Source organism: Arctopsyche grandis, chromosome 2 (genome assembly GCF_051622035.1).
Source record: "Arctopsyche grandis isolate Sample6627 chromosome 2, ASM5162203v2, whole genome shotgun sequence".
NCBI lineage: Eukaryota > Metazoa > Arthropoda > Insecta > Trichoptera > Hydropsychidae > Arctopsyche > Arctopsyche grandis.
In genome coordinates, this window is record NC_135356.1 from 29,632,864 (window position 1) to 29,694,588 (window position 61,725).

Genomic DNA, 61,725 nt, shown 5'->3' on the forward strand with positions numbered 1-61,725 from the left:
AGTTCAGGATAAGTTCTTTCAGGTGATAAATGTTTGTTTAAAACGGATTGAATTTATGACCCGAAAGAGTTTACCTTGCAATTTGGTGGATTGCAGTCGTAAACATGCCGTTCGTGTAGAATCTAAAGTACATCTAATCGTTCGAGATCACTATAATAGAGGAATTTTTTCCATGGGTGCTGCAAATCGTGCAAATAAGTTTATATAATTTTAAGTAAACATCATCAATTATGGTTTGATTTTTTTTTGGTTCAATTTATTTTTTAGTCGACTTCTAGTTTCCTGAAGTTTCCTGTGATGCCTCGCAGAGGGTCTCCGGATGCTGAGCATGATAGGTTGGCATCGGTCCTCAAAGCTGACACGGCTCCCTCTCGGGCGGCTTCACTGAATAGCTCCAGACGAACGCTCATCTTGTCGTTCAACAATAAGATGTCCCTTGAATTGAGCAGTTCCACTTTCCAAAGTTCTGAAATTATATAAATCGTACATATATGTGATCGGTTTTTACAAATAGTATATGTATGTATATTTAATATAACTTTTATCACTGTTTAAGTGAGTTGTGAAGAGGCGGTAAGAAAGTCACGTTTGGATAGCTAGCTGTCATCGCTTCGATCTGACACAAGATTTGGATGTAATTTCTTATGATTTCGTTAATGATTTAAGTCCTCTAGTTTCATGTCGGAGATATTAATGTTAAAGTTCAATGTTAGCTAACCGTATGTCGGTAAAATATCGAAGCGATTTAAACAGTGGAAGTGGTTCAAAATCAGATCACACATTATTGACAGAAATGTTACTGAACTGACAGAGTGAAGGTAAAAAAAACCAATGTTTCTTTTTAACACTTGAAATGTTTGTTCCGTCTCTTTCACACTCATTGTAGAATATATAATATACACTACAGGGTGGGTGTAGTCACCACTGTCAAGAAAGTGTCACTTTTACCGTGATCAATCTTTGATTTTTAGCGTTTTAAATACAATATTGATATCAAACGAAATTATGGATCTAAAATGCGCTACAGGTGAAATTTCAAATATCAAAATTTGTAATTTTTATCAGTATAAATGGCGTCACATACAATTTTTAAATAACTATTAAGACGGAAAATAATTTCCGAGGAAGGGTGTAAATAAATTAAAATTGATGAATTAAGTAAAATTAAATATTAATTATATCTCAGTGGAAATTTTCGAAGCGTTTGAATATTAACTATGTTTTTGGAACGGAACAATATTTTTTTTTTATAAAATAATGTAAATTTTTATTCGATAAGTCGTTTTTAATATTGAATTTAGCTAACCGACGATATTTTCAACAGTTGTTACTGCTATGTATTGTTATTAAGGGCTATTATTTAGTTTTCAAACTACATAATATAAATGATTATCTTATGTAAATAAATATTTGACAGAATTTTGTATTTTATGCATTATAAATAAATAAAATTTCAATAAAGATGAGTAAATGCGGATATAAATTTCAAATAAAATTAAATGCTTTTGTTTTAATTGAATATTCTACTTTAGAGTGTGAAGAAATAAGAATATTTTTATGAAAATTTCAAACTTAGTGTATAAAATAGTTTGTAAAAAAATCTATAGATGGCAGTAGTATTTTTTCTGATAACATTTACGTAATATTTTCTTCAATGACGGTCAACTGTCTAAAGTTGACTTATGATTCGAATTTAAATTTTATATATATAAATCGTTTAAAGATAATAATTTAATTAAACTCTCACTTATCATCTCCTCCATGGGCATCGTTCCTCCGTATTCTTTGGGCAGAACACTAGTTTCGATTTGGACATCTTTGAAATTCGTATACAACTTGACACGTTTCTTTATCTTTTCAGATATTAATGCCATGCCGAAATCGAGCGCGAATTTAATAGTTGGATGCACGTTCATGCCGTGAATCTCTTTGTGTCTCATCGGTATGGTTTTCTATAAAGGAAAAAAGTGGAATATATTCACGATAGTAAGTGCATGTCAACTAAATAATACATCAAATGTCAACGAAGCGATCATTGAAGTGGTTCCAGATTATAAATAGTCGTCGACTCATTTACATTTTGGCGACTGGCTAAATTTAGCACATTCACTTTCGCTCCGACGATGTGAATGACTCAAAAGAAAAATAATATGATACCTCGTTTTGAATGGACCGTATTATGTAACGTGGAATACATATTATCTTAATATTTTATTTATAAAGGTCAATGTTGCAGTTTTATTTAATATGGTTACTAATATACATATATTCTGTCAGTAGAGGACAGGATTCAAAAAAATATTTCATTGTTCGTATATGAACCTAGAATTGATAGGTCACACGTTCAAAACGAAAGTTTGTTTATGTCAATAAGCAACATTCACACTTTTATGTGTTTCAGTGACAGAAATTCAAGGTCTCAAAAAGAAAATAATTATTAAAACTATATATTATATTTGCTATGTCCACCTCTCCGTTTTTGACAATTCTCACGGCTTCTCTAGGTGTGAAAAGAGTCAGATGAGGGAAGCTGACTCCTCCTCCATCAGCATAATGGACAAAACCCCTCACTTGGTTCTCTTCGTCTTCCATTAGTGTTTCGTAGCAGACGCCATGGATTCGGCACATGTCCTGGTTGGTATACTTGTAGGGGTCGAAAACTCCTAGAAGATTTATTTATTCTACATATAAGTCAATTCTAATCGTAAAAAATAAAAATAAAATCAAACATTTCAGGAAATTCAGCAGTACACATTTTTGATTTGTATTTATGTTTGACAAATTCATACCACAGTCACTTCCTATGATCAGCGAGTCATACAGGCCATAGCAGAGCTTCTCAAGTTTCTCGTTATGTACAAATCTTTTACTTCACAAAGGCATGTTTAAAAAAAATGTGTGTAAATTGCATACTGGCAGAAACATACAGTTAGCATTAGGTACATATCCAAAAGACCTTATTGTTCAAAGTAGTATTTTACAGATTGTAATAAATCAGAGGGAACAAGTGAACATATAAATGATAGCTTTTCATAATTCACTCCAGTTAAATGTCAATATACAAAAAAGTCATATAAACGCAGTCACAAAGACGTAATATCTCATAAAGTAATTTTACAAGGTCCAAATGAAAATATTGTGTGTGTGACTAAGAACAATTTTGTATTTATAATCGCGCTATGTAAAATTTTTTCTTACTTGTATGATATAATTTTTTTCAGAACAATATTTTATATCAATCTGTATTTAGATTGTGTTATTTTTGTGTAGAAAACTTGATTATTATATTCGTATTATTATTGTTCGATTGATTGGTCATTGTTCTGCAAATTTCATTAAGCTTGGCCTGGAATGAGCCGGGCACTTGAAGCTAATTAAATATTAACATAAGTAAGTTACCCGGTCGGTAAATGATGACTCGTCTTCCAATGGAATCCCTGAAGGGACTGGCGAAGCAATATCTGAAATCATGAACAGGTTTAGAACCGGTGAAGTGGAATCATTCAATATACACATATTTTCGTTAAATTATAATTGTCTATAATTAGAACCAGATATATGCTTCATTTAGGAATGTTAAAGTAAATTACATCCATTACTCGAGAATGTAAATAAATTTTATTATTTTTAAATAATAAATAAATACACAGGTATTTTAACGTATCTTAACTGATTTTTTTTTGTTTGAAGACATTTTAACGGTTGCTTTCCATTGCTTTCTGGATACAACAATTTGCTGGACAGAATTAATGTTTAACGTTGCCAAAATTGCTAAATTCTGACGAAATACGATAAATCTGGGTTTATTATCATCCAAATCTTGCCAACAGCTATAGGAATACTTTGCGTACACGTTTGAGTCAAGTAGATTCGGATTGTGTTTCCATATTTTGTAACTTAATGAATATTTTAAAGGTAAACATTCACATAGATATTTGTCAGCAGAAAAGTCTCGAGCAATATATTGTATAATATAATATTATAGTTATTTCCAAGTGACTAGCAAATTATCTGACATTAACATATGTAGATCATACATATCTAGCATCTAACAATTCTTCTGTCTTAAATTCTTCTGACAACTTGTCTAACAACATATGAGGCTTTTGTTTCCAACAGAATACAATCTGTCAGATGATCCTGATTGGAAAGGTCGCTCTTTTTCAAGGTTTTCAAAAATAAAGTAAATAGATTTGTATCCCAATATATCTTAATATCTCTTCTAGAATCTGTGGTAGCATTTTAGCTACGACAAATTTTGTAGTCAGAGACCCTACCCGAGTTGTAAAGGTCACTGTTTTTCCTTACAATACTTTTTAACAATGAATTTTGAGATCAAAACGATATACACATAAAGGCGATGATTAGTTTCTTTGTCAATCGTATATAACAAAATGATATTTTGGTCTACTAAAGATTGTCAGAAAATAAATTGAATTTTTTTACTTAATTTGCATATCTATCGCCTTTAGAAAATATGATTTGAATACAATTTGGTAACTATCTACTATATTTTGCCAACATCGCGCCTCTAGCCACGACAAATGTGTGACACTATGACAAATTTCTCCGTGAATGTCCACTTTAATGTCTTTAGTTTTGTATAATATTTCCAATTTTGATTTGATACTGACCCAAGTTCGATCAGTTCCAATATGGCCGGTATTTTGAAGTCCAACTGGTTGAAAGCGATGCCGAATGACTGACGCAAAAGTAGGTATCTTTCGATGGACTCTTGCGCCATCGGAACACTGAATTTTTTCGTCCTCAAAAAGCGCAAAAGGAAGCTGGAATCTGGAAATAGAAGTTGTCTTAGTCGATGTGACAGAATTAGAAATGACCGAATGTATTTTTATTTTGTGCAGTGGATAAATAGAATGTGCATTCGTCGAGGAACGTCGTGAAAGTCGGTCAAAAACACTATTAGGTACGTGTATTATAAACAACCGAAAACCAGTGTTTGAATTGCGAAAGCCCATCCGTATTGATAATATAATGCATATATACATATGTATGTATGTTATATAAGTTACATATATGACATGAGCATAATGCAACGACGATAAATTATAAATTTCAACACGATCATTAGCAAGATGGCTTTTGTCACGGGTAATTACTTTTTTTATTAAGTTTTATTAGTCTAAAACTTTAAGCGAACGTCAAAAACCATACAGATTCTGATGAAAAATAATTTTTTTTTGACATATGTATGTATCTCGTAGAAATGATTTGCATACATATGTGGTAGTATTATATATTAAATGATGTTTAATAATTAATTAAATTATTATAAATGTATAGGAGAGAGGTCGTGGGTTCAAGTCCCGGCCAAATACGCTGCTAGCGAGATCTTGTGGTTATTAAAGCACAGACCGTCTGTCTTATGCTAGATTTTTCAAATTTTTCTAGCTTAATTGTTGTGATGGATCCAATAAATTGTAAAAAATGTGTAAAAAAGAGTATATTTTTGACATTTAAAATTCGCTAGATAATTAATTATACGCATTTTAAATAAATAAAAAATGACAATGAATAGAAAAAATATCTAACTATTGGTGCTAATATGAATTTTTGGCACAACGATACTAGATTTTGAATGAAAGACTTCAAAAGCTAAAAATTTGTAAAAATTGCGCATTTTTTAAGCGTTCATTGTCATATTCGAATTCAGTAGGTTGAATTTGGTAAATATTGATTAGTCTCCAATCCGGTAATTTATTTTTTGCTCAGTGCAAACAATATATGAACGATATATTTGAAAGTGGCATAAATCCGCTTTTCGTCAATTCAAGAAATATTTCGCAAAACATTTAAATATAATTTATTACGTTTAACAATATTTAAAAATACTAGTGGCTTGTAATACGTTTATTCTGCTTTTCCGAGATTCTGAACAATTTCTGAATTAAGTCAAACAGAATAAATACATATTATATGCTCATATATAAATACATATTATTTTGTTCAATGTTATGTAAATAAATAATACAGTAACGTTCGGATGAGCTTAAATAAAAAAAATGCGGTTATTATAATAACTATTTTTAAATGGTTTATTATAACACTTTTGTATTATTCTGTTACAGTAAGGATTATTAAATTTTACACCGAAGTGGATTTGATTCTAATATATTATATGTACATATATGTAACTTCAACATATTGCTTTTCGTACAAGAAAGTGGATTCTATTTGCGTATTTCGTTTATAATGTCACATTTTGGCTCATATTTACGTACATACATATGTATATACGTAGAGGTATGTATGTAAAAAGCACATAAATATTAAGTAATTTAAATTGAAATATGAATTTAAATTTACTATATTGCTATTATGTATAAAACGTACTGGAAAACGGTCCTCATAAATATGGTGATTCTTCTAAGGCCACACTTTGCATATTAAATATAATAAAAAAATACCATTACGTAAAATTCGATCGGAATTGACAAGGTTTCGACTATGCAGTCTAAATATGAATCAAATTTAAAATATAATTTAGAACTACTGGTTTGGGCACTCGCTTAGAAAAAGGGTCACAATTAAATTGGAAAGTTGAAGTAATCAAGTAAGCGTATCGTGTTAATTTTCACTTCCGGTCACACTCACCCATTCTGATGGCGGCAATTCGAGGATTTTGAATGGCCCATTCTCTGAGGGACTTCAGGGCTTGTTCCCTTCCCACTACAGTCTCTCTAAGCTCCTGCTCGGCGATGATTTGGACCTCAGGCGAAAGAGGACACACATACTCGTCGGCTTCGGTGATGAAACGTTTCTTGATTCTGGCGGCCATCTCTCACAAACTGGAACAAAGATGGCGGCCATCTTAACGAAACGTAACAACAGAGACGCTTTCGCAAACACAAATGCAAGGAAACAATCGCAAACAAACACATTTAATATATATATAATAAAATCAGAATGCAGATCTTTTCCGCGTTGCAAAACAGATTAGCGAAAATGGAACGATGATCTTTCGCGGTCGCAGATCACGATGTATACATGTGTGTGTGTGTGTGTGTGTGTGTGTGTAGGAAATGGTTTAAATTTGAATACGCAATTATATCTAAGGACAGTTGAAATTTCGACAGGAGTCTGTATAATGTGTATGTAATGAGCCGTGTTACAACTACCGTTGTTGATTCGATGACAGTGACCTACTGGGGCTACGTGTTATTCAACTGCCGGAACACTCACCTCAAAACGCATGGACACCGTGTTTCAAAACTAACGACTTGTTTAAATACTAAATATGATGCTGTGAATCAATGTCTAAGTGATGCTTTTTGTTTTGAACCGTTTCAAATTCGCTTCGATCGCGTTTTAAGCATAACTTTTGGAGTGCAGTCAAAGAAGTATGACGTCAAATTGTCAATGTGAGAAGTTTTTAAGTAGTATTTTTAAAGATAACTAATAATAGTTATAAAGTAAAGAAGTTAAATTATAGTGTGATGATTTTTGCAAGAAAAAAAATCGACAATGATGATGATCGACGATAGTTTTGGAGCACGGTGTGGAGGCGAGCACGCGGTGACCCACATATTATATACAAGAGTGAAAGTGCTTCGCGGATAAGTCTTTCGGCGGTCAAAGATATTGCATCAGAGCTGAGACGAGTTATGTCATACGAACAGCCTGCAAGGAAAGGTTATGCAACTTGCACATTGAGCAATGCATTGTAAACGCGCGCATTATTGCCGCATGCAACTATCATACAACACTTACCGGAAAGTGGCGCACGTCCTACACTTCCTTCTGAAAATTAAATTCAATTTTAATACACATATTATTGTATGTATATATATATATATATATATATATATATATATATATATATATATATATATATATATATATATATATATATAATCGTGATCATATAGTTTAATGAAACATGTCTCATTTTCGAATGGTAGGAAGAAGAAGACAAGTATGCTTTTTCAGAATGTTCAAGTTTTGTATGTTGTCACGAAATAGTATGCTAAATTAGGTGTTTCTTATTGAAAATTTTGGATTGTCATTATAGATAAACAAACGAATATAAGCTAAACAAATAAATATAGTAGTAGACTAGCCGAATAGCCCGGCGTTGCTCAGATGGGTTGATGTTGGAATAGTTGGAAACTTCTACATTGAAAACTGTACGATCGTAGTAAGAGTGTCATTGATTTGGTGGTTTAGAATTAAAACTGTAAATTTCCAAATTAGATAAAGAAACAAACATTCATCTTTCTACGTCTGGTAATCTAGCCGATTTGCCCGGCGTTGCTTGGGCGCGTGAAAGTTGGAATAGGGAAAATTTTACTTTAAAAAGTGTACGGTCGTAGTAATAGTGTTATTAATTTGGTGGTTTTAAGTTGAAAAATGAAAACTTTCATAGCAGATAAACAAACAAGCATTCGTATTTATAAGTATGGTAGACTAGCCGAATTGCCCGGCGTTGCTCAGACGGGTGAAAGTTGGATAAGAAGGAAAATTTCAAGTTAAAAACTGTACAGTGTTATTAATTTGTTGGATTAAAATTGAAAACTGTAGATTTACATGATGTAATAAATAAAAAATATTCATCTTTATATATTCAGTAAGGTAATAGAATTGCTTGGCGTTTCTCAGGCGGGAGAAAATTGAAAAATAGTAAGAAGATGTGGTTAAAAGGAATAAAATTAATTGACAACTGTATAGGATAGTAAGGATATAAAATTTATATCTTTATTATTTAATAATATATGTAGATAAATATGAATATAGTAAAGAATAAATAAATAAAGAAACCTTAATTTTTATATAGTAGACGAATACATTAGGAAGAATCAAAGAAAAAAAAAAGTTGGACTTTCGTTTGAGTTATGATTTTAGGCAAATTTTCCGTTTCCTTTCTGTATATTTGTTGTCTCTTTAGTCAAAAATAATATTCTTATTTGATTTCAAAAATCATTCTATATCTATGTATCTATTTAAAGCCTATTTGTATGAGTAAGTGCAACGATGTATTGATTAGTTATTTGGCAAAATGGAAAATAGTTTTTATAAATATTAAGTATTTATGATTTGCAGAATATATTTATGATTTCTTATGGTTAAGCGTAGGACTGAGATACTCTAGCTATGTAAGAAGAATGTTGAAAACAAAACGTTTAACTGAGGTTCAATCCATAACTGAATGTTTTTTATATACGAAAAGCAAGAATAGAATGATAAAGCTTTCATCTAAAATTATTGTTTTAATTAAGATGACTTTTTATAATTTTTAATAAAATATTAACGATTTTAATTCAGTGAAACATTGAAAAATATGAAAGTCTTTGAAAAATTCCCTTGAAATTTTAATACAAACAGTACAAACTCAAGCTTAAAACATTTTGTGAATATATTTTCGTTTACGTCGGATTTATTTTTTAAGTCGGATGCTCATCAAACATATTTTCACATTTAACGAAAACACACCATTCGGATTTTGATATTACCAAGCGAAATAAATTAAACTGTCACAAAAAAGACATTGAGAAACGCCTTTATTTGTCATGCCTAATTCCCAAGAGGAAAAAGGTCGTCAAGTTTGCAAATACAAACACACTTTACACGACCAACATTGTATGTATATGTTCATACATATGTTGTCATAGCTTAGGGCAAGAAAAATAGTATTGACATTGAATCTTCAGATCGTGTTAATTTAATCATTATCGACGACGAAGAAAGACCAAACCCAATTCAAATGAAAAACACGGCACACATAACCGGTATAGACAGTAATTAACCGAAATTGTGCAACATTGTCAAAATGAGGTATGCGAAAAAAACCGACCGGTCTTAATGTGTCCATTTTTACGTAAGCATTGTGCAATATGTGCAATTTTGTCTTACTTTTGGATAGCTAGATAATTACCGGTATGTGAAGATACAAAATTTAATGACTTTTTCATAATTATCATGATGAGTATGTACAAATATATATGTATATATAATATATGTATATAATTTGATATGAGGAAAATGAAAGTGGGATCAATTTAACTATTTTCCAATCGAAAGAAGAGTTATATGTATGTATGTATATGCTTATGTATGTCGCCATCGTGAAATGGAAACACAGAAAAAAAAATAAGTGTGTCAAAATTATGTATGCGAATATATTGTTTTCGTTTGTATTATGAAATTCTTGACCCGATAACACGTTTTCGACCCTAAATATGGATGAGGAAATGATGATTTGAATCATGAGAGGATTTCTTGTAGTGATTTTAACCTTTTTAGAACGAGTTTTGTGAATATAATAATGAATTAATCAAGATTGAAAAATATGCTTTTAGGATTGTATGTGATGTTTTTTTTTAAACATAAAGTAAAAAAATAAAAATAAATGAATACATTTTTAACTAAAGAGATTTAAGTAAAAGTGAAGTATTTTAAAAATTTTGACTCATTTATATTAAATTAAATTAATTCATTAGAATTTTTTTCATATAAAAACAAAATAAAGCTCGTGACTCGTTTATATAATTTAATCATTTTTGATTTCCAAATTAAAAAAAAGCTCCAATTGTAATAAAAAATGCATTGAATTAAGTACAATTAGCTCATAGTATAGACTTGTATATAATATTACAAGCTAATTACTAATTAAAATATGAAAATAATAATGACAGTTAATTATAATAATACAAAAAAGGGTTGTCATTTAAAAAAATAAAAGTAAACTTTCAATAGAATCAGTGAGAATTTAACTTAAAATTTCACACAATATTTTACTGAATGAATAATATTTCATAAATCCATGTATGATTCGCAGTAAAAGGAAAACTTTTTTAATCGCCCTTTATATTGTATCACGTTAACCGCCCTTTTAAGTCATCGTTTTAAAAATTGAACACAACCAGACCTAGAACGGTTCCTAAAGACAACATCAAATCACAATTTCCGCGAATTTACCAGGTTTACAAGGGAGGATACGACACGGAAGGGTCGAAAATGCGGTTCACTTTTCGACACGAGATGGTACACGAAAACGGAAACTGCATCGCGATTATCACTAGAATATTATGGCCAACCTTGGAGTCGAGTGCACTTGTCTTGTAGCAATGTCAACGTGAGAATGGAGCAAGCAAGTATGCAGTTTTCCCAGCAAGTGAGCCAGAAACGAGCTGTGGAAAGTGGTGGTGGATGTTGACTTTGTCGCGGTGGTTCTGAGACTGTACATCAGTGCCGTTGTGGTTCTGGTATATATATACACACACATATATATATATATATGTATGCAATATGCAGATATGGTCCCCACCTCGGATGATACAAATGCCCCACCAACTGTGACATTATCATAACGACCATTGTTCAACGGCCGAACCCCCCCGAAAATGCTTCACTTAAGCACGTGCTCGTATCACATAATACCCATTTATAATTGTAACCAAATTTCATTTGATTTTTCACTTGCGATGTAATACTAATGCGTAATACATGTGCTGTGACTGCTTGTGCCTACCGCTGAAACGTTTCGTTGGAGGGCTGAATACATTACACGGACCCTTCATCTCACTTTCAGAGTCAAAAAACGCTTATTTATATATATATATATATATATATATATATATATATATATATATATATATATATATATATATATATATATATATATATATATATATATATATATATATGTATATATATATATATATATATATATATATATATATATATATATGTATATATATATATATATATATATATATATATATATATATATATATATATATATATATATATATATATAAATCAATGTTTGTCTGTCTGTCTGTCTCGAATAGGCTCCTAAGCTAAGGAACCGATTACGATGGAACTTTCAGGATTTGTTGTATGCATGTCCGAGAAGATTACTGTGAAAAAAAAACGGGATAAAATCTCTTAATAATAATATTCGTAATTACGACTTTATCGTCGCGAAAATATGAAGCACAATTGTGTTAAAGAAATGTTTACGTTGGTAACTAACTTGCGCGCACTCATACCAACCTTACATTACGTACCACTCATAACAATCCTACATACATATAAAAATCAATGTTTGTCTGTCTGTCACGTATGCGTTCCTATACTTTACTATAATTTAATTTGAATGTTAAGAGGGCTGGACAGCAGCGCCTTGTCCATACAAACGTACTATACTTCTCCCTTCCTCAATTATGGCACTAGAGAAATTATTTTTTAATATGCTATGCATATCTACCATTGGGGTGCATCTATCGTTTTATTTTTTTGATTAATTATTTTTTATAGGAGCTAGGAGCCGCCAAACATCTATAAAATCGCCTCTTTTTTACACCCACGAAACGAGTCCAGCGTGCTTATTTAACGGTCGATTTAAAAAAAAAATACGCCAATAGATGCACAGAAAGTATCTTTCTCATATCGATGATGAAATTTTTTTAAAAATTGGTCCAGTTTTGGAGAAGAAAATAGGAGAATACAAAACCTCGATTTTGTAAGTTTAAAATACGTTTTATCTGGTCGAAGCGCAACTGTCGCATTCACTCAATATATATATTGATATATATTGTCGTATTCACTCAATATATATATTGATATATATTGTCGTATTCACTCAATATATATATCGAAGAAAGGAACGGTAACAAAATTAAGGTTCGGGTGTACAGCCCTCGTAAGTATTAATTTGAAACTGGAACATTCACTTATCGCAACGCATCGAGAAACGGGAACGGGAACGGTAATAGCATGCGTTGTTGTACGATGGAACAATGGAACTTTCAGGATTTATTGTATGCATGTCCAGGAAGCTTACTGTGAAAAAAATCGGCCAAAAACAGGAATGGAAACGGGAATAACGGGAATGAGTGGCATTGCAACGCAATAATTTCAAATGTTTTCGCGTCGCGACATGTGTTATTAAAGATTAAAACGTGTCAAATATTTTAAGTTTTTTTTTCTGTAATATGACGGTTATAATATTAATATTGGTAATTGGTGATTGCTTCAAGAATTCCATTTACCTCTTATTTTCCGATGATATGAACATTCTCAAAACTATTGAGTCGATTACGAATATGTCATTTTTACAAGAAGATCTAGACAGACTTACTGACTATTGCCTATGTAATAAATTAGATCTTAATGTTTCCAAGTGTGCCATAATGACTTTCTCGCGTAAAAAAAACGTTCTTAATTCTGTCTACTATCTAAACAATCAAATTATTCCACGAGTTGATTCTTTTAAAGATTTAGGTGTTATACACGATTCTAGAATGCTTTTTGATATGCATGTTGATCAAATCGCTGCAAAGGCAGCTAAAGCATTAGGTTTTATTATCCGATGCTCTAAGGAATTTAGATCAATTAAAACCATCAAAATTTTATACTGTGCACTAGTTAGAAGCCATCTTGAGTATGCCTTCCCTTGGAACCATCATTACGTTATTTATATTGATCGTATTGAAGCTATTCAAAAACGTTTTCTTAGGTATATAAACTCTTATATCGTCAGAGTGTGCAATGTTTACAATGGCTTAGATGAGAATATTGACTTATTTCATGATAGTTCAATACTATTAGGAACTTATTTGCAAGATTGTTTTTTTTTAACCCGTTCTTTTTTTTGTTTTGTTTTTTTACCTTAATCCTTTTTGCTTAATTTTCTACTGTTACTCACCATAATCTACTATTATTTACAAATTTGTCATTATTTTCTTTTTGTATTGTTATTTATTTTTTTCTTTTTTATTGGTCTTCATAGCAAGTTCCATTTTTCATTTTTATGCTATTTGAAGAAACTTTTAATTGGCTTATGTTTAGCTATTTATTTTATTATCTTTGTTTTAGCTGTAAGTTTCTCTCTGTTTATTAAAAAAATAAATAATATAAGATTGTTCACAACAAGTGGATGTTCTATTAGTATGTAAAATTTTTAGTACATTTTTCAAAACAAGACTAGGCTCGAGCTTCTTTTACTAGTTTTTCATATGTTAAAAAAGGCTAGCACTCCTGATCTATGCTATGGCACTATGCTATGGCTATGGCACTCATGATAAATATTACCCTTTGTAGTGTATTCGGTGATATTTTATCCTTGTATTGACTTATGTATATGTACGTAGATTTGACAGTGATTCCCATATTTGAAGAAATGTGGGAAGGTAATCATATTCACAAGAACTGCACTGTAAATAACACTGTAAATAACAATAAGATCATTTTTAGTCAATACAAATATTTTCAATGATTAATAAAAGAGTATCTGCATATATCTTATACATTGAATCTAAGGCAAGATATTGAGGTTAAAATTTTATGGTTAAATCAATGCCATTTTGAGGTGGAGTTTCTATTTAAGGAAAAAAGTCGGTTATCCAATTGTATGAAGTATACATACATACTAATTTATGTGTACTAGGTATGTGTGAACTTGTATTTTTTTTTTAGAAAAACAATATAATTAACATCATAAATATAATTTTGACATCATAATATAAAATCTTCATGCTTAGTTACTCATTTGAGTATCTAGATATTTGTATTTATATCATAAGAACTATCTATGTATGTAAGTTATATAAGCTTAACAGCAAGTTTGACGTAAAAAAAAATCGTAAACGAAAACTGTAAATGAATGTGTATGTTATTGATGAATGTAACAATTAATATTGTTTGGAATTTATATAAAAGTGAATTGAATTTAGTGATTTGTGGATAATCATTTTCCGTCTACTAATTGAGCGGTAATTGAATATACCGTCGCTAAGTGAAAACGAATGCTTAATTAAATTTTTCGTTGAATAGTGAATGTTTTCAGATATTCAATCCAACGTACGTACTTATATTTTTATATTGCAATTAGGGATTGCAATTTGCTGTAAAATTTGCATAAACCGGTAAATGGTATTTACCGGTAAATTAAAAAAAAAATCGTGGCTTTATTCGTGGATTAGATACTCTATAGTCGATCTGATGTAGTGTGACTTACGAGAACTGAGCATGCTGTCGCATTCGTGCAATGTGTTGTAACATTGTAAGGACGTAAAATATTTTTTTTTATTTCTGTTTTAAATTATTTATACATTTATGTAAATATTTCAAAATACAAAACACGAAATCAAAAAAGTTGTATTTTTGGACCAAAATGCAATGCAAAACTGAAACGAAATGTAATTGGCCATCGCGGGTCGAGTGGGGGGTGAATATATGTGTGTGATTACTTTTCCTAAAAACGTTGAACTAAATTTAATCATAAAGAATTTTAAATAAATCTCAGGTGAATAATTATCTCAAGTGAATAAAACTCTCAGGTGAATAATAATTACGTAATATTAAATAAATAATTTTTTTATTTTTTACCAATTATATTTATTTCTTTAAAGATTAGGCAATTTGAAAATTTCAATCATAATCGAAACAACAGTCTGATCAAATTTATTTCGATTTGGTTCGGTTTCCAGTGAATTTGATAACTTGAAATTGCAACATTTAATACTGAAAATAAACAAATTACAGACAACCTTATCCACAATACGTGATTTGCATTGATTTTAATATAATATTATGCAATTATATGGCTGTATATGCACTTATTTACCATTGCGGAAATCTTGGCGGTTTACCGGTAAACCGGTATTCCGGTATTGCAATCTGTACGGCGATGCTCGGGTCTGAGCTCTTATTTTCTATGAGTCGGTGTTTAGTACTATAATTTAGATCAAATTTAGTAGTTCTAGGAAAACAAATAAACATTCATCTTTATATGTAGTTGGATTGCACGGCGTCGCTCGAGCGTGTTTAAGTTGAAATAAGCAATAGGAACTTTTTCTAACATGGATTCATTTTTTTTAAGTAATATTATGCAATTACATATATGCCTGAATAAGAGTTTAAGATAATTAATGTGAAGATAAAGATGTGGAAGTCCTGACGATTTACCGGTATATACCGGTATTGCATCCCTAATTGGAATGAAGCAAAAACTCAAATATAAATTTTTCAAATAAAGTCATATTTGATTGAGAGGTTCATAAGTAAATACTCATACGTAAATACTTGCCATTTATTATTGTGTTATTTTGATATTTTATAAACTTGAAAAAATTGCATAGAGTTTAATTGATCTGATATGTTTAAATGACATACATACACCAAATATTTAAAATCAGTTTTCTTTATCGAAAACTATGTGAAATGTATTCGGAGAAAAATTTCCATTAAAAATTCCGTGTACTTCCAAAATTAATCGAATTAAAAAATTGAATAGATTCGACCAGAGTCTTCTTTGACTAATCGACTTTTATTATTACGATAGGAGTTTTTTTTTTTTGTAAAATTATTTTTATATAACTTCCTCGTGTGCATTTTACATAATTTTGATTTCGGTTAACCTGACCTAGTTCTATGCAATGACTCACCTACAATATTGTATTTTTATTATTACTTTTTGGATTTGTGATCGTCACTCAAAATTTTATATACATACATATGTATGTATGTATCTACTTACATATACATACATATTATGGCATACAATTGTTATTATAAAATGTTAATTGCTAACCGCCTGTCGTTTTCTCTTTATTTTGCATTATGTCCATTGATAAAGAGTGGATATTTTGATAATATTTCGTCCAATTAGTTTGACTAAGTTTCTCAATATAATTTAATTTATGTCTTGAATATTTGGTTTTACACGCTTTTAATCAGCTTCCCTCTATTAGTTCTGTGACATTCCCAATAAATTGTGATCTGATTTTGAACCACTTCCACTCTATAGGTCGCTTTGATATCTTACCATACATACTATGGCAAGATATCTTGATATCAAGATATCATATATGATCTTTTTCGAATGGCTCCTATTCCATGAGCTATTCGACTTCTTAATGAAATCGTTGCTGCCGAGACTGAATGTGATATTTTCCACCTTAGTGAGCGTAAATTGTCGGAAATTACTCTAACCCATTTATCTGGTAGTCTGCGCTCATCATTGTTTTCATGATTGATTGTGATTTATGAGTGAAATTTTGATTAAATCTCTTCCATTTGGGCCTTACAGGGATGTTTTGTATTTGTAGTTGTTTCTTACATATTTTTTGGAACTGGCTGTAGGTGCAAGGCATTCCTTATGCTATATTTTTTATTTGATATTTTTACTTTATCTGTTATTATTAAATGCTATTTTTTATGTTTATGTATGGATGTATATATGTTTATGTTAAAATGTATTTTTTTATGTATAATTGATGAGTATATTATTTTCGCTATGTATTAATTTATGTTTAATTGTTATTTTGTTTTTTTTGTGTTATATTTTTTGACCATTGTGGCGCTTTAGGAATTCCTGTTATGCCACAATGGTCTGTTTAGAATAAAATAAATAAATACTAAAATTCAAGTAAGTAATGTTTCCGACATGATAAATAATAGCCAGCAGTATTGCTTTGTGGTTGCGGTTATGTTTAGCACCGAAAAGTTACCGGGTTCGATCCCGTGCTGTTCTTTAATGCCGTTGGTCTGACTTGGATATTTGTGACTCCAAGTCGATCGTTTCCAATCAGAGTTTGCCAATTTTTCTGATTTCATTGTTGAAACGGTTCCTCCATCAAATTGGCATAAACCACCCAACCCGCTATGTCACAAATATCTGAATTTGATTTATGTACAATATGTAAAAATGTATTAACAAGGCTAAATTCATAGATGACTTTATGGAGTAATTAATTAATTGATAATTTCTTCTTCTTTAGCCTCTCGAAATACAGCGATTTATTTAATAAAAAATGCTGCAATGTTTGTAATTAATTGTCTAAGAAGGCGCATTGGGGCTTACCTGCTAGGCCTTCCTGGTATATATGTATCTATGTAAAAATAAAATATAATAAAATTAAGTTGGAGAAGATTAGATTTTTAAATGCTTTTTATTATTACTAAATTATGTTCACAATACATCTTATACATATCTATTTTAATAGCTACTGATCTACTGATCATTTTCTATTTTACAATGTTAATTTGATTTTTTTAATAATCATAGTATTATATTATTCTAATGTTAATGTACAGCATAATAGGAAAAAGAGCTGAAAAACCTATTTACAATTAGAGAAGATTAACCATCAACGGACTCGTTAAAATAAACATCGGAATCTGGTGTCAGATCGGAGCGATATCTCACTTTTCATAAGCTTCTTTCTGTCACCCATTTGCAACTCATTGAAACAGTGTTAAAGCTACTTATTCCACTCTTATGTATGTTATAAATACTATGATGAGTTAAATTGTATTCTAAGTTGATTGGTAAATGTCCATTTTGGCTTTTTAAATCACCCCTTTTGTTGCCGGTTGTCAACGATCATGAGTATTTCATAACTTTGCAGATTTGATTTTGACCTAGTTTTTTTCGCAAGTGATAAAATGCTTCCTCTTTAGTAAAATTAATCAATAAATACTTAATAAGCCTCGAGGGGTCGTAAAATCACTGGACCAATGGCATGTAAAGCACACGTTTTTATAAAGTGGACTGTAAGTGCAGTAAAATTCACCGTTGAATATTTAACATTGACATTTGACCGTTGATTATGCAAACCGTTTCTGTGACGCTTTCTGTTTTGAATTGAGCTCATTTTCACACGATATTTTTTTATCTCAAATTATTCGGAACATTCAAGATGAGGAGTTAGAATCGGAAAATTTAAGGAAATTCTCTTAGGATAATGGCAAAGGCTTATACTATCGATATGTTCTTTATTTCTATTGTAATGAAATTATCTTTCTTAAAAATATGTATATCTCTTTATTTCCGTTAAAAGCAATCTCGTAAAATTGTATAATATCAATTAACCAAATAATCATAAGGTAAGGTTTAAGTTGGTTGGGTATGGTTAAGGTGATCATATTCTGGTCATTAGAAATTGAGACACAAAGATTGTTATTGTAAATATTACTTTCAACCAATTTACTTATTACAAGATATACCTATACATTTTAGAATATGACAGCAGATTCAATAATAAATTGAATAAAATTTTTCATAATAATAGCATGATCTTACATACGTATAGTTTCCCTATCTACATATGCATATTAATTAGGATATTAATTCGAGAATTTATTTTTATATCACACAATAGATTTTCGTTAAGAAAGCATAAATTTGAAAGTAAATCACGCCATAGTTTTTGTATATGAAATAAAGTACATGGATATTCTTTATTTTGCATTTTCTCATTGGAAAAAAAGGTTAAAATTAATAACCACGATGTATTACTTACAATTATTTCATAACACACACATCTACGTATGTATGTATGTATATGAAATATCAACGAAAGACTTTATGGTGTTTTCTTTCAATTATGTACATTCATGTATGTATGTACCTACATATAATGTGTATGTTACAGTTGAAAACTCCCAAGTGTCTTCCAGTTACAGTTATACAAGTATATCTTCCAGTTGTAATATATTGCATCTAAATTACTAAATTATTTTCACAATACATCTTATATCAATTTTAATAGCTACTGATCTACTGATCATTTTCTATTTTAAAATTTTAATTTAATTTTGTTAGTAATCATAGTATTATACTATTCTAATGTTAATGTACAGCATAATAAGAAAAAGAGCTCAAAAACCTATTTACAATTCTTATAAATGCTCATAATACATCTAAATACATAATATTAATTGAAGACCTCTTTAATTAATTGAAGATTAATTGAAGATCTCTAAAGTCGGTGACCTAAAAGCAGATTGTGTTTAGGTAATCTGTGTTGTATTCCATCTAAACTGTTACCAACTACCGTTATAGTTGAAGTATATTTTAAGTTGTAATGTATTTTGACTAGTTGGACTATAATTCCGTCTAACCCACGTCAGTTGATTCATATGGCGAATTACATTCCAACTGGTCAAAATATATTACAACTGAAAATACAATTCAAATATAAGTACAAGGGTACAAGGTAAGATGGAGAGCTTACGTTTTCGTGAAAACGTCCTTCGACTAGTAAATTAAGTTGGAAAGTCACATTTTGGTTTCGAACACATCCTTAGAGTTATCGTAATACCTACATATTCGTAATACCTAACAAATATTAAGACATTATTGAAAGTGTATTTGCGCTTGTAGAGATATAATTCAATAGTTGAATGGTTTTCGAATATGAATTACCTAAAACGCCAGTTGAAATATATTACAACTAAAAAAACACTTTGACTGTAACATATACATACATAATTATTTTATTTTTAACATATTAGCCAAAGTGCCATTACAGAGAGCTCCAACGCGTCACTGTGGCCAGTCATTCAATTATAACAATATAATAATAATATAATATAACATAACATAACATCATCATAATAATAATATTTCATCATAATAATAATAATAACATAATAATATTTATATTTGGTAAAAACAACTAATGGCGTTCCCCAACAACCATTCAACCAGATTAGCATCTTACATATAAAACACTAAAGTTTGTTTGTTCGTATATACATATGTATGTACCTACGTATTTTTCGTCAACAGTCTATTGTTCTGACCTCATCGAACAAATAATTCGCTTTTTTCTCATTCATAGGATTTGAAGTTTCCGGGGGCGTAGGCCGATAGTGGAGCCCTAGGGGGTGCATACCCTGGGGGTGTACATATGATTTGTATAAGAGACTTACTCTGTACATATGTTTATTTGTTCGTGACGGTCAATTTAATAAAAAAAACAAATGAGTATTCAAATAAATTTAATAAAATGTTTATTATTAGATTAGTCATGTTTAAGCGGTTTATATTACAAATACCGAGCGAAGCTGGGTAATAAAGCTAGTAATTTATATTGAAGAGGTCAATATAAACTAACAGCTTTATTCAGTAGCAACCCGGTTGAGCAGATATATCGCCCTATATATAGGAGATGTTGCCAACATATTTGTGTGAGCCACAGGAGGAACAAACAAATCAAGATTCCTCAGGTCCCTGAATTTACTAGATGCATAAAACCTAAATTCATTACGAATCTGAGGATTGTGTACTATCCCATTTAGTAGCTTAAAAAACTGCCTTCCCAGAAACATAACACGGCGAGACTCCAATGAGTACATATGTACGTTACTGGTGAAAAACAGCGTGATTTCCCATTTTTATTGGTCTATACTGGTAAGGATTAATAGGTGAGATCATCCTTGGTATTTTCTAAGTAAATGGTTTGGCATTACGAATTGGGTTTCAAGAGAAATCCGATCCGAAAAATGGTTTAAGATCTTTGCACACGTTAATGTACAACATTTACGTACATAATGTCATAGGGTTTGCGATTTTGAGACCTTGTGCAATCCCCAAAAGTGGGAAATGAGTCTCGGCAGTGAGTGAGTTGTGTGTGGAAATCGTCTTGGTACATAAATGCCGTTTGGCATATGCCGTTTTTGTGGATTGCGGGTGTAACGTGTCCGCTATTGCCAAACTGTTGTATAATACATGCGTTTGGGCAACCGACTTGTCTGTCCGGCCCAAATCGGGGCCACAGCTTCTCAAGTCGAGAGTATGTACATATGTAAGATCTGACTGGGAACCTCCCCAATCATATTTCTCGTATGCCTGAGTGGATTTCAATCGGATTCTGGATACTTTTTACTTATTTTACTTACCTCTGAGTCTTACTTTCACTTACAATTACTATTAACCTTTTGAGTGGTGAGTTAATTTGAACATCAGAAACGTCTCAGGAGTGAGTTTTTTTTTTCTGAATCAACTGACTTGAAAAATCTGAGCGAACACTTTTATTTTGTGGGAAGTTGTAAAATTGACACATTTCGCTCGATTATATGATTGATTTATTGCCCGGCGGCGGCTTTGGAAAAAGTTCTACTTGCATCCTGGACTAAATTCTCTCGAAAATAAATGTATAATTTTACGCTAAATTATTTTTATGAGGGTCAAATGAAATAAATTTAGTCAAAGGTTTCAATGTTATTCGTTCGGAACATATTTTATAGTTTTTACATGTGGAAAATATTATTTTAGCAAAAAAATTGTCATCATATTCAGTCATCGAAATTTAAATGGCTTTCACGCCTCGTTGAATTTATTCGAATACTAAAAAATATATACACAAGAGTAAAAGAGAACTCTCAGCTATACATGAAAAAAAACTTGATGCAAATATATCAAACAACGAGAGTGGTAGAATATTTTGAGTGATTGAACGTGTCAAAACGTACGGGTACGGCGGTACGCCGTGGAGCCCATTTTACTACGGACGTACCGGTACGTTCATACTCCTCAAAGGGAAGGAACAATTTTGCCTCTTATCCGATCGTTTTCATACTTTGCCATTTTGGTAATTTTGGTCATCAATATAAGTGGAAGAAAAAAATCGTATTATGGTGCGTACGCACCAAGCCAACGAACGGCCCACAGGCCAACTTTTAAAACCAGCAGCGTACAAAATATCGAAATAAAAATTAAATTAAATATCAAAATTGAAGATTGAAACTGAAACATTTACTAATCGAAACGCATCGAGAAACGGAAACGGGAACGGGAATTGCATGCGTTATTGTACGATGGAACGATGGAACTTTCAGGATTTATTGTATGTATGTCCGGGAAGCTTACTGTGACAAAAATCGGCCAAAAACAGGAACGGAAACGAGATAAACGGGAATGAGTGTCATTGCAACGCAATAATTTCAAATGTTTTTAGGGTAAAATAAACAAATAATTGGATAATTTCAAATGTGTTCGCTGCCTGCGTTTTCCCGACAAATGAAAACGGGAAACAAAATAACACGATTTTCGTAAAAAAAAAACACGACCTTCGCGAAAATTGGGTGACTTCACGAAAAATGGTGACTTTGAATTATCATCAGTTGAAACTAATCATAGTCGACTTATTAAAACTGCAACTACATAATATTACAGCTGTTTTTCAGAAGGGGGAGGGGGCGAAAAATTGCCCAGTTTATGGTTTTTATAATGCTTTGAAACTAAATATTTTTTTGTTCCAAAGGTTTTTATAATGGTTTTTATAATGCTTTGGCATTAGGGATTCCTGTTATGCCACAATGGTCTAAACTTAAATAAATAAATAGATAATCTTATATATAAAACCGAAACGGCGTCTGTAATTCTTTTCTGATTGGCTGGATTGGTCAAAGACGATGTGGTTGGTCAGTCGATAATTAATATTATTTTTACTTTATCTATGTACGTAGTAACAATAGATGAAGTTTTGTGATCATGCGAAAATTCGAACTAGAGATTTTGACTGATTCGAACTCAGAATCGATCACCGATCACATTTTTATGATCTAGAAAAAATGTGTGTCTGTGTATTTTAGAGATTTTTTGAACACCGTCAGTCGTATCAAGCTGAAACTTAGTATTAGTTACTGAAATTTTTATCGAAATTTTAATTTAAACTGAATCGAACTGAATTTTTTTACATGTAATAGAAATTATAAATTTTATTACCTAATATACATATTTAACTGAACCGGAAGTAGTACTTTTAGTATAGAGAATCGAAGTTTTTTATGTTATTCTCAGAAACCTTTTAGTTTATTGAACTGAAATTTCATATCTATCAGTTTAAGATTAATAACAAGTTATGTATATCGGAGTATTTCATCGGGTAAAAGTCGAGTTAATTCAGGGCACGGCAATAGTATAAGCATCGCAAATAGTAGCCAATCACTGGAAGGAGTGGGTCGACCAAGCCTCGCTTCCGAGCCTAGAGGTTCCGTCCTGTCGAGAATTCCGACTTTTACCAAAAAAATTCGGGTGTGACCAACCCATGACTTTATCTATGCATTTGAGGAATATAAGCAGGTTACAAAAGAAAAAGAACTAATGACTATGATAGCGATACAAATTGAGCGCAAATGTATGGAAACTTGCACAAAACAAAAGTTCTCGAATTTTCGCATGATCACAAAACTTCATCTATTGTTACAACGTACATAGAAAAAGTAAAACGCACTGCGTAGTTCACAGTAATACGAAAGTAAAACTTATTTAACAACAATATCACATACAATGTAGTGAGCAGATAAGAAACGGGATAGGTTTGTGAGATTATTATGGGGTATTCATTGTTGTCTCACTAGTTTCAGCATTGCAAATTTTCATCAATACAATTCACCATTTCGTCCGTGAATAAGTCATTGTTTGACAACAATCACAGTATCAGCTGATTTAATTTCAATGACGCAAGTTTGGCAGCAATTGTATATTTAATAGTTTGTTCGAATATTGCGTTCTTTGTATGAAATTTACCCGCTCGTGTATCCCTTGTTCGAGTTAGGTCAAGGGGACACGACACGACAGAGACCCCAGGATTCATATTGCATCCTACATACATATCTATTTGTGGTTATGACAATAAAGGCACTTAAAAACTTCGATCATATCGGGAAATTTACATGAAAATGTCGTTTTATGATAATTTTCGTGTACGACAAAAAAATGAAGATTTAATTTTTACTTTATCTATGTATGTACGTAGTTTCTTTTTGTAGACGAATGTGCACATACTTATTTAAAACGTGAATAAATTTGAACACTTATGTTCGAACCGACTTACGTAAAATGTGCATGCTATCGTATTCACCCCCCTCCCCCCCCATTGGACCCGCAATGATCAATTACATACATTTCATTTCAGTTTCGCATTGCATTTTGGTCAACAAATGCAACATTTTTCGTGCGTATAGCGATCGGTAGACTTTGACTTTTATTTTGTGTTACTTTTGAGTTCGTGTTTCGTATTTTGAAATATTTACATAAATAAAATTTTAATATATAATGCGTAAGTTATTGATATCATTAATTTACTTATGGAATGTGTATATATTTTATATTAATGGAAATTAAAATAAAATGTCAACGTCATGTTATGGACAGCAAAGCTAACAATAATATTATTAAAGACCTTGCATTGAATGGTATTGTAATAATATTATATAATAAATATATAAAATTGAATGTCTATATGTCTGTCTGTCTCGTATAGGCTCCTAAACTACTCAACCGATTACGATGAAACTTTCACTATTTGTTGTATGCATGTCCGGGAAGATTACTGTGAAAAAAAAACGGGGAAAAATCTCTTAATAACAATGTTCGTGATTACGATTTTACCGACGTGACTGTATGAAACGCCATTGTGTAGTCTAGGAAATGTGTTTGTTAGTAACCACGATACCAGTTGGTTTGAAGAGACTTTCGGTTTTGAAGAGACCTTAGTAGAGCTCCAACTATCACTTGAAACGGGAACAGGAACGGGAACGGGAACGCAACGCGAACGGAAACGGGAATTGTATGCCTTATTCTGGCATTGCAACGCATGCCGGGTTCAGCTAGTTTATCAATAAGTTTTCCACCAACAAACAAAGCTGGGCCGCAGGTTGACGCTTACACATTTTTCTCATTTTTCAACCTTAATTTTAATGTAGTTTCTTCCTCCGAAACAAACTTTCTAACCAATACAGGCTTAATATATGTATGTACACAGATCAAACAGTGATAGTTTTATTTTTAGTTATAATTATTGAGTCTGTTTCCAGTTCAGAATATTCGAAGTATTTTAAATATACAGTTTAGGGTTGAAGCAATTAGACCAGATGTCTCCAAAATTTTTGGGCTAAGGGCCAAGTTTATTTTTTTAAAGCACTGCACACTTCGTATACGATTTTTATTCAATTGACCTCAAATAGGAATTTAAACAATTTTAAAGAAGAAAATGACAATGATCGGTAACGTGACATTTTCTTTCAAAATTGGTTTTGTGGCATTTTTATTTTTATTCGGTTAGTGAAAATTCACTTCTCTGCTTGTTAAATTTAATTGTTTTGTTTATTATTACATATATATATATATATATATATATATATATATATATATATATATATATATATATATATATATATATATATATATATATATATATATATATATATATATTATATGTACATATTAGGGTTTCTGATTTTTTCAATTTCCGGGACGCTGATGGAGTTTGATATCGTTCTTGGGATTTCGGGGACATTTAATTTTTTTTAATTATTCAAATTTATTTACAAAATCTTAAAAAAAATCAAACAATATATCTAAAAATGGGATATATAAAAGTAAATTTATTTGATATAGCTTCTTAAGAATAAATAATTAAATGAGAATCCGAATTCTCGAATTCTAGATTTGGTACAAATATTCCCAGGAATGAAAAAACTCTTTCCAATTTCGGTTGAAGTTGGTTTTATAGTTAAAAGGGACAGAAATATATTTTTGAAATTATCTCCTATTTGTTCAATTTTCTCCTCTCAGCAATTTGTTTTTGATAACTCCTTATTCAATTTTTCATTCACTGTCTTCAACAGAATCTTAAAGAGTCTGTTCCACTGTGAAATCGTCAATACAACAAGAATATACTCGCTTTTTTATTTATTGTTTTTCATTTTACTTTTAGTTTAATTTAAACCTAGTGATAAATTGATTTTTAATTCTTAGTGCTTTTTATTTTCTTCCTTATTTTTTTTCTTTAAATATTTTCGGTAGCGTGTGAGTGTTTGTTAAATAAAATGATATGTGTTTTTATATACAATTTAAAAAAAAATGTGAATTATTTATGAATTATCTAGCCACATTGTCATTTTGGGAGTAACCTGTGAAGACACTGTGGTATATGTTTATTTAAAGTGCTAGTTTTGATTTTTCTAATATTTTAATTGTATCCGCTCCACTCTGTAAATGACTCCGACCTTGACTTTGACTTTGACTCGTGTGAATCCTGCTCCGTCGTCCGGTTTTCCAACCAATGAGTGCAGTGGCGTGCGTGATGTTTGTTTGATAAATGAAAATGTTTTCACACTACTTAAATACAGTTCTATCCAACAATCTACTTTCTCTGTACATATTTTTGTAGAATGTATTTTTTTATAACGGTTTTCCTAGATCAATTTTTATATCATAAATTCGTGAATAAATAAGAACAAACCAATGGAAATTTAAAATACGAAAATTTGTTTTACGTAGCCGTGAAAATTCTTCTGAATTTACATATAATATTAGAATATACAAGTCCCTTACAATCAGAGCTATGGAGCTGGAGTCGGAGATGTAAAAAAATAACGGAACCCAACTCCTTTTTACTAGTTATAATTTCCTTTAATTAACATTAATACGGTATGTGTCAACTAGAGTCTCCAATTTAATTGAAGTAAATCAACTAATAAATGTAAAATTAATTATTTTTTTATAAAAATCATGAAATTAAATTAAATTACAAATAAAATCATTGAATTGCACTTTTTTGATATGCAGTAACCAAAGTGATTTTTTCTTCCATCTCATACTCATTTTTTTATTTTAATTTTACTCATTTTTTAAATTAAATTGATTTAAATTTATTATATTGATTTTTTTGTACTTACTTTTTATTTATACTTAATTCATTATCAATAATTAAAAAAATTGGGTTAAATGTCAATTTTTAGTAATTTTTTAAATTCCTTTATTACTTTATCTATGTTTTTTTTCGCTATTATTTCTATGTACTACTAACAATTTTATACGTTGCCAATAAAAGTCTATCTTACTGAAATCATTCAAATTGGAGTCGGAGTCTGGAGTCAGAGTCTGGAGTCGGAGTCTGGAGTCGGAGTCTGGAGTCGGAGTCTGGAGTCGGAGTCTGGAGTCGGAGTCTGGAGTCGGAGTCTGGAGTCGGAGTCTGGAGTCGGAGTCTGGAGTCGGAGTCTGGAGTCGGAGTCTGGAGTCGGAGTCTGGAGTCGGAGTCTGGAGTCGGAGTCTGGAGTCGGAGTCTGGAATCGGAGTCTGGAGTCGGAATCTGGTGTCGGAGTCGGAGTCGAATCATAACAAAAAGCCAGAGTAGGAGTCGGTGAATTTTGACTCCATTTAAAAGGCTCATGGAAAAAGCAATCAGTATACATCGGGTAGGCATTGGGGTAGAGGGTTTTGCTATTGGTAACTCCTTAGAAAATCCATTTTTACAAGCTTTTTTTGCTCTTTTGCTTTGAAAATTGGTCTTTTGTTATTTGCCAATTTGTTTGGAACCGTTTCAACAATGAAATCAGACAAATCGGCAAACCCTGATATAGGAAACGATCGACCTCGAGTCACATACTTACATACTATATCCAAGTTCTGGATAGCAACATCGGGCCAAGGATTGAATCCATGACAGCATTATACACTAACCATTGAGCTATATTGCTATGTTACTTATAGTCGATCCGATGTACCCTAGCTACAGCTCTGATGGCACCCTAAATTAGAACGTAGGTGGGTTTCGGAAGCGGTTGGAAACTTGTATAGGTTTTTTTCCAACTTCAAACTGCCTGATGATCTTAATCTGTAAATCTTCAACTAAAATTTAGTTTTTTTTTTTACTAGCCTCTTCTTATTTAATATGATAAAGAAACTATTTTTAGAACGGTAAACGCTTATAAAAAATGAAATTCCGAGATCTATCACTTCCTGGGTGAATTTAAGATGGGCATAGTAATTAACATAGGTATAACTGGGCCGTCCTATGTTGCAGCCGGTTAACCGGTCCACGTGAGCGTCGTTCTTTTTTTTTATTAAAATATCAGGAAGTGAGTATTACGGAGTCGGAGGTCTCGTAACACAGTTTCGGTGAAAATTTCGGACATTGGATAAGTAAGTCCACACACGTGGATTTCGTAGGTAATAACGATGCTCGTGCACGTAACCGAGTGTGGTCTATGACCGGAAAAAGAGGAACATCGGTTCCCGCGCAGAGTGAGCCAACACCCGGAAATGAGACACCGGTTCACTTTGCTCGACCATTATGACTCGTTACGTTACATGAAAATGGGGACACAATTCGTGCTGAAGGTCCAGCTTTAACTGGTACAGTTACATATACATATGTATATGTACATAGATTCAAATATCATTTCTTTAAAACACAGCGCCCAAATATATTTTTTAGAAAACATGGAAATTTTTGATTTTTTATTAATAATAAGGCTCATATTTTAGGGTTTGATGTTTTTTTAACAAACATACACATGCCGGATGAAGGCCTCTTCAACATGCTTCCATTCGTCTTTATTAACTCTCATCCATCTCACCCCGCGCATTTTCCAAATTTCGTCTACCCATCTTCCTTGTGGTCTTCATTTTACCCTTTCGCATTCTCTCGGGTATCATTCAAGCACTTCTTTTGTCCACCTATTCTAGCTATGTGGCAAGCCCATTGCCATTTCAGTCTCTTTACTCTATTCACTATGTCCAGTACCTTTGTCATTCTTCTCACCCACGTGTTCCGCTTCCTGTCTTTCCTCGTTATGCCGAACATACAGCGTTCCATAGTTATTTGAGTACTTCCGAATAAATTATTTTCAATCGAGGTCAACCCAGGGCTTGGACTTGGGATCCTCTTGGTGGTTAGCATTGACGCAACCACCAAGATATGCTGCTGGCTAAATATATGTATACGATTTTTAGAATTATAAGTTACTATAGTCGATATAGGACGTAATATAATTTCTTGATTTTTAATTAAATTCTTTCTTATTTAACTATATAATATTATTACAATTACAATCTAATTCAAAGCACGGTCCATAGCTCTTTGAATGCATTAGACTTTGTGTGGTATCTTGGCGTCCAGTGTCCAAGTTTCACATCCATACGTCATCGCTAGCAAAACGCATTGATCGAAGATCTTTTTCTTTAGTCAGAGTAGCATTTTTTTTATTTAAAAACAACATTCATTCGTGCAAATGCACTCCATCATAATTTCATACATCTCTTTATCTCTTCATATTTGCTACCGGACATGTCAATTATTTGACCTAAATATAAATAATTATTTACTACTTCTACTGGTTTATCATTTAATGAGATGCTATCAGGCATGCAATAACTATTGAACATTAGTTTGGTCTTGTCTACGTTAATTTTTAATCCAACTTTCCTACTTTCCCTGTCCAGCTGTGTTAGTCTGTTAAGTAGGTCAGCTGGATCGCGAGCTATTAAAACTATATCGTTTGCGAACCGAAGATGATTCAAAAAGCGACCGATATTGAAAGCGTAAAAGAGAGATTTTTACAGTTTTGTATTTAACATTGTAAGAAAAAAGGCAAAAAGTGGGGAGAGGGCGGGTAGTCATAAGTAAAAAAAAAGTAATTCTAATTATGTTCATATATACATACATATGTACATCAAACGAATTATTTTGTTATTATCTTAATATTCTAACAAAATAGGAAAAAAATCGGTCCATATTTCAAGGTTTTTTTACAACATCACAAAACTTTATATATGATATAATACTTTATATATTTTATACTTTATATATAATAATTTATATATAATAATAATTATATATATAAAAAATGAATCGTATGAAGTGTTATATTAAAGAATCGTTATACTAAATTCGTCGATATAAGACAAAAAATTCCGATATATTATATTTTTTCAATAAAAATTGAAATATACTCACAATTAAAGTCACGTGGGCGCATCACAAAAAAACAAGTTTTTGCTAAAGCCTAATTTGAGGCTTCATACTTAATACTTCACAAAATTATGAAATAATACTTTTTTTGTAGAAGTTTCCGATTCAAATCAAAATAATGAAAATATTTTTTTCAAAGGGATCAAAAAAGCCGAAACATAACGTATAGTTATAAGATCGGATGGTTTTAGCTTGTAGCATTCAACTAAAAAATCAACAACTTTTACAAATTTAATGCAACTGTCGAACCAAAAATCAGCTGGATACTTTATCTAGTTAAAAAACATTCATATATAAATACAGTAGCGGTCAATGAACGGTGTCCACCTCGAAAAAAATCAACATTTGTATTGTATCATCCATTTTCTAATTCCAATTTAATAAAAATGATTATTATTTTTTACAATCGAACCCATCAAAGCCCACATAACCTATATTAAGTTAAATCTGAACCATTTCAAGAGCGAAATGCAACAATCCAATATGAATTTAAAAAAACATTTTAAATTACTGAATTGAGCACACGGATATTTCCGATTAATTTGACAATTCGCTACACGTTGGCACAAATTATAAAATTCAACGCAGTAATCTTTCCATACAATGATCAAAAAGTTTGTATCAATTATTTAGCGATTAAGTGGACGTGTTGAAATATCTACTCACTTGCGAATACTTTTCCTCGTATGGAGCAATCTTTCCACTATTTATACACAACGTATCCGTTTTTTATGCCGATAACTGAATCATACGAATCATAAATATACATATGTACGTACATACATTGTGTTATGTCACTTATTAGTTATTAGTTCTCAATTTTTCAAATAGGTCGCAGAATGTACTTCTCAGATCGATTGTTGCATCACACAATAGCGTATTACATATTTTAAGCAGTCGTAGTGTGATTATAAATGTCAATTTATTTTCACATTACACTGTTCGACACGAAAAATGGTTCAGAGACGAGATATGACTTTTTTTTAGATCTATGCCCAGTAAACATGAATCTGGTAATAAAAAATATTGATTGGCTCGAGATTCGGAGATGTGTTTTTTAAATTGCGCGATTTTTCTATATCTTGGTGTTGTTCGGTCAATGTCTCAAAATCTGTCAATTTCCTGTTAAAAATGAATATTGGAATCTATAGTCGGGTATTTTACCTTTCATTTGTAGTAATTTTCAGCTTTCATATCTCTTTAATTAGTTGTCCAGTTCAAATCAAAAGTCAAAATTACGTATTATCACTTGGGATTTTTTCCCACTGTTAATACTATTTTATATTGAGTATTTTCTATTGAAACATGTTTATTGGGATATTATTCTGGCCACACTATTTTTTATTTTCGTTTAAAATGATTGATTGGAAATGTGCTGAATTTGAAATCGGTAAAACTGCCAACTAAAAACTTGTACTATTACACGAATCTGAATTGAATTAATAGGGATAATATATTAAATTGTCTTTATATGAGAATTAAATAAAATTCCACATAGAAAAATCATATTTCAACTCTGAACCAAAAAAAAAGTCGTCATTTGTTGAACAGTGCTATTATGTATTTCAGAACGTCTGGTTATGTATTTTAATTTTTATCGTATTTCTCGCAATAATCAGAAACGGTGAATATTTCATAAAAAGCAGTCAGCCGATTAATATGAGTTCCGAGTTATGTACGACATCGTTTTTTTTATTATTTACCGTCTTGTATACGACTCAGTATACTTTCGATTATCCGTGCTACTAATAGGAAATGGGGACACGGATAATTGAAAAACTATTGATCATATCTTATATACATACATATATTGTATGTACATACATATAACATAAAATAAATAAATAACCTATCGAAAATGTTTTCTTTAGGTAACAAAATTTTTGGTCATTTTTTAATTCGGTCAGTTGAGGATTATATTGTATTAATCAAATCGTTCATTTTAATAAAGAAAGAAAATAATTTACGTATTTTCAGTTTCAAAAAGCATTTCATTATGGGTAATAGTACAAAGTATGTAGTACTAGCCAATTGTCAAAATCAACTGACCGTTAAATTTGAGCTGTATATGTATAACAAGAATGTTATTATAATTATTATATTATTATAATTAAATAAATAAATAAAAAAATGTATAAATTACTATATTATTATAATTATAATCAATAGACCCGTTTATACTGACCATTTATTATACCTACATATAAAAACTTTTCTTTTTCTTTTAAATTAGCCATGAATTCTTTTTTTTTTGAATTCTCAGGTTCGTTAGAATTTAATAAATTTATTTTCGACATTTGGAGCATAGCTAGCTTTACTATTGATCAAGATTGAGTTTTGTATATAATTATCATCATCATTTACAGCCACTCACCATCTCTCCATTACGCTTTCATTCGTCTCTGTTTTGCTCTCATCGATCTCACCCTACATATGTAATTTCTCATTACTTCTACCCATCTTCCCTGTGGCCTTCTTTCATTCTTTAAAATTCTCTCGGGTACCATTCTAACACTTCCTTTTTATATTTGGTCCTTTCTTCTAGCTACGTGACCATTGCCATTTAAATCACTTCACTCTTTCTACTATATCACACACTTATTCCGTTTCCTATTTTCATCTTAATGTTGAAAATAAAGCATTCGATACTTCTTTGAGCACATTGGACTTTGTGTAGCATCTTGGCATTCAATATTCAAGTTTCACATCCATAGGTCACATAAATATATTAATACAAAATAAATCCCTAAAAATAATTTATAATATACCCATATATACTAATTTGAAAAAACTGCATGCCATATATAATATAATATTCCGTTTGTTACAAACATTACTAACAAACTAACCAGTAGATTATATGAAAGAATCACTAATAACCATACTAACACACTTGTGAAAATGTCTATATCCTTCAGATTTAAACACAAATTACCAAAATACAATCTGCTTTAGGTCATCGACTTTAGAGAGTCTTTAATTAATATTATGTATTAGATGTATTATGAGCATTTATAAGAATTGTAAATAGGTTTTTGAGCTCTTTTTCCTATTATGCTCTACATTAACATTAGAATAATATAATACTATGATTACTAACCAAATTAAATTAAAATTGTAAAATAGAAAATGATCGGTAGATCAGTAGCTATTAAAATAGATAGAAGATGTATTGTGAACATAATTTCGTAATAATAAAAAGCATTTAAAACCAAAAAAAAAAACATTAATATATTATAATTGGTCAATGGTTTGAATTACTGATCTTCTATTCTAATATGTGGCGAATAAAAGCATTCAAAAATGCATTTATTTTATCACAAAAAAAAAAAAAAAAAAAAAAAATTCATGCATATTTAATCTACACCCGGATAATCGAGAGAGCAAGGTGTATTCGTGGGAATATTCATAGTATACGTATTCATAGTATAAGCGAACTTTCACTGATATTGTATTATCTGTATCGTCATCCGTATAGTTTGTTCCATTTTTTTTTTTTTTCTTCATTTTTTGTATTCATATTGCTCACGGATACGTAATTCGTATTGCGATAGCCGCGAAGTGTTACGGGTTTTATGTAACGTATCGCGTTATTATTGTCCGCCATCAATTAACCACTTACTCGAAAACGTTATTACCTCGTTGATGATTTGACGACGACAACGACGATGATGATGATACGTGCAGTTTTCGACACATGCCAATTGTCGTTATTATACCTACATATGTACATACATACATACATACGTCTGAATGTAATCCATTTATAAAATCAATGCGTCAGCAAATAAATACACCGTTTGTGTTAAGTATGTAAATATGTATGTATGTATGCAGTACGAAATGATTGTGCTAATTTTCAACTTTTGCAATGTTTTTTTCATTAATATGAAAGCTACTTTAATCTAGATTATTTTTTGTTTTAGTATTTTATTTATTTATGGATTTAATGTTGTATAAGCGAAAAACTTTTGATTAATTGTGTCTTGTAATAAATATTATATACGGGGTGTTGTGCAGGTAAGTGCAAAGCCTTAAAGGATTGATAGCTCATATTGTTTAGAACATTTTGAGCCACACATACATTTTGAGCCACACATACATTTTGAGCCACACACTCAGTCCAAAGTCTTTCATTTTTATTTTGAAAGATTTTTAGTAAAAACACCAAAATCTCACAGTTAAATGCTGATACTGCCGAAGTCAAAAGTGGTATGTTAGTCAATTATTATTTTTTTGTTTTTCTAATGTTTATTCAATCAAATAAAAACAAATACAGTCATCTGTGTCAACAGAAAAAAATATGAGAGGCACAATAGGTTTTTAAAAATTTGACAAGTAGGATAAAACTGATATTTTTTTTGTATTTAAAAAAATAGCTAAATTTTCTTTAAGAGGTAAAACCTTTTTAAAAACATGAATGATTATTGCCCTTTATTTTAAGATATCACTCATGCCGATGTCTCGCCAATTATCAGAATTAGGGTGTAAAAGCTAAATTGAAAAAGCGCGCCGAACAAGGACCGCCATTCACAAGCGACTTTAATTTTAACTTCTACTGTCAAATAAAACAATATGTTAAAATTATTTATTGTTTATTTTCAAATGCTGATTTCTAGAATGTGTGGCTCAAAATGTTTAAGGCGTTGCACTTATGCAGCTTCATAACACTCTGTATATAAAAATAATTTATATTTAATATTCAACATACATATGTATAATGATGATGATAAAAAAAAATGATTTTAATGTTTGAAATGAAGTGAAGTGGAATAAATAAAAAATATTGTATTTGTTAACGACATAAATAATTTAATTGTTCAAAAGATAACAAATGCAAAATGTAATATAATATATAATTTCAACATACATTTATGTACATATAATCAATTTAAGGTATATTGTTAAAGATAAATAAATAAATAATAAAAAAACGAAGAAGACTCAAATGCACGCTGATTATCAACAGCACATTATTTCAGTACGAGACGGGACAAAATGCAAACTTGCGGACTTCCCCACAACAACAGTTGTTAAACCAATCTCACTATATACTACTTAATACTATTTTAATGTATAACAATTATTATTAGTGCCTAACGTAAATATGGTATAGTCATCAAAAGCCGCTCGATGATCTTTCATTTGAGCTTTGTTTCGAGCGATTAATTATCATTGGTCGGTGGGTTGAAAAAATCCCAGTGATGGTGGTGGACCGTTCTTCCGTCTCCAACACCGATCAGAATCAATCCAGCTATCATGACCAGGACTATGACTAGTGCCATCTGCATGTCTTTCTTGTTCTCTCCGCTACCGAATTGTGAGGTTATGTACGACATTATGTATCGGGCTGTCCTGCCAACAGAGTTTTGGCAGGCTCGGAACAACTGCGAGGACAGTTCAGCTACTGAAGGTTCCGTGGAACGAGCTGGAGCTCTCCTCGGAGCTGGTCTGTACTCTTCGTCGGAGCTGGAGACGACTTCTCGCTTGTGCTTTCTTCTGCGCGAAGAAGGTAGAGGAGGGTCGCCTTCTGAAAAGTCTGGGGGAGGTCTATCTGGTGGAGATCTCAATCGGTAAAACGAGTTTGGCGGAATGGAGTATTCCGGATAATAAGCCAGTGGGTACACGTTTGGCGGTAGGTGAGGCAGAGGAGGTCGTTCTGGTGCCTCACCGTAAAATTCCACATTTGGTCCAAGTTCGAAGATTACTTCTTGGGCAGCTGCTGGTATTGCGAAAGGTTGTTGGATGTTTGAAGGAACTTGTGGCTCGGGAGGGTTTGAAGGAGTTTGGGGCTCAGGTAGATTTGCAGGAGGCGGTGGAGGTTCGGGGGTGAACACGGCTGGTGGAGGTTGAGGTTGAGGAGCACTCACAGGTGGTAGAGATTTTAATGTACAAACTGATTCTGGTGCAGGTGGTGGTGGGATTTCAGGAGCTCTCTGTGGAGCTTCAGCTACGGAATCGGTTTGGGTTTCTTGTGTGACGTCAGATTTCGTTTGGGTTTCAGCTGGAGTTTGCGTCGACATGGGAGCAGAAGGTGGAGCCATTTGTGCGAATTTTTGTAATATTTCGTCGAATATTCCAGGAGCGAGTTCTATTCCTCTCACAATGATGTTGCCAGATTTAGAATTGATGTCGGTGACTTGCAACGATAGTCCTTCGATCTCTGATACCAAAATTCTCGACGCTTGCAACTCGGCCACGTTCAATCGTTCGACATCTAAATCGGAAACTTGCATTCGTTGGGTTTTGACGACTTCCAATTCTGGACTCGGAAGCACCATCTGCTGCTTGGGAGCTTCTGGCACTACCTGCTGTGGGGGAACATCTCGTATTATTTCCCGTGGAGGAGGTTCTTGCACTATCTCCTGTTGAAGAGCTTCTAGCTCTATTTGCTGCTGAGGGGCTTCTAAAACTCTCTGCTGAAGGGAAGGTTCTAGCACTCTCTGCTGCTGGGGAGGTTCTAGCACTATCTGCTGGTGGGAAGGTTCTAGCACTATCTGCTGGTGGGAAGGTTCTAGTACTATCTGCTGCTGGGAAGGTTCTTGCACTCGCTGCTGTTGGTAGGATTCTGGCACTATTTGTCTCTCGATCGCACATTCTGAAATTCTATTCTCAACATCCATTGATGGTAGTACTGGGTATTGGGCGTTGAGCGCTTCCCACATTTCTGATGGTTTTTCTTTCGGGACTGGTTCTGGGTGGATTGGATATTTTTGAGAGCTGATAGTTTTGGATTCATAAGAGTCTGGGTGGATTGGTTTCTGAGAGCTGATGGTTTTAGATTCATAAGAATCTGGGTCGTCTATCGGCATGACTATCAAAGATGCTTCTGTCACCATTACGTTACGCTCATTTATTCTCGTCGGACTAGATACTCTTCGTTCGACTAATATCGCAGTGGGTGACATTCTATCCAGAGGTGTTTTGGGTCGGTCTATTGGTGTTTTAGGTCTTTCCGCAGGAGTTATAGGTCTGCTCGTTCTCGAACTGGGTCTGGAAGATTCCCTAAAGCGTTGAAGTCCTCTGTACAGAATTTCAGCATCAATTGAATTTTCTTCAACATCAATGTCGTCGGTTTGGAATTCGTTTTGTGGTGTTGTGATTATTTTATCGTTATCGATGAATGGTTCTTCCATTCCTATTGTATAATCGAAATCGTCAGGCAGAGGATCTGTCTGCGTTGATACTTCAATTTCGATGATTTCTTCTTGATCATAATCGTCGATTGGCGCTCGCCTGTCATATTCTTTCATGTTGTAATCATGTGTGAGTATATTATCGTTGAAATCTTCAATCGGTACTCTATAGTCGAAGTCTTCATTTGGTACTCTGTCATTGAAGTCTTCAAGGCTTCCGTTGTTAAGAGGCATTTCAACTTCTACCGTTAAATCTTCGAAATTCATATCATCATCCCTTCTATCTGAAGGATCTTTACTTCTTTTGGGACCTCTAGGAGGTCTTGGAGGAGGTGGCAATGGTCTATCTTTCATTTTACTGATGACCTCACCAGATTTGAGACCTTTGTGTGGGTCAAACTCTTCATCGTCAATTTCAACATACTGGGTAGTGTCTGAATTGGAAGTTTCTTGAGGAATACTTTTCAAATCAGTGAGACTAGTCGTGGACTTTTTTCTTGGAGGTCTTGAAGGTCCAAGAGTGCTGTAGTTTCTCGAAGGTCTTTTGGGTGGTGTGGATTCTTTGATGGCTCGCGGAACTGTGAAGAATTGTCTGTCAGAACTCAGACTCTTCAAAGATCGGTTCCTGCGAACTGGAGCTGGTGGTCTCGGAGGCGGTTCATTCTTCTTTTGCGAGACGACTTTGTCCACTATGGCATATCCTGGATCATCAGGGCCGTCATCCAGATTCCATTCTATGTCGACTGTGGGCAAATGGTTGTGAGAGTCCAAGGTGAGGGAATCAGCACCTCGAGATGTCCTGTCATCGTCACAAGCAGACGTAGCTCTGGAGCCACGCGATCTCGAACGCATCCTCCTTGGAGCCACCGGGGACTCTTCTGGCAAATCGGACTCCATGTTCGGCATGACGTATTCCATGCGATGAACGATAATCTTAAAATAAAAAAAATTTCGTGCATTTGTTAAAGCAGGTGAAAAATTTTATGGCAAAAGAAAGAGATATGTATTTCACAAGCGATTCGCTTTCGCCGCCGCTTCATTATGAAATGCAAATGTTTCCGTTTGTGAAATGTATTAATTTGCACAAATTTCAATGCAACTCATTCAGCGTGTACAATTTCGTTTACACTATTTTTGTATTCTAATATTTTTTCATAGATCTCATAATATAATACCGTTACACTTACTTGCAAACCTCGTAGTAAAAAAAATCATATCAAACATTAATATTGGATCACTTTGAGCACGCCTTTTCACAAGTTAAAGTAAAAATTTACATACGGGTGAATTTAAAGATAATATTGTTTTTGATTATAAATCATAGTCGATCCGATTAGCGTGAAACTTACGAGAATCAAGAATGCTGTCGCATTCGTTCAATGTTTTTTAACATTGTAAGGACGTGAAATATTTTCTTTATTTTTATTAAATTATTTCTTATATTATATTATTACAATATAATCATATATTATATTATTACATATATTATATTATTACGATATAATCCAACGCAAGGTCTTTAATAATATTACTGTAACTTTTGCTGTCCATAACATGACGTTAAAAATTACTTTTATCGTCTAAAGAATATAAATTTCCATTAATATAAAATATATACGTATTCTATAAATAAATTAATAATATCAACAGCTGACGTATTTTATATTAAAATTTTATTAATGTAAATATTTCAAAACACGAACTCAAAACTTACAAAAACTAAAAGTCAAATTCTACCGACCGCTATACGCACGAACAATGTTGTATTTCTCGATCAAAATGCAATGCGAAACTGAAACGAAATGTAATTGGCCATCGCGGGTGCATCAATTAAACAAACTATCTTTGTTCGGTTTCTTTAAGCCTGATATTTAATGAAAATTTACCTACATACAAACTTTTAATGGCATAAATTGTGAAACTTTATCAATTAATCAACATTCAGTACTAGCATTAAAAAAATGTGTGAGTTTTTTGTGTCTTTCTAATGGTCAAGGGGATAAATATGAAGCTTTATAAAACTTCTAAATTGTTTTTATACAGAATTTGTAGATCATTACATTATATAAATGCTCAACAAAACAAGGTAGCTCATCACCAAGTATTAATTTCGATTTGATTTTTAAAATTATTTGTTTTATAAACAAATGAATAATTAATAATAAGCAGAGAACATTTTCAATAATGTGTAGTTGAAAACAAAATAAATAATGTCTATAGTAATTTTAAATGATGCTTAAAATGAGCATATATTTTGTACATATGTACAAATTTTCTGTAATTATAAGAATATGAAAACTATAATTCTCACCTCATCGTCTATCATTCTATCGTTTTGGTCCGTTGGCTTCATCCACTTGTCGTCCTCGTACGGTTCGTTGAAAAGCGATCCGTTTTCCGAATAGTTGAAGTCTTTGTTTGAAGTCTTCTTGCGCCTCTTGGGAATCGTGGGGATATCTCTAGTTTGCTCCATTTCGTTTTCGTACTCGTTCAAATTCTGCAACATCTCGGGTTCTTTGAAGTTGTTTCCGGAGAATAAGCTTTTTCTCGGCGCCTCACTCTTTTCAACTTCTTGTTTGACCACTGGCGGCTCTTGGAACATTGCTGGAGCTGGAATATTTTGACCCTCTGAAAAAGAAGAGTCGTTCTCTTGGTCTTTGTTTTCGAGCACTTTCTGTTTTCTACTCCTAGATGGTCTCACAGGTGGGAAGGTGTAGTAACCGTCATCGTGGTCGATCTCGTGTGAATGGTCCACTTCTTCGTTCAGTTCTGTCTGGTCTATGTTGTCATCGAAGCTTTCTTCGTTTTGGTTTTGATCGTACATGTTATTTCTATCTGTGACGCCGTCTAGTTGATTCAAAGCATTTACTGGTGATCTGAAAGCATCTCTTATTTCATCGCTTAAATATTTTCCTACTTCTATGTTGTCTTGTGAAATTCCCTTTTGACGCAGGAAGAATTCATCATTATCTATCTCTTCAAGGACTCCTCTGCGATGATGTCCTGTTGAAGCGGCTGAAGATTCGTCGTCGTTTTCTATTGTGTTGCCGAATTCTTCATTATTTTGTTCATTTCCTGTTATATAGAAAGGTAAAGATCCTCTGTGTTCCAATCTTTGAGCAGAACTTCTTTCCATAGCGTTCCAAAGCTCGGCGTTTTCTAGTTTGACTTTTTCCACGCCTGTCAGTTTTTCTCTTTGATATTCTTCTTGCATTTGATTATAGTCTTTGTCGACTTGGGCCAGTTTCGATTCGAAGTCGTTATCTTTGTCTGTCGGATAGTCTTTTGGTAGGCCGTAATGACGTGGCTCTTCCGATGACATATTGCTAGACATGTCTTCCCAATGTGACGTGCTCATCACAGCCTGTCGATCTTTTGTCACTCGCGGTACAGTCGCAAAACCCGGGGGTGGAGTACCGGGTCGTTCAGTTTTGGTGCTTTTCCCGCCCTTTTTATCTTTTTTGAACCTTGAAAACCGTGGATAGGTCCTGAAGTCAAAATCAATCATGCGTTTTTTAGATCCGGAGGTCGAATCTGTCGATTGGTCCGTCTTTTCTTTGGTAGTGTTCTCTTTGTTGCGACTGAACGCCGCTGAAAAATTGATTTTGGGCCTGTCAGGAAGCTTGAACTTGGATTTGTCGGGCATAGTAAACTTGGGCCTATCGGGCAGAGTGAACTTGGTCTTTTCGAGGAATTTAGGCCTGTCCGGCATGCGAAACTTGGGCCTTTCGGGCAGGTTGATCTTGGGACGTTCGGGCATGTTGAATTTAGGGCGATCGGGAAGATTGAACTTGGGGCGATCCGGGAAGTTGAATTTAGGCCTCTCGGGCATGTTGAATTTAGGCCTTTCTGGCATGTTAAATTTGGGTCTTTCCGGCATGTTGAATTTAGGCCTTTCCGGCATGTTGAACTTGGGTCGCTCGGGCATGTTGAATTGAGGTTTTTTAATGGTTTTTAATTTGGTTTTGAGGCGTCCCGTTTGGGTTTTGAGTTTCTGATGCAACTTTGAAGCTTCCTCGCCTACCATGCTCCTTTTTCTGTTCTCGCGCTTCAATGGTAGATTCTCCAGAGCTGACGATTCCACCTGGCTGGTGCTGACCTCGCAGTCTGTTCTGGATTCGGTGGTAGTTGGTGTGTTGACGAAGTACCTGTCCTCGAGTTGTTTCTGGAGAGCCATGCTGGATGATGGTGGCTCAGTGTCATCTCCTTCGAACTCCATATTCGTGTGGTCGTCTTCTGTCGAGGGCCTTAGCATGTGCCTCTCGTGAGAGGTGGTGCTGGAGGCATCATCATCTGCCTTGGGAGCCAGCTCAGGCTCCGAGACGAAGACGGAAGGGGGTGGCGGGGTAGTGGAGGGCGCGGGGGGCACCATGGGTTCTGGGGGCTTCGGAGGCTCCGAAGCCCCTAAAGCCTTCTCCGAAATCGGCTTGCCGATCGGTTCGTATTCATGATCACTGAAAGCATCAATAAAAATGTTAATTCATGCCCAATCGGGAAATATTCCATTCAGTTCAAAAGAATTTTAGACCGCATTCGTCAGATTTGCCAATGGTACAAAAAGCACTCATCCGCGCAGAGATTTGTCGGCAGACATATTTATCTGAAATAGCGGTTTCTCACTTGTCTGCCAAAAGTTTATTTAGCTATATGATAGTCAGAAATCCCTCAAGAGACTTGTCTGCAGACAAATCTGTGCATGCATGGCCAGCTTTAGTCATACTATCTGATTAATACAGTATTTTAAGGTACACATGTTCAATCGATGTTGTTGATTCATAGTTATGTAGCCATTTAGGGTATTTTTGTAATTTATCTATAAATTAAAAATACACATGTATCAAATTCAAATACCCTCACTGTCTACATATGTACATACATACATAACGTGCAAAATAGTGAAAAGAAAACGTCACTGCATTGCTCATTTTATTATGCAGAGTTCGTGCCGATAATAGAATGACATTCTGTTTTAAAAAATTTTGACAAGTCTGACGATTTTTGTTTTAATGACAAAAAATCAATCGCATGCAGATATATTATATAAATAGCAGTATATGAAAAAAATTGAATGAAATGCAATAATAATAAATAAAAATACATCAATTACATATTATATATGAAAATACAAATAAATGCAAATTGCAATAATAATAAGTTAGTCCAAAAACGATTTAAGTGGAATTATAAAGACGACCACACAGTACATATGTAAATCGATTCCCCAAACACTCATGTATAAATATCGCGGTATATTTTCGAATTAGATCAGATTTTTGGCAACGATAATTAACGAACGATCGCGGAAATGAGAGGCGAATAAAAGAAAAAAAATCAAAAGCGATGAAACGGGCAAAGAAAATGTTTATAGTACCTACATACATACATACATACGTATATACATATATTTGTATGTAAAAGAATTTCGCCAGTGATGTGGATAAATTTAAAAATTTGCACACACATACATTATAATACACTAGTGTTGTGCCCGTTGATTTCAACTGGTGGCTTCGGAAAGGAATTAATACTCGAATTAAAATAAAGTTAAATGTTATATATATGTAAATGTAGTGTAAGGTACATAATTTATAGGCGCGTATTAAAACGTGTACGCTCCCATGCATCTGACGCTGACGCCACCCATTCCAACTCGCTCAATATCAGGAGCACATGTCAGACGCACCACACCCCCTCTAATTCTCCTCGATCAGTGAGTCACGCCACATCCCTATGCATAGCGTATACTCCCGGTATTCTAAAATTTGTTGTTTTGAAATCTCCATACTTGTCCATGCGTCCATCACATATGTACATACCCACATACATATGTACATCGCGTCCATTTTTATATATATTATTCATACATAAATGTATGAATATTTTTGACTTTGTTGTTTATTAATCGTCTTTGAATTGCAATCATTAATGTTGATAATTGAAATACACCACAGAAGGATGGTATAATATATTAATATAATACTTCTGGTTTATATCGCTACAGCATAATGATGATAAATATTTTAAATAATAAATATATATGTATTTAAGCGCATGTTAGTCGCAGTGCAATATATTTTTTAAAGTTAAGCTAATTTTTCAATTAACAAAATGAAAAAAATGCAAACCGTTGAAAAATTTCAAAGATTTCAAATGAAAGTTCCCACATGCGAATTACATTTTTTTCCCATAATAAAGTCAAGCATTTAAGTTTGAAAGACATAAAAGCTTAATTTGAGATTTAAGCTGCCTTTTGGCTGCCAGTTCGGTGTTTGGAGCACAACGATGACAAGTTTACGATTTTACTTAAATAATGCAATTCTGTTCCCATTTTTATATTCTATCAGAACACATTGGCAAGTCTTCAAAATAGTGTCATATTTTAATTGTTGGCAACATGCTATATTCCGATCGATATCGAAAAACATATTTGGTTCTATTTAGTAATCGTATCATCTGTGGCAAAATCTGGATTTCCAATAAACCAAATACTGTCACATTTTTACGATTTAAACTGACAATAATCTTTACAAAATAAGAACCATAATCCATTTTATGAAAAAAGCACGAGATTGTAAAATTTCTTAATACAATAAAAACATCGTAAGAGCTAGATAATTTTTCACATTGTGAAGTCTGTGAAGCTTGGAATCGAATATGGATTGGTTGTACAATTTTACATATTTTATCGGATGAAGGCGTATTTTATATTTCGATTTACATCATTAAAATGTGTCACTTTAAAATTACTAAATCACTCGATATTTCTTTACTGGCAAAATTGTTCCCGGAAAAATGAACTAAATTGCACTGAATAGTGGCGCAGTTTTGAGAAGTACGAATTTTCAAAAGCGCTCAAAAAGAACTTATGCATTAGAATTCCACAAACAAAGGCTACCCTCGGATAAAATACAAATACCCCTTGACGCTTTTTTGTGGAATTCTACTGCGTTAGTTCTCCTTGAGCATCTTTCGAAGTCTGGATGTCTCGAGAGTGTAACTATCACGAGTGCATTTTTCCGGTCACCTGTTTCCATGACCTTTTTTTTTGCCTATCAAACAGAACGTTTTGTTTATTAGTGACCTGCTAAGCGAATTTATATATGTATTACTATGGAAAATATAAGATGAACAATCTTCTTCAATTAACCAATAATTATGATTTGGAAAGTGAAGATAAAGCAAACGAAATATCTCACAACAGACGTGAGGCAAAGATGAACCACAAGTTGTTGATAATATTAATTTATTTAATATTATCAACAGTTTATTAATATTATCAAAAATTTGAATAGAATCCGAAACTGGTATATCGCATTGAATCGAATGTGTTGGAAAACAAGTTCGTGCGCATTGTCAATCATAGCATTGTCAGAGATCGACTTTCGACGGATATTTTTCGCACAAAAATGGTTCAATATTATTAAATTCTTAGAAAAAACATGTTTTTTTTTCAGTCTTGCTTTGGTCACAAATGGAGCGGTCTATTGTTTGATAAGCATCCTTCCAACTCCGATCTTTGTCAATGTCTGACAAAAATTTATATGTATTTGAAATAATCGATATGTTACAGTGAAAGCATATTTTCACCAATTCAAGCAGTGAAAATGTATCAAACAATGAATTAACAACGTTTAACTCTAAATAAATTTAGCCCTAACAACCCAATATTAAATGCATAGGGCCAACTCTTACTTAACCTAACAGTTTCTAACCCTTAAATAATACCAACACTAACAATCTAATCTTAAATTAATAAAACCAACCCTGAAGATGTAACTGGTTATGATTTCACCGAAACGTCAGTAAAATATATTTTCACTTGATATATACTTTCACTGTGACAGACAAACTAATACAGTCCCCATGAAAAATTTAAAATACGCCTTCTGGAAGTGAAATCGCTGTGTGTGTGTGTGTATGTAACGCATATGGTGCCATTGACATTTGTCACATCTCTCGTCATTCACTGCACCACTTGCGTCATGTTTATCTATTTTTCTCTATTTATGTTCATGTACTCTTTTCCATTTTAATCTGTTTAGCACACTCGTCGCTTTGGAGTAATCTGTTTAATCGCAATTAGTTAATTACGCAACTTAACTGATTAATTGATAAACATAAAATATAAAGACAACGGAAGGATACAGTAGTAGTTTAGCGCACAAGTGCAACACGTGTCAATTTAACGAAACAATACAGGCTGTTATTTATGTATGAAGGTTACGCAACGGGGCATCCGATCGCCCCGGGCGGCGTCTATTCCTGCGCTTGCGCATCGCAAATAGCCGTGTACCTGGTCGGGCGGGCAACCGCCTGGCGGCTTGCGGGGAGGGCGGGCCTGTGTTGTCTGTCGGGCAGGAGAGCATCGCTCTGGTAGAACTGACAGCCACACCTGACGTCTAAGGAGACCGAGGGGGCGCTGCCCTCTCTAGAGGGGCGCAGGGGCGTACGGCGGGGGGTGCCGCCCTCCGATGTCCAGCGCCGTAGCCCCGCCTGCTGCATCGCAGCCCCCAGCCGAACCGCCCGCCGCCCGCCACTTCAGAGATCGCTCTAATTCTCACTCGCTCATTCCTCACTCCACGCTCCTCTCGTTTATTTATATTTGCCCGCTATTTTTTTCGCATATTTTTAGTACCGCTCGCACGGCCCTGGATCCGTGACGCTCTAAGGACGACTGCATTATTCATTGCACTCTTCAGCGCGCCTCCACACATTAATTTATAATTAAAATTAATACTAATTTACAAAACGCGACTACAATTGAGCAGAACGGGCTCCCGGAAAAATGCACTAAATTGCACTGAATAGTAGCGCAGTTTCGAGAAGTCCGAATTTTCAAAGGCGGTCAAAAAGAACTTACGCAATAGAATTTCTCAAAAAAAGGTTACCACCCTCAGATAACATACGACTACCGCTTGATGTTTTTTTTTTGTGGAATTCTATTGCGTTAGTTCTCCTTGAGCATCTTTGAAAGTTTGGATGTCTCGAGAGTGCATTTTTCCGATCACCATGGAAAGGTTCCCGGAAAGATCCACTAAATTGCACTGAATAGTGGCGCAGTTTCGTCCTAATTTTCCTAATTTTCAAGTTATTAAGTCCTAATTTTCAAAGGCCCTCAAAAAGAACTTTCGCAATAGCATTACACAAAAAAAGATAAGCACCCTCGGATAACATACACAAACCCCTTGACGTTTTTTTGTGGAATTCTACTGCGTTAGTTCTTCTTGAGCATCTTTTGCGTTGCGTTGCGTGGCAATGCCACAATAACGCATGCAATTCCCGTTCCCATTCCCTTTCCCGTTCCCGTTCCCGTTCCCGTTCCCGTTCCCGTTCTCGTTCCCGTTCCCGTTCCCGTTCTCGTTCCCGTTCCCGTTCCCATTTGTCGGAAGAACGCAGGCAGTGAATACGTTGGTCGCGACGCGAAAATATTTGAAATTATAGCGTTGCAATGACACTCATTCCCGTTTTTATCGTTTCCGTTCCCGTTTTTGGGCGATTTTTTTTCACAATAATCTTTCCGGATATATATTATCCGGATGTATATAGAAGAAGATAGAGTGAAAAAAGAAAAGGTTATAGACGTTTAAGCAATTAAAAGGGTGGCAAAAAGGGAAAAAACGATCGAAACAGTGTGGACAAATGCAATATGTGGACAATAGACGTCACCGAGAAAGATGATTTTCAAACGTGTCTTTAACGATTATTTTTGACCATCATAATGGCGGACTTCATTTCCATATTGAATTGATGACCAAACCAAGCAAAATGGCAAAGTTTGAAAACGATCGGAGTAAGAAGAGGCTAGTAATAATAAAAATACGCTTTGATGCTTTTTTGTGGAATTATATTGCGTAAGTTCTCCTTGAGCATCTTTTAAAGTTTGGATGTCTCGAGAGTGCATTTTTCGTATTTCGTATATTTACAACGTATTTTATATTAAAATACGGAGGTATTAAAGGAGTTTAAAGGAGGAGATATCGCCCAGGAACGTCCAACCTTGTCTGGTTTGCCTCGGGCCGCATTGTACTGACCGAGGGCCGAGTTTGTACAAAACAAGGCCGGTTGGGCTTGCCTTCCACCTTCCTCAATATTGACACAGACATATGACAACGTCCCCTTTCGAAAAAACGCGGGAAACACCGGATTTTGCTCGTATGTAAACATATATGTGTATACAATGATCATTAAGATTTCAATCATAATTATAATCCCACCCGAAATGACAATCTTAGTGGAATATCTTTATATGAAATAAAAATATGTATGTATGTAATATGTATACTTGTAGAAATTCAATGATGATAAAGATTTCAATAAAATTTGTGATCCCGGCTTAAATTAATGTAATTATTACTTAATATTACTTAAAACCTAGGGTCGCGAAAGGATGATATAATATAAATTCATGTAAAATTCGGAACATAATCAATAGATTCTGAGCTTTTATATATTGAAATCTAATTTTATACATATTTTTAAGTTGAAAGTTACAATAAAGGTTATATTGGGTGTTTTTATGTATTTTTAGATGTGCTTTTTTCGTGTTCGCAATATTTTTTTTATGAATTTTTAATTTAAAATAAAATTATTTCAATTATTATTGGTTTTAATATTGAAGACACTTCTGGGATTGTTTATTGATTGGTCTACAGTAAAAAAAATCACTGATTTTTTTTTTCGAATGAGATTTTCCTTCAAGGAGGCTGTATTTATTAATTTAAATTTGGTGTAATTATGATATATTGATGTTTTTATAAATATTTATAATACAAACAAACGTTGACCGTATTTTTATATGAAATATTGTAAAAAACAAAATAATGGTTTTTAAGTGGACTTATTTTTTATTTGAAAGCGTCTTGCAAGTAAAATGAATAATAAATGAAAATTATATTTAAATCTTAGCATTTAAACCTTTGAAGACCAGATTTTCTTGCTACTTTGGAAAACAACGAACATTATAATTGTTTTAAACGTGAAAATTGAGATGATAAAAATTCTAAATTTAATTTATTTAAAACACTTTTTTTGTTTTTCAATAAGATGTAAACAATAACTGTAATTTGAAATGGAAAAATATACCTATGTAAATATGTGTGCATACATTTTAATTCACTTGCACGTTTTCATATATGTACATGCACAACGTAAATGAAAATACATGTACATTTTTTTAAACATTTGATAATTAAATTTGAAGAAGTTGTTTGAGTTTATATGTATATGAATTAGTTGTGATTCCAAATAAATATTTTATTATATTCGTTTATTTTTTAATAGGTTATTTATATATTTTATATATTTGGTACGAATTATTCCATATAAAAAAAAAACTAATAAAGTCGAACTAAAATAAATACGGATCCCCCCATGATATAGAACATCTTTTTCAATGAGAGGTGTTTCCAAATTCCAAAATTCGCTGTTTAAGATGCACCCTAATGTATGTACATATGTACATACATTTATGTATATATTTACTTCACTTTCATATTATATATATTTAATAGGTTTTTGAGTTCTTTTTCCTATTTTGCCGTACATTAACATTAGAATAATATAATACTATGATTACTAACCAAATAAAATTAAATTGTAAAATAGAAAATGATCAGTAGATCAGTAGCTATTAAAACAGATATAAGATGTATTGTGAACATAATATCGTAATAATAAAAAGCATTTAAAAATCAAAATATTATATGTAAGAGATTTTGCTGTACTAAAAACACGATCACTATCGATTGAGAACCACGGTGATTATAAAAACAATACATTACAAAGTAAATAACAACAAAATTTCAAAACAATGAATCATTCACATAAATTACCATTTCAAGGTCAAATTTTTGCACGAAAATATTTATGTTTACGAATGTATTTTTTTCAGTGCGCTTATGATTTTATTAAAAATTGTTATTATTACAATTTCAAGGTCAATTTTTCGGTTGTAAAATTGTAAATTAAACGTTTTCGATTTCTAACTTTTCACTCAATGTTTATTCAATACAAGTTAAATGTTTCATCCCATTACGAATTCAAACGAAAACAATTATTTTTCACGAAACAAATACAAAGCTAATCGAATAGTTAACAAGTTAACAAGGAAGTGGTGAATCAAACATTTATTAAACGAATTGGCAAAGCAAATATACCTACATGTTTACAGTAGGTATACACATGCAAACATTGTGAAGAATTTTGAGATGCGACGCATTCGAATTAAATTCAGGTATTATAATTGAAATCAAAACAATTTCATTCGCGAACGATGGTTGAAATTTTCTTTCATTTTCCGCACAGCTACATATAAGTTGGCTTCGATTCAAAACGCACATACACACATACGAAATAATTAAAAAAAAAGTACAAACTTGCAAATTTTTCAATGATAATAATAATAATATGAGACGCTCACATACGAAAAAAATCGCAATTTTTCGCAATAGCAAAACACGCGCACACCATACACACATACATATGTACATAAATTCGCCGCTGCAGATGTAAACAGTGATTTATAGATGATGTTTTCAAGGGCTGCATTATTTTGGTGGTTATAAATGAGGTCAACGCGTTCGAAATAATATTCAAAATCAACCGCGACAAAAATACATGCGTCTAAATTTCCCCCACAACAGAATCATAAAATGAGATGAGAGGGGAAAAAAGTAAACTAAAATGTCTTTTGATGTTCACGAAAGCACTGAAAGCCAACAAAAAACACAAACAAGTGAAAAAATTGGATTTATAATGCATGCAAATGTGCATGGAAACATTCACAATCTGAAAGCACATGTTTTCTATACTATTTACATAGTATTTTATATACATATATATTTAAAGGTACAAACATATATGTATATTTGTTATTTGTCTAATTTAATATTATGGTTTATGCTGTTAAATGTTGTTTATTACACATACATATTATGCAAAGTTTCCACGCTTTTTATTATAAATACACAGATGAAATTCTCAAAATATTTTCTACATTGTTTTTGCGTCGATTTTAGACATCATACATCTGTTCTTATACATATTATTATTACGTTACTCAAAAAAAAAAAAAAACGATACGTATATTATGTATGTATTCATCATTATATTATATCGATGGCTTGGTGCATTGATTTCTTTGCACCAAGTTCAGGTTTTTATTTTCAAGGTAATGTATGTATACCACAAAAATTACATTGAAAGGAAAAACCTGAATTATTCCAACATCAACAAAACTCGATAAAAATTCAGAAATGGACATACAATATCTGTACACCAAGCCATCAACATGTTGATTTTAGGTTAGTGATATCATTACAAATTAACCATCATGACAAATCCTCTTTTAAAATACAAGAAGGTATATATTTCCAAATTTAATTTAAAATATTAAATCTTTAGTTTATAGGCAAAATTTGTTAACTATCTACATTCCCATAAGTATTTGTTCAATGGTAGTAGTTTGCATTGGAAAGCCATTAATCAACTATGCAACTTAAATGCTGATTATGTGTTTCCATTGTCAGCTATTTATTGGAATGTACATATGTAGATAGTTTAGAATTGAAGCTTTGGAACTACATACATATGTAATGTGTTAATGTTTTTAATAAAGATTTATAAGAGTTATCGAGGATTGGGTGATGATGGTGAATTGATCCATCTGTCATTGTTTATGACGGTTTTGTTAAAGTAAGTAAAATTCGCATTATATAAGTGAAACGTATTGATCTGCAAATCTTATATTTAAACATTGAGATTGTCATTGCTGAAAATAATCGCGGCTACGCGTGTAAATAACAATATCCGAGAATAGCGCGTTTCGCTGGTAACCGAAACGAAACGACAATGGATACGTACCCTATTTTAGACCAAAAATCTTCAACCCCTTCGTCGTCTGAAGAATTTTTGGGTGGCGTCGAGTTCGTCTGTTCGTCACCGACTTGGAAGTGGACCTTCTTGTCGTCGTGGACCAGCTGATCTTCGTCGGTGATGTCGGTAATTGTCAAATTCGGCGAGCCCTTTCCAGTGTCTCTCTTCTCCTTCGAAGGATCTGCAACGACGTCGTCCACCTCGAGGACCACTCCCTTATCTTCGTCCTCGTCGCTGTCCTTTTGCGAGTTCGTCGTCATTGCCGTGTCGTACATGCTCTTCACTTTCGTGACACTCTCCTGGACGCTCTCCTCGTCGTCCATCGTTTCGTCTATCAACAGACTGGGATCCTTCGAATCACCGGATTTGGTGTCGCCGTCGTTCACTTTCTTCTCGGAGTCAACTAGCATATCCTCGTACACGTGATCTTTCTTCTTCAGATCCTCGCTGCTCATAACGAGCGATATGGTCTTCTCTTGATGATTTTCCAACTCCTTTTCGAGCTCGGCAGCCTTCTTCCTTTCGCGCCGTTCGGCACCCGGAGAGCAATCCAAAACTATTATCTCCTGCTTTTGTTCCTCCGGTTTGGACTTCTTAGGTGGTGCGTCCTTTTTGTGGTGCATCGTCTTGTCTGCGATGTGCTTTATTTTTTCTACGATCGGGTGGCAGCATTTCGAATTGCGAGGCGATTCGTCGACGGGTAGTTCGGTCACCTTTGGAGGATGCTTCCGTTTTAAAATTCCTTTGGGAGATAGTGTCACTTTGGCTTCTTCCACTCTGATATTATCTGGAAGTATGTCACTCGGCGTAAGTTTTTCCAAGAAGTCTTCTTCTGAATCGAGTGATATTTCTTTTGAAAAGTTGGGTATGTGAACTGCTGTCTCTTCCTCACCTTCGGCCAGCTTCCTGCTGCTGCCGGGAGACGAATCCAGCATGAGGATCTTCTGGGGCTCGTCCTGCGGACTTTTCCGCTCCCTTGAAGCGTCCCTCGACATGTTTCTGGGGGCTGTGTCTCTCAAGACTTCTTCGGCTGTGATTTCGCCACCCTCGAGCGGTGGCTTGTCCAAGTACGTCCAAGGATACCCTCCTTGTTGTCTAGCTCGTTTTATCTCCTCCCACTGATAGGTTTTGATCGGCACCGGCGGCGATGCTGACGGCTGTCGTTTTTCTGGCAAAGAGTACGGCATATCTCTTTAGAATAACACGGTTGTGTGAGACAACATGTGAAACGGACGGATTGGTCCGGTTTGGTTAGGGTGTGAGGGGTTTGGTTAGGTTAGTGTGTGGCTGTTTACCTCGCTCCGCTTGTACTGGTCCAGCGTCCATTACGTACCATGGCTCGTGAGGGGATGTGTCATTTTTTGGCAAAAATATCACACAGTTGACGGTGGTGAAAATGGTTTAGAGGAGACCGTGAGAGAGTCGGCAATGGGCTGCGCACGGCTCCCGACGAATGGCTAAATATATCGTTGAGCGCGTCATTACTTTTAGAACTACTTTGCGTCACGGGCACCGATCCTATCCAGGGCCCAATTCGACATACAAATATATGTACATATCTTCTTTTTCGTTTACGACATTTCAATAAACAATATGTACCCGTAATGTAACATATCATTATCATTATTCTTTCCAATCACAACTTACAAATTAAGTGAAACGAGTCGTTCATTCATAGAGTATTTATTTTATTTTTTATTTTATTTATATAAAAATCAACAGACAGGATGTACATAGATATTTATAAAAAAACAAATAGTAAATAAATAATATATGTAACATCCGAGTCCAATAATAGATTTTTACAAAAATGAAAAAGATAAATATAAGGAAAACAAATTAAAAAGTAAAGATTATAAGGCATGACAAAATATGTAGAACATTGCATAATTAAACTATAGTATTAAAATATTTGGAAAAGGTTATAAAATAGAATATAAGAAGAAATTGAAATTTACAAATATAAAACAAATGAAAAAGGTAAATACAAAATAAACAAATGAAAAGGAAAAGAATGAAAGCTATAATATGATTAAATAGCACATTACATAACTAAACTAAAGTATAAAAATATTGGAAATATTGGAAAAATAGAATAGGAGAAGAAATGGATCAATCGGGGGAAACGGGGATGGGTTGGATTGACCACAGTAAATATGTAAACGTGTACACTCATTCGATTCAATTGAATCTACAAATCAATCAAAGAAAAGAGAAAAGAATTAAATGTAGAAAGATAACTTTTTAATAAAATTTTTGGGTTTTTTTAATTGGACCGACTTACCGTGTTCTAAAAGGAATGAATGTATTGAAATATTTGACAAAAATTGTGAATGAAAAAAGCTATCTAAACGTTACATGAAGAAAAAAACGGCAAGCATTTTTCTTTACAAATCATTCCCAAAGTGGATAGCTTATTAATACTTCAATGAAAATAATAAAAAAACCTTGTAAAAATGTAGCCATTTGTTGAAATTTATAAAATATAGGTAGAAAAATTAAATTTATGAAAGTGTTATAGGTATCATAAGTGGCATCATCCGATTCCCGATTCTGATTTCAGTTCCGATTCCCGATTCCAATCTCAGTTTCCATTCCCGATTTCTATTCCGGTTTCAATTCTCAATTTTTGTTTCAGTTCCGATTCCCGATTTATGTTTCAGTTCCGATTTAAGTTCTGATTCCGGTTCCAATTTTAGTTCTGATTTCAGTTCCGATTTCTGATTCCAATTTTAGATTCCTGGTTCTGATATCAGTTCCAATTCTCGGTTCCAATTTCAGTTCCGATTTTAGTTTCGATTTCAGTTCTGATTCCCGATTCCTTTTTCAGTTTCGATTCCCGATTACTGTTTCAGTTCCAATTCCCGATATTACAAATACTGAGCGAAGCCGGCTAAAACCAAGAAATCAATAAAACTGACTACAGAAATATTTTATGTAAAATTATATATTGAAAAAAAAAATCGGATGTGATCAACTATGACTATATATGCATTTTGGTCATATAAGAAGTATAAAATTTTACCCTTTTAAATTCTCTTGGGTAACATTTTAACACTTCTCTTGTCCATTTTTCTTTCATTCTTAAAGCCACGTGAACTCATTGAAAATGGTCAAGAACCGTTGCAATTGAATGTGGCATAAGTCGACTTTTCTTCATTTCTAGAAATATGTCGCAATATAATGTTATGCGTTTAACAATATTTAAAAACACTGGTGGCCTGTGTTATGTTTATTCTGTTTTTCCAAGATTCTGGACATATCGAATTGAAATAAGTGATAACAATTTGTGAATCAAGTCAAACAGAAATAATGTTTTTGGAACTGGTAATTGGACTTATTGACTTATTGAATTGAAATATAACGGCTCATACATTCATATATATGTACATACATACATATGTAACTTCTTTGACTCTCTGTTTTGAAAACATCTATTATATATAACATCGATTAAAATATATATAATATATACTTTGAATAATTTTTTAAAATATAATAAAAAAATGGAAAAATAAAACAAAAATTGAGCATACGATAATATTCTCAGCACTTTAATATATTGAATGGTTTGATACATTTTCATTGACATTGAAAATTAATTAGACAATTCAATGGTTACAATAATTATCCTTAAAATATAATAGTATATAATAACCATCATGAGCTATGAAATGTGAACTCATTTTATAAAAAAAGTTTTTTTTTTCAATTATCACTTAAGTTATTAAGTAATAATAATTTTCCTTTCGATTACCAAGTTAATGTTTATAATAATAATAATAATAATTTATACGAATAAATAAATTCTATAATATAATATAAATGTCATTAAATCATTATGTCATTAAATATTTATCAATAATCCCTCTTAACAGTTATGTTGTAGTTAGCGATTCGTTTTTATAGATACATACAAACATACATACACATATACATATATAGTATATATAATAGTAATATTGAATTTATTGCAAAAATACAAACACCGGAAACCAACTATCGAATTCATACCCTTTAATTCGTCAAAGGGCGTTTCTTCTTCCGGTTTTTGCAGCTCTTAATACAGTTACACATTTTTTTTAAATGCAGCTTTTTTCATAAGGCAAATAGAAACATACATTATACGTAAGGTGTAAAATTAAAAAAAAAACACGAAATAGGAAAGTTTCAATCATTTCGAATCGACCCTGGATCGTTGTCATAGGTTCACTGTTGCACGAGAAATCGAACACAAAAACCATATGGCTATAATAGATATCCGAATCGAAAGCTCAAGTGGCATCGAAATCTCGAACATACATACATACATACATACATATATTATATTTATATATTGCATATATATTTTTAAGTGAAAAATCGGCGAAAGGAAGTTATAAAAAATGCAATCACATATTATACATTGCCAAATGTCTTCCAGTGGGCGAGTTTCTGGAGTTGTGCACACTCGTACGTAGGTGTATTTAATATACATATATATTTTTAATATTATATATATATATAAATATAATAAACTTTATCGTATGTATCAGTGTGAATTCAAGAGTTGAGTACTCTAGGCGACATTTAAAAATTAATTACTAATCATCGAGCCGATTTTCTTGAAATTTTTCACGCACACAAGAGGGTAGCCGAATTTTATTTAAAAAAATATTTGATCAATAAAACACTTTCATTATATAATCACCACTCATTTGACGCAATGCTTTTATCTAAACATTTTTATAGTTTTTTTGTTGTGGTGGGAAACAAGCATATGTGCGGAAAATTCTGCCATAATGCCACAATTATATATGTATATAGGTAAGAGAAAATCTCAAGTTTTTTAAAGAAACATAATAATAGTATAATGTGAAGAATGTGCCGATTTTTCTTTAATGTGAAAAGAGTTCTTCTAGGCCGTTAAGTTTATTTTGAATTATTTGAACACACCGTGTTGAATTGATGACGTGGAAAGGTCTATTCATACTATCCAGCTTTGCAAGGCAACAGCACGGCACAGCAGTGCACGGAAACTATTCATGCTATAAAGCAGCGCACGTTTCACTTGTTTTGGCCGAATGCAAGGCAAAATCGGCTCATGTATACATAACAGAGCGCGATGATACGGCGCAATATTGCTGGCGTCGCTTATGACGTTTCCGAAAAATCTTCATATGCGCATGCGCACTTTTGTTGTGTGCACTCGCTATTACTCGCAAATAAATCGGTTTTCCTTGATACTACATTCGAACTGACTTAGCATGACATAGGTAAAGTGTACATACTACCGCATTCACCCCCCCCCCCCCCTCCACTCGACCCGCAATGGCCAATTACATTTCGTTTCAGTTTCACATTGCATTTTGGTCAAGAAATACAACATTTTTCGTGCGTATAGCGGTCGGTAGAATTTTTGAATATTTTTTTGTTATTTTTGAGTTCGTGTTTTGAAATATTTACATTAATAAACTTTTAATATAAAATACGCAAGTTGTTGATATTATGAATTTATTTATGGAATACGTATACATATATTTTTTATTAATGGAAATTTATATTTGTTAGACGGTAAAAGTAATTGTCAACGTCATGTTATGGACAACAAAACTTACAGTTATATTATTAAAGTTATTATATATAGTTAAATAATAAATAAATAATTTTACGCGACAGCATGCTCGGTTCACACGGTGTTCGTAAATCACACGCTACATCGGATCGATTTTATATGTAATATAAAAAGATTATGTAGGCTATTGCTGTTACATCTACGCCACATACACATTACGGAACATATGAACGTGTCTGTATATAATGTAAAAAATAATACTTTTCGTACTGCGTTTACGTGCAGTTGCCGGTCTGTGCTGTGCCAGTATGAACACACCTGTAGAAGTTAAACAGAAGACATACAGTGGAAAAGTTATAGAAATCTATATCTTCATAATTAGAGAACCCAAAACCAAAGATATTAGAACTTATGTGTTTTATTGAATATACATACATATACATGGTTTTTAAAACCGAAATTTCGGACTACTTTTGAGTACTCTCGTGCGTATTTCCGATGACAATACAATATTACATCAATAAAATTTGAATTGACCCCCCCCCCTCCCCTCCCCTCTGAAAAATTATTTACATAAGTCTGAATAGTTAATAGAAGCTATGTATTATAATATGTAAGGTTAATAGTATTTGTTCACTTGGTTTCCATTATCATTTAATCGACACTCGGTACTCCCATTATGAGAGTGTGTGAATTTGTTGTGTTTTTTTTTTTAAATACACAATGAGCCTTTTTAAATCCGTTTAATTTAAAAAGTGTTTTCTATATTATTTTTTTGGGGCTTTTTAAATATCCAATTCTGATCCCGTGGCGTTCAAACGCGGTAAACATAGCAGTTAAGAGACGATTGTTGTATGTATGAAATACGGTCTATTTTTGTATTCGAACACGTCTTCAATGTTTCGAATCGATCTTCGAATTTAAATTCCGAAGACTGACTTAAAGAGATTTTCGAATAATAAACTCTTTCAACGCCGCAATATAAATACAAACATACATACATACATATATCTCAACGCCAAAAAGACATAACGACTTTGTATATTTGGAATTGTCGGTTAATACATATGTATTTGTTATGTAAATATACCCCATTATGTATTTCGAATGCGAAGATTCGGCTTCTTAATAAATGCTTTGCAGTGTACTCTCAATTATCCGTGCATTTTATAAATTAGTATATATATTTAAAATAAAAGTGATTTATTTTTAATTATTAAATTAAAAGTATGTAGGTATGTTAAGATGAATATTCGCCTTGTGTATATAAATTTTTTAGCATCTTTATTTCAGATGGTGGCATCTTTATTCCAGACAATTCCGCGTCGAAAATGCCGCGAATGACAATGTCGTGAATGACAATGCCGCGAATGATAATGCAGCGCTGACATAGCTGTACACGACAATTCCGCGCCGACAATGCCGCGCCGACATAGCCGCGCAGAACAAAAGTAAATTATCATATATTACAATTTATATTTAATCGAAATTAAAACGTACTCACAATTAGGCACCAGAGTCACATTGACAATTTTTTTTTAACAAGAGCATAATTGGCGGCTTCATACTTTTCATAAAATTAGAAAATAATATTTCTTTTGTGGAAGTTTCCGATGAATTGAAGTGAAATTGAAAAGCTTTTTTTCCTAATGTATCACAAAAGATAAACTATGTATAACGGAATATAAAATAAATGCCAGCCAAAGGCAAAAATTTTACTTTCGAAAATCGGTCATAAAGCTTTATGACGGTTGTGATTTTAGCTTATAGTCGAACCGATCTAGCATGAGACTTACGTAAAATCTCTTACTTACGTAAATGAGATGGTCAATTACATTTCGTTTCAGTTTCACATTGGATTTTGGTCAAGAAATATAACATGTCCGTGCGTATAACGGTCGGTAGAATTACATAGACTTTTATTTTTTGTTAGTTTTGAGTTTCGTGTTTCGTATTTTGACATTATTAAGTTCTTGATATTATTAATTTATTTATGGAGTACGTATGTGTATATTTCATATTAATAGAAATTAGATATTTTTTAGACGGTAAAATTAATTCTCAACGTCATGCTATAGACAGAAATATTATTAAAGACCTTGCGTTGAATTATATTGCAATAATATTATATACATAGTTAAATAAGAATCTTTTTAAAAAAAATAAAGAAATAATTTTACGTCCTTTCAGTGTTGCACATTGCACGAATGCCACAGCATGCTAGGTTCTCGTCTCACGCTACATCGGATCGTATCGACTATAGTACATTCGATGCTTTATTTATTATTTTGAATTCTTAAAATACATAGTTGCATTCGGTTGCATAAAGTAATAAAAAAACGTATCTTCCGTCTCTTTTTCTTAAATAGACCTTTTTTCTCCTATTCTCCTGTCTCCTAAAAATAACTTATGTTTTATTAGATTGAATTAAATTTTGTAGTTTAGCGGCAATGTTGTGCACGGCTTTGTCGGGTCACCGAAATGTTATATGAAATAGTTATTTCTTAAATGAAATAACGTCTGATCGCCTTAAATTCTTTGCTTAAAAAAAACAGAAGATATGGAGAGTAATTAAATCTTGGTCGAAAGTACTTGTGGGAGAAAATTTTGACAGATTTATTTTTTTTAACTAATGAAATGGAAGAAAAATGTGAAATAATGAGAAATTCATCGAAAGGAAATCATCGATACAAAAATTATCAATTGCTTTAATCACAACCCGAAATTGACTTCTGTATACAATTTACTAGAATGAATCAACCAATAAGGATTCGAATAGATGTACATATGTATGTACATACCCGTATAGAACTCATAATTTCGTATCGATATAAGAAAATCGTAAAAGATTCTATGTAACACCAAAAAAATCACAAATTTTCTTAATAAATAATAGATATATGATGTACACAAACAAATATATAAACTTGTTATATACATTATATGTAAATAAATATATTAAAAACAAGATAAAAATGAATCAATTTTTCGTACCTCTCCTATCACTATAGCCCAGATAATCGAGAGTATACTGCATTTGAAACGTTACGTCTATAAGTTTGTTTATTTTGAAACGGCTTCCACGTTTCATCTTAATTAATGAATTAAATAAACTATTTAAAAATCACACCCAAAGAATCTTAAAAAAATAAATTATTATTAGAAAAATTTACGATTTTTGAAATTATCATCTTTAATTTTAATTATTATATGCAAATACCCACAATTTTGAACCTTTGCAGTGTAATATATAATATAATAACATCTATGTAGTTAAATTATTATACAACTTCGTTACAAATTTAAGTGATAAATATAATTGAACATCGATGAAATTGATATATTGAAATACAACCAAACATTGAATATACACATATATATTATATAATAAACATTAATACCAATGAAATTGTATTATACATAGAATACAATATAAATGAAGTCGCCTAGTGTAATAAATCGATTCATAAATAACTTAAGTGAATCGCAAGTAAAGGCGTTTTTTTTTTATTTTTTTTATTAATTTTTCTTCTCATTCTTTAAGTAATTCTAGATATAAGGCATTATTTAAAATCTACGTGTTTTTTCTTTTTAATTAATCATCGTTCTAAACAAGCAACCAATCGCATTATTTTGTATATGAAAATTAACTAACATGTATAATGTATATATATATGTATATATATATATATATATATATATATATATATATATATATATATATATATATATATATATATATATATATATATATATTTTTTTTTTTTTTTTTTAATAAGTTTAATTATATAGAATGTAATACTGTGAATTTATACATTAAAATATATTCATTACGCTAAACATGTTTACTAAACTTTCCATCCCTTATCGTCAAAGTAAGAAAAAAAAGTCAATGCAATAAGAAGTGTGTTGTAATTATTATTGTGTGTGTTGTGTGTATGTGTGTGTATTTTTTAAAAATAATTCACGTAAATAATATCTAGTAAATTTACTATCCACAGTGCTTTAAAAAATTTACAAGTGTTTAGTGTTATCGCAATTTATGTATGTATATATATTTTTTATTAAATTTTATTATTAGTAAATGATGTCGATTGAACGATGCGTCACAAATATTATACAATTAAAGGCAAAATAGTGATGGTTAAGGTTTGAAATGGTTTCAACTAATTTTTCATTACTTTTTTTGACATCAAAGTTACGTCTATACATCTCGACAATTGTATAAAAATATATAAAACTCAGATTTTTTTTGCTAATTATTGTTAATAATATATGCCTGTATAATTATAACAAGTTACCATATCAATTATTTTTAAACTATATATCAAAGAATCAATATTTTCAATTTTTGTATATATATATGTATATATAATTTTTTAAATTAATTATTATATTGAGAATAGTATTTGAAGCGGTATCGTAACACAAAAGCTAATTTTAGTATCTTTATAGTAATATAAGTTATATTCAATAATGAAATTAATATTATTTATGTATATGTATATCCTTAATATTATATATAATTTTATATATGAAATTGTAATTGTTTTTTTCTTCATCTAAAATTGCAAATACTGGAAAAATATTGCTTCATATTTTTTTTTGCTATTATTTAAACATTATTACTTCTTTTTTATATTTTTGA

The 61,725-nt window shown here is 32.4% G+C and overlaps 2 protein-coding genes across 3 annotated transcripts; both read right to left on the reverse strand.

Moving 5' to 3' along the window:
• Positions 1-263: 263 nt before the first annotated feature.
• On the reverse strand, positions 264-11,172 carry LOC143922688 (alpha-tocopherol transfer protein-like). Its single transcript, XM_077446023.1, has 7 exons — positions 11,055-11,172; positions 6,616-6,809; positions 4,635-4,794; positions 3,400-3,461; positions 2,470-2,663; positions 1,748-1,952; positions 264-466 (listed from the first exon to the last, which is right to left on the reverse strand). Exons 2-7 carry the CDS (start codon positions 6,797-6,799, stop codon positions 264-266), a joined length of 1,008 nt encoding a protein of 335 aa, XP_077302149.1. The 5' UTR covers positions 6,800-6,809; positions 11,055-11,172.
• Positions 11,173-35,312: 24,140 nt separating this feature from the next.
• LOC143922572 (uncharacterized) lies at positions 35,313-52,982 on the reverse strand. Of its 2 annotated transcripts, XM_077445875.1 has the most exons (4): positions 52,819-52,982; positions 51,512-52,691; positions 39,963-42,105; positions 35,313-38,584 (listed from the first exon to the last, which is right to left on the reverse strand). In XM_077445875.1, the coding sequence occupies exons 1-4, from the start codon at positions 52,847-52,849 to the stop codon at positions 35,681-35,683; spliced, it is 6,258 nt and encodes a 2,085-aa protein (XP_077302001.1). In that variant the 5' UTR covers positions 52,850-52,982; the 3' UTR covers positions 35,313-35,680. The 2 variants fall into 2 exon arrangements, with proteins under 2 accessions (XP_077302001.1, XP_077302002.1); XM_077445876.1 differs by lacking the exons at positions 51,512-52,691; positions 52,819-52,982 and adding an exon at positions 45,945-47,441.
• Between the last annotated feature and the right edge of the window lie 8,743 nt (positions 52,983-61,725).

What these genes read in the sequence shown, in the direction of transcription:
- LOC143922688 (XM_077446023.1), bottom strand. Translation starts at nt 6,799, where the DNA reads ATGGCCGCCAGAATCAAGAAACGTTTCATCACCGAAGCCGACGAGTAT. An exon ending in TTGGAACTGATCGAACTTGG is followed by an intron (nt 3,462 to 4,634) that starts GTCAGTATCAAA and finishes TCATGATTTCAG; the next exon opens with ATATTGCTTCGCCAGTCCCT. An exon ending in AGTCATCATTTACCGACCGG is followed by an intron (nt 2,664 to 3,399) that starts GTAACTTACTTA and finishes TAAATCTTCTAG; the next exon opens with GAGTTTTCGACCCCTACAAG.
- LOC143922572 (XM_077445875.1), bottom strand. Translation starts at nt 52,849, where the DNA reads ATGGACGCTGGACCAGTACAAGCGGAGCGAG. An exon ending in ACCAGTACAAGCGGAGCGAG is followed by an intron (nt 52,692 to 52,818) that starts GTAAACAGCCAC and finishes ACTCTTTGCCAG; the next exon opens with AAAAACGACAGCCGTCAGCA. An exon ending in GATTTTTGGTCTAAAATAGG is followed by an intron (nt 42,106 to 51,511) that starts GTACGTATCCAT and finishes TGATGCTTTCAG; the next exon opens with TGATCATGAATACGAACCGA.